The sequence below is a fragment of the Squalius cephalus genome (genome assembly GCF_949319135.1).
Source record: "Squalius cephalus genome assembly, chromosome: 5".
NCBI lineage: Eukaryota > Metazoa > Chordata > Actinopteri > Cypriniformes > Leuciscidae > Squalius > Squalius cephalus.
Genome location: NC_137126.1, coordinates 27,772,828 through 27,843,038, shown reverse-complemented (window position 1 = coordinate 27,843,038; position 70,211 = coordinate 27,772,828). Strand labels below are relative to the sequence as shown.

Here is a 70,211-nt window from a genome sequence, read left to right as displayed (position 1 = left end):
GCGCAGAACGCGCATTCTAGCTTACACTGACAGTCGCCTGTAGTTCTCTCGGTGTGTTCAAGTGCAGCTTTTTTTTCCCAGCGCAGGCGACGTCAGGTGACAACACAGTCAGCTTTCATCAGCGCTAGTTCTTTGGCGTCGGTTTGGTGTGTCCTGGGCTTTAGAGATATAAGCAATTTCTGAAAGAAACTGTAGAAAAGAGTTTCATTGATAATTTTGACTGAGAAAGAGTGTTAAGATAAAAAGACATGAGAATTTAATCGGGGATAAGAGACAGCCTTCAAGGTTTTACCGTCTGTGAAGTGTGTTTTATTCTGTAATGGGTTTCAAACCATGATCAGGTCTCTACAGACACGCACACAGGCTTTTCAGATGTGGTGTCCTTTACTATTCAACTACCTTTTTAGCAGCACAGAAGTCAATCACTGTGTGGTTTTCAGTCGTACATGTACAGGTGTTTCTGTGTGTTACAGTGTGATCCAATTCCCTGTGAAATAACAAGCTCAGCCCTAATGGAAGATTGTGTGTGTGTGTGTGTGCGTGTGCACGAGAGAAGATCTGTGACCAGATGGCTCTGAGGCTGACCTTGTGTTGCCTCTCACTGCTTATTTGCTCTTGCATTATTTTGTGTGCTTGTTTTCAGTGTTTACAGGGAGAGTGTTTGTTTAATGACTGAGGCGTTTTGTGCTCATGACATTTTTCTTATCAGCAATTAAATTACCATGCTTCATTTAAACTTGTTACAGGAATTATCTTGTCATATTAGCGCATACGACACAACATGCAGCTCTCGCTCGGTCTTTCTGAATATAGGTGGTAGTGAGGGGGAGCTTGTAGTTGTAGTAGTGTTTATGATAAACAGCTTGTTGTTCCTCTGTAAAGGTCAATCAGATGACAGCAGTGGGTTGAGCCTCTTACTGACCAGCCCCATATGCTTTCACACAAGTTCCTGTGACACTAATGCTGAACTCTTAGTGGACACTTATCTGTCTGCAGTCATATCAAGCATTCTTGTTTCTGGTCTCTTTCCATCTGTCTGGCGGTGTTATTTTTTAAATTCCGATTATGGGCAGAGAAACATTTTAAAAAAATTAGGATGCTTTATCTCGTCACAGTGCTCTGTGCGGTTGAGTCCCGCCCCTTCCGTCACATAATTGGCTGGCTGTGAGTGAGGTCGGCTCTGATTAATGTGGGCAGCCATCAGTCAAGCTGTCAGCATGCTGCAGTAATTGAGTTGCTTTAATAGTTTAGAGTTACAGTCAGTCCTCGGTCTGCACGTCATTCTTGAATGTTCATTTTATGCACAGTTGTAAAATGCAGGTCCTGACATGGCTTGTTGCAGTAATATTTATGGAGTCTTGTTTTTCTGCCTTTAAATTAGTGACCTAATGTTTTTTTAGTAATATGTGTATTTTTGGGATCATTTTTTAAATGCATTCGCAGTCTGTGTGGTTTATGATTGTTCCAAATTATTGTGTGTGTGTGCAGGGGCTTTAGTGTATCAGAGTGAATGTTTTTTTAACAAGTTTGACCTCCAAACCTCCAAAACTTTTTTCTCTCTTCCAGATGAGAGAGAGGCTGTGCAAAAGAAGACTTTCACTAAATGGGTGAACTCTCACCTGGGCCGTGTGACCTGCAGAATCGGTGACCTCTACACTGACCTCCGCGATGGACGCATGCTTATCCGACTGCTGGAGGTTCTCTCCAGTGAACAACTGGTCAGCATCCATCCATCCCTCCCTCTAAACCTGTTTTTCTTGTCATATTCATCTGTCAGTTTCAAACACTTCGTTGCTGTGAATATCCATACACTTTCATTTCATTAATTTAATTTCTTGTTCTCTCTCTCTCTCTCAGCCAAAGCCAACCAAGGGCCGTATGCGCATCCACTGTCTGGAGAACGTTGACAAGGCTCTGCAGTTCCTAAAGGAACAAAAGGTTCATCTGGAGAATATGGGTTCTCACGACATAGTCGACGGAAACCACCGCCTCACACTTGGACTCATCTGGACTATAATCCTCCGCTTCCAGGTAGGATGATGTGGCTTCGGCTAGACTTAGGTGTGTGTCTAAAGGCCCGTTCACACCAAGGACGATAACTATAAAGATAACGATAAAGATATAATTCTAAAAATCGTTCTCCATATTAAAGAATAACAGAGTTCACACCACAACTATAACGATAAAGATATGAGGAACGATATCGTTGGGATCACTTTCAGAACGATTTTTTTTCAGCTGTCAAACGATAAAACACTGACAGTCAATCAGAATCCATTCTAATTTAAAGGTCTCACGCATTCAAAATGGGGCGCGCGCGCGCGTGCTTAGAATAAAAAGACCGTTATCGTTCGTTGGTGTGGACGCATATATAGTTATCTTTATCGTTATCCTTATAGTTATCGTGCTTGGTGTGAACGGGCCTTAAGCCTGTGAGTCAGTTGATACAGCATCTCGCACCCGTCATTGATAAAATGGGAACACCTGTTTTTAACTAAATTATGTCAATTATTTTGGTGCACTAATTATGGTTGTGTAGGGAATCTCACTGAGTCTGAGCCAGATGTTGGGCCAGTGATCGATAATTTTATTCAATGGTGTGATGATTCATTTTTAAATATTAATGCTTCAAAAACAAAAGAGATGCTTATTGACTTCCGTAAGAAGAGCTCTGCACCTGTGTTGCCTTCTATCATAAAGGGACAGCAGGTAGAAGTAGTCAAACAATATAAATATTTAGGGACTATAATTGATGATAAACTACAATTTGAGGAAAACACCGATATAATTAGAGGAAAAGCTCTTCAGCGTATGTATTTTTTAAGGAAACTTCGACTTTTTAACATGGATGTTTCTTTTATGAAAATGTTTTATACATGCTTCATTGAAGCCATTTTAAGTTTTTCCATCGTCTGCTGGTATGGTAACCTTAATTTAAAGAACAGGAGGAAGCTGACAAGCATTGTGACAATGTGCAGTAAGATAGTGGGGACCGATTTAAGGACTATCTCACAGATTTATGAGTGCAGGACAATTAGGAAGGGCCGGGTAGTGCTTTCTGATGTTACTCATCCATTGTGTGCTGAATTTCAACTCCTTCCTTCAGGGCGGAGATTTAGACTCCCCTTGTGTAAATCAAATAGATATAGAAATTCTTTCATACCGGCGGCAATTAAGTTTTTAAACGATTTTTTGTAATTCAAGGTAATTGATGTGTTGTGTTGTGTTGTTAATATGTGTATGTGTATACTACTGCTCCTACTGCTGTCTATACAAAGAATTGCCTTTAAGGACAATAAAGTTTAACTTAATATTAAATATAGTCCTGACTTTGGAATTTGACTCAGACACACAGCCAAAAAAAAAGTTTGTGTGTGATTGTCATTATTGTGATCTTTTGTCTTCTTTTAACCCAGTTCTGTTCTTTTTGTTTGTCTTTCAAATGGCTTTATCAGTGTCATCTATTAATATTGAAGAATAATTAACATATTTTGCCACTTCATTGCCCCTTTTTTTAATTTGCCTGTCCTTTTTTTAACTCAGCTCAATATTCTTTCTATTGAAATAAGCTAATTATCAAAGCCCAGTGATCCAGACTGCTTACTGCGTTTCATCACTACTTCTGATTATTTTGTGAAGATGTTGCTGATTTGTGTTTTATGTTGCTGAAAAGTGAAAACAAGATATTGAAAATAATTTTTCCTTGTCCTTTTTTTGCTGAATGAATTGAAGCAGATTATAAATTATTGTACAGATATACTCTGGAATGGATCTAGATTACTTTTTTAAAAATAAATTATTACTTTTATTAAGCAAAGATGCATTGAATTGGTCAAAAGTAATGACTTTGATATTGTTACAAAAAAACGATTTAAAAATAAATCCTGTTCTTTTGAATTTATATTCATTCTGAAAAACAAAACAAAAACAACATTTCCACAAAGATATTAAACAGCACAGCTGTTTTCAACATGAATAGTAATAAGAAATGTTTCTTGAGCTCCAAATCTACATATTACAATGATATCTGAAGTATCATGTGACACTGAAGACTGGAGTAATAATGCTGAAAATTCAGCTTTGCAATCACAGAAATAAATACATTTTTAATGTATTAAAATAGATATTATTAAATAGATAAAATTTTAACTGTAAAATTATTTCTTAATATTACTTTTTACTGTATTTTTGATCAAATAAATGCAGCCTTGGACAGCATAATAAACTGACCACAAACTTTTCAATGGTAGTGTATAAATAAGACCAGTAAAAGATGTGATTTGCAGCAAAAAATTTATAGTTTTTTTTATGGTTGGTTTGTGTTAAATAACTTAAAGGCCTGAACACACAACAGCTAAATACAACTGTCACTGCTCTTCTGAGTGTCATGTACTAAATCAGGTTTAGTGCACACAGTGTTTGGTTATTTATATGACAACTGCATTCTACAACTTAATTTACTCCCAAACATTCAGGTAGTGATTACAGTATTTGTTAACTTGCCAGTAGTGTATACAAAACTGAGCTAAACAATAACTTACAGAACATAAACAAAACAAAAAAACAGCATCTATGTTGACAGGAGTCTACTAAAAAATGGTTAAAAACTCACCCAAACCTAAAATCTAAACTGAGAGGTAAAGATAAGAAGTTTACACAGTTAAATGTTTTACGTCTCACTTGTTTGAACAGATCCAAGACATTAGCGTTGAGACGGAGGACAACAAGGAGAAGAAATCCGCCAAAGATGCTCTGCTGCTGTGGTGTCAGATGAAGACTGCAGGGTAAGAGAGGAAGAGAAAGAAATGAAGTGAATCGATGACTGAATGATGCTTCTGTTTTCTTGAACACACACTAGTTCTGGTTCTGTACTAATGAAAGCTACTCTCCTTTCAGGTACCCGAATGTCAATGTCCACAACTTCACCACCAGCTGGAGAGACGGTCTAGCGTTCAATGCTATAGTGCACAAACACAGGTATCGATCTGAGCTCACAAACACACAAACTAACATTAAAGTACACCGGTACAAGGCCTTTGTTCTCAAACACATGACAGGCTTTGGTATGACTGCAATTTCCACATAGTAGCATGTGCTCATGGTCTTCACGGCCCTTCATTCTTCAGCATGTTCCCACACATACAGAGAGGTCTGCAGGGGCCTCCAACGGCATTCTGGAACTTTAACTTTGTTCTGTAAAAGTGTGTATAGAGGAATACATCAATAAGTTGAAGGAATCATTTTACTCTAAATTTTACTCAGTGAATTCTGAGATGTGTAAATGTGTAAAGACAAGTTAGTTATGTTAATCCAGCTTTTCACTTTTTTTGTTATGCTCATAAATTGTAATGAAAATATATTTATTAAGTATAAAAAACAAAACATGCAAAATGGAAGCATGTGCTCTCAAAGTTTTGGTCCCAGCTGTATTTACTGTGCATTGTATGATTTGTGTATTTGAGGTGAGATTCCTCTTTTGTCTTCCTGTGAAATCATTTCATCATAAACTAATTGGGCCACGTAGGATCTCTTGCTGTATCAGTCCCACCATCCCCTCATTTTTGCTTTCTTCCTCTCAACTGTCGCCCAGCAGCTTTTGTTCTTTCTGCAATTTTTTTCATGCAGCATAACATAAAAAAGGAAACGTTGAATTAAGTTGACCTAAATAAGGAAAGAAAATCCCTTACAGTGATGGAGTGCTTCCCTCTTTTGTTGGAGAAGTGTACTGCAGTGTTCTTAGTGACAAACTGAAATGTCCTCTTGGCAAAGAGTTTTACCGCCTCAAAATAACATTCCTGTTGATTTTCTTCTTTCTTTCTTTCTTTCTCATTTTTAGGTCAGACTTGATTGACTTTGATAATCTTAAGCGTTCTAATGCCCACTATAACCTGCAGAATGCCTTTAATGTGGCTGAGAAGGAGCTGGGTCTTACCAAGCTACTGGATCCAGAGGGTGAGATTCAGATATGTGCATAAATAGCAAATACATGCATCATTTTTAACCAGATAGTAAAGACACACCTACCCACAGACACTCGACAAAAACAATATACTCTGAGATACACACAGAACCTTTGGGTGGAAGGTGTCCAGACAGACCAAATCAAGAGACAATCTGCTGAATGAAAAGAATGAACAAAAGAGCGTATTTTTATTATTATTAACTAGCCAATGTATTTCTGTCATATCTCTTGCTCTCTAGATGTGAATGTTGATCAGCCTGATGAGAAGTCCATCATCACATATGTAGCCACATACTACCACTACTTCAGCAAGATGAAGGCGCTCGCTGTAGAGGGAAAGAGGATCGGCAAGGTACATTGAGAGAATTACACTCTGCCCTTATGTTTACATAGCCATTTCCTGAAGTGTTTCTGTAAGTGTGGTTCATTAGTCTATAAAGTTAATAGGGGTGTATTCGACTGTTTCTGTAGGTGCTGGACTATGCTATCGAGGCAGATCAGCTGATAGAGAAATACGAGACTCTGGCATCAGAGCTGCTGCAGTGGATTGAACAAACCATCGTTACCCTTAATGACCGTCAACTCGCTAACTCACTCAGTGCGGTTCAGAACCAGCTACAGGCCTTCAATACCTACCGCACTGTGGAGAAACCACCTAAGTGAGTGATCAAGTAAAAAACATGGTGTAAAAGAGTGGTGTCAAGTTTGACCCATTTGCTTTTTTAATGCACGTTCCTGGTCTTACTGATCAATTGGTGCATATTATTCCATAGCAGAAAATTATTTGTAATCTTCAGTTAAAATGCATTAACTTGCTCTTGCTTTGAAACGACTTGTGCAGGCTTTTCATCCAGAAAAGGATTTTCTATCTTAGTATATTTGTCTTGTTATCCAGTACTAATATCTAAGCATTCTTATATCAAGAAGCAAAATGACTCCAGATGTCAAGTCTTGATTTCTGCCAATGGAAAATGTTTTCCCTGTGAATTAAGTTTATTTTTCTTACCCCATTGGCAGATATTTTTTTCTTGTTTTAAACAATCTCACTTTAAAAAAAAAAAATCAGAACGTAAGACTGAATATCTTCAAAAAGTCATTTTGCTCAATTTCATTAAATAATGTTGATAAACATTATCCAACACTGCAAAATATATTTGTATTGTTTTCCAGTAAACTATCCCTTTAAATCATAAAGCATTTACTTGAGAAGCAAAACGATTGAAATTAGTAATTCTTGTTTTCTGGAGAAATGCAAGTTGAGATTGTTTAAAACAAGAATAAATATCTGCCATTGGAGTAGGACAAATATTTTTCCCCTCCTTTGAATTAAGTTTATTTTCCTTACCCATTTGGCAGATATTCTTTCTCGTTTTAGGGAAAAACTTAATTTTGATCATTTTTTCTCCAGAAAACTTAAAAAAAAAAAAAAAAAAAAAAAAAAAAAAAATATATATATATATATATATATATATATATATATATATATATATATTTAATTTCTCAAGTAAATGTATCTTGAATTAAGAATGTTTAGCTATTTGTACTGGAAAACAATAAACATATAGTAAGTAAATAATTATTTGCACTGTTGGATAATGTTTACCAATAGCTAAATAGATGTGTAGGCATTCTTTTAGCAAACTCACATTCAATCTGGCTGTATTGTGGTGTGTAACACCCAGTTTTCACTATCCAATCAAGTTCTGTTCAACAATCTTTCTCACTGAATATCCTGTTTAAGGGCCTGCTCACATATCGCGTCTTTTGCGCGCGCAAGTTCGTTATTTCAAATGTAGCCGCGCGGTATGCGCGCTCATAATGGAAGCGACGCGGTCGCGGTGCGACGCGCTCGTTTTTTCCAAGCGCGTCCGCGCCGCATCGAGATAAAAACATCTCAACTTTTCAGAATGCCGCAAGCGCACCGCAGGTCACGTGACAAGAACCAAGCTTAGCAACGACAGACGCCTCCGAAGCGCAACCACCTCGAGCGCTTTGGAAAAAGGAGAACGCGGCGCGCCTAGCGTTTTCGACGCGTTTTTATGCGCGATATGTGAGCGCCGCCTAACTCAACAATCACCTTACAATAGAGTAAAGTGAGCAATACTGGATTTTTATGCTGACTTTAAATGTTTGATACCTAAAATACATTCTAGATGCATCCCTTTATTATTGTATGTTTTGACAGGTTCACTGAAAAGGGAAATTTGGAAGTTTTGCTCTTCACCATTCAGAGTAAAATGAGAGCAAACAATCAGAAAGTCTACATGCCAAGAGAGGGAAAACTCATCTCTGACATCAACAAGGTATATACACATCAAATGCTATTGTATATGTGAATCTACACAAATCTAGCTTGAGTTTAGAGTGATGCTCATGGCCTGTTGTGTTTGCTGTTTGTCTGAGAAGGCGTGGGAGAGGCTAGAGAAAGCGGAACACGAGAGAGAGTTGGCACTGAGAAATGAGCTGATTCGTCAGGAGAAGCTGGAGATGTTGGCCGCACGCTTTGACCGCAAAGCAGCCATGAGAGAAACCTGGCTCAGCGAAAACCAGCGGCTAGTGTCACAGGTGAAGTAGATTGACACTTAGAAGAAAATATTTATAGTATGATGTGAGATGATGGCTAATATAATACATTGTCTCCACCTTTAGGACAATTTTGGTGTTGAACTGGGCGCTGTGGAGGCAGCCACTCGCAAACATGAGGCCATCGAGACCGACATCCAGGCGTATGGTGAGCGTGTAGCAGCTGTAGAAGCTGTTGCTCGAGAACTGGAAGCGGAGGGATATCATGAAGTGCGGCGCGTACTGGCACGGAGGGATAACGTGCTCAGACTGTGGGAGTATCTGAAGGAACTACTTGCGGCACGGCGAGAGAGGCTGCTAGCACACAGAGACCTACAGCGCCTCCTACAGGAGATGAGCTACATCATGGACTGGATGGAAGACATGAAGGTATGGACTCATTCAGACTATGGCTGCACAATAAATCACATTGAAACCGCAAGCGATTTGGCAAAGGCTGCGATTATTTTATGTGCAGCTTGTCAGTGCAGTGCGGGTGATCGGTAGTAAATGCTGCTCCATCTGAACGCCAGAGGGCGCTCTCACGCAGACACGCCAAATATGCCCCGCAAGAGCACATATCATTCCAGGAAATCCCTATCGCTGTAGCTGAATAAACAGAAGATTGAAACGCTTTGATTGATTAAACATGACTAATAAACACACGACTGCCTTTTTCTGTGTAAGAAGCCACAATATCTCACAGAAGGATGCTGAACTGTCAAATATGCAATAAATATTCGCTAAATATTATCTGTAATGTGTATATATATACTTGCTATTGAGTTGAGATGCTGTAGTAAAATATTTTGGGATACATTTTTTAGAACGCAGAATCCAACTGTAAACATTTACCATTTGTTCATTCCTTAGTATTAGTATTATTTTTTTATTTTTTTTTACCAGTTTGTACTATGAAAAAAAAAATCAATAAAAATAATTTTACTTCTTTAATAATACTATAATTCCCCCCCCCCCAATTATGTTATAATGTTTTATTGTCTTATAGATCAGTCCTTTATATGTTTTTGTTTGTGTGTTTAGAGTCGCCTGCAATCCCAGGACAGTGGAAAACACCTTCATGATGTGGAGGACTTGTTGCAGAAACACACACTAGTGGAAGCTGATATATCCGCACAGGCAGAGAGAGTCAAAGCTGTGCAGGCTGCTGCGAAGAGATTTACTTCAAATGAACAGAGTGAGGATACGCCCCACACATAAACAAACATGTGATGGTCTTGAGCTCACAATTAAAACACAATTGGTTCTCCTCTCTCTTTAGGTTATAAGCCTTGTGACCCTGCGCTGGTTGAAGAGAAGGTGGACCTTCTGGGCCGAGCATATGGAGAATTGGGCCAGCTGGCAGCGGATCGACGAGTTCGACTAGATGACTCGCGCAGGCTGTGGCAGTTCCTGTGGGAGCTGGGAGAGGAGGCTGCCTGGATCCGAGAGCAGGAGCAGATCTTATCCGGAGGAGATTATGGAAAGGACCTGAGCTCCGCTCTTCACTTCCTGTCTAAACATGAGGCCTTCAGGGACGAGATGGCAGCCCGGTACGGCCCTCTGGGGAATAGCATTGCTGGTGGAGAAGCCCTGGTGAAGGAAGGCCACTCTGGAGCACCTGAGGTTACAGAGCGAATCAAGGACGTGAAAGCACAGTGGTCACACCTCGAGGAGGTACAGAACCAGAGAATGGCTCAAACTTTAAAGGGGCATTCCACCCATTTGAACATTGTTTTTTATTTAAAGTGGGTCATATATGTAGTCGAAATGTAAAATAAATTTTGAATTTGGTGCCTTCGTGACCGAGGAAAGACAAAAAATAACTTCAGGACGCATTTGTATGAAAGACAACAACTCCCACAATTCACCACATTGCACAGCTCCACAAGCCACTCCCACTAATCCAGAAAGCGCATATCTGCCTATAAGAGAAATCACTCTTCCGTCTACAAGGCTAGCTACCACCAGAGCTTGAAATTCATTTCACACAAAATGTCTAGTTAGTTGGCAAACTCATTAGTGCATTACTCCTCGTTTGTATTTCTTTCGAAAAGGTGAATTATTGCATGGTACCTGGATGTTCAGTCAGAACATATGCGGTGCGAAACTAGGATAGTTCACAACACAAAAGTCCGTGTCCTCGTCTGATTCAGAGATTTCGTCCAGGAGAAATTGTCATCGTTGAAATTCTTTGCCGCAGACGGACTCTATCTCTGTGTTCGTAGCGGTTCGTAGTTGCATAGTGAGATCACCGGCGCCACCAGTCCGCCCTAACTCGAGCCAGTCCGGGCTCCTCGTCCGCGGCAGGCAGGTCTTCTGCCTCGGCTGCTCTTCGCTATAATGCGGCTTGTAAAGGTAGCCACAAACACCTGATTCAAGCATCAGACTTCCGAAATCCTCTTCTTCTATATCATATTGAGCACTCTCCTCCGCTATTGTCATAACTTTACATCTGTCTCCACAGCGCCTGTTAGCTTAGCTTCAAACAAGATGGAGGATATTGCTTTCAGTTTCAGAGAGTAAAGTCCCACCCACTGATCTGTAATAGGTCTGTAGCGTGAGCGGGTCCCGCCCCCTGGGAAAGATGAGGAACTAGTGCTTGTAGTCTCAACAGAAATCCCCCCCTCTTACACTTCCTCCTACAATGACGCAAAATGACGATTTTGGCGTCATTGTAGGAGGAAGTGTAAGAGGTAAATAACGGATTTCTCCCGTCTCAGGGGAAAATGAGAGAGTGTTGCATGACCATTCAATAGTATGACTGGGTTTCTAACAATGCAAAGCTTAATGCAAATGGGTGGAGTGTCCCTTTAAAGTGGAATGTGTGTCTTTACACAGCACCACATTTCACACTCTCTCTTTCTACAGGCCTCAGAGTTGCGTGAGCAGAGGCTCAATGAGTCTGTAGCTTTCCATCAGTTCCAAACAGACGCCAACGACATGGAGGCCTGGATAATGGAAACACTAAGACAGGTAAAACAGACACAAATATGTTTTACTGACTATTTGTACACATTTCTATTTTGTCCTGTTCTATTTCAAAGGAATTCATCATGGTGTAGCCTTGCTGCTGAGTTTAGTCATTAAACTGAATCTTTTGTTATTCTCTGTTTGTTCTGTTTGAAGGTGTCTAGTCAAGAACTGGGCCATGATGAGTTTTCTACACAGACCCTGGCCAGAACGCAGAGAGAGGTGGAAGAAGAGATTCAAAGTCACCGATCACTCATCGACTCACTACATGAACAGGCCTCAACACTGCCTGCAGCGTACACACACTCCCCACAGGTACACACAACACACACACACAGGAAAGAAATGATGCATTAACTACAGATTGATAACCAATATTTACCACGATTTATATATTTGAATCGATTGACGCCCCTATTTATACATTCAAAAAGTTAAAAAGTTTGGGGTCAGTAAAAGGTTTTTTTAAATAAATTATTACTTCTATTCAGCAAGAATGCATTCAGTTGATCAAATGACATTAAAAACATTTATAATGTTACAAAAGATTTGTATTACAAATAGATTCTGTTCTTTTGAACTTTCTATTCATCAAAGAATCCTGAAAAAAAGTATCATGGTTTCCACAAAATATTAAGCAGCACAACTGTTTTCAACATTAACATTAGTAAGAAATGTTTCTTGAGCGCCAAATCAGGATATTATAATGATTTCTGAAAATTCAGCTTTGCATCACAGGAATAAATTACAATTTAAAATATATTAAAATAGAAAAAAAATTTTTTTTGAACTGTAATCCTATTTCACAGTTTTACTGTTTTTACTGTATTCTTATCAAATAAATGCAGCCTTGGTGAGTATAAGAGACTTCTTTTAAAACATTTTTTTTTAAATTGCTGAACCCAAACTTTTGAACAGTAGTGTTTGTTACTCATATTATTTATTTAAAAGCCTTTCTCATTCTTGAACAGGTGGAGGGCCGTCTCCCAGCGATAGAGCAGCGCTATGAAGAGTTAGAGGGTTTGTCTTCGTCATGGCGACAGGCCTTAGATGGGGCACTTGCGTTGTATCGCATGTTTAGTGAAGCTAGTGCCTGCCAGCTGTGGGTTGGAGAAAAAGAACAGTGGCTGCACAACATGGAGATTCCCACCAAACTAGAGGACCTGGAGGTGGTCCAGCAAAGGTTAGAACAAATACAATGATCCTTGTGTAAGTTTTAATTATTAAACTTAATGAAATGGCATATATTGGTGTAATATGGTTTGTTTTGACTGAAGGTTTGAAACTCTGGAGCCAGAGATGAACACACTGGGCGCTCGCATTTCTGATGTCAATCAAGTGGCCCAACAGCTGCTTGGATCAGACAACCGCAACAAAGAGCAGATTGACCAAACGCAAAACCAACTCAATAACAGGTACAGTCACCAACACAAAGAGCAGATTGACCACACCCAGAGTTATCTAGTTATATAGTTGACAAAACTATAACAAATGAGAGATTAACAGCACACAGAACCAACTTAACACAGGCATACACAGAAAAGGTTCATAAAGTTAAATGATCAGAAATGGCCTCACACTTCTCCTTCTTCATCCTCCTCTGAAGGTGGTCTGATTTCCAGAGTCTGGCCGACCAGCGTAAACAAGCTCTGGAATCTGCACTGAATATCCAGAACTATCATCTAGAGTGTAATGAGATCAAGAGCTGGATGAAGGAGAAGACCAAAGTCATTGAGTCCACACAGAGCCTTGGAAACGACCTGGCTGGGGTCATGGCCCTGCAGCGCAAGCTCACTGGTATGGAGAGAGACCTGGAGGCTATACAGGTAAAAAAAAAAACCACATCATTATATCTAATACAACCAGACAGAAATTGTAGCTTTTATACTTTTTCTTACTTGTTCTCTTCCCGTTGTCTTCCACAGGGTAAGTTGGATGATATGCGCTCTGAGGCCGAGAAGTTGGTGTCCGAGCATCCTGAGCAGGAGGAGGAGATCAAGGGTCGACTGGCTGAAATCCAGGACGTGTGGGAGGAGCTTCGAGCCACCATGAAGCGGCGTGAGGAGTCTTTAGGCGAAGCCTCAAAGCTTCAGGGCTTCCTCAGAGATCTTGATGACTTCCAGGCCTGGCTGTCTCGTACACAGACCACCGTGGCATCCGAGGACACGCCCACCTCTCTGGCCGAAGCGGAGCGTCTGTTGGGACAACATGAGGCCATAAAGAATGAAGTAGATAATTACAGGGAAGATTATGAGAAGATGAGAGCTACTGGAGCTGAGGTCAGTTATTGTAAACGTGGAAAAAAAGAAAAACCTTCATTGCTATACACTACTGTTTGGGGTTGGCAAGATTCTTTTTTTTAATGTGTTATAAAGAAGACTCTTATGCTGACTAAGGCTGTGTTATTTGATCAGAATATAGTAAAGCTGTAATATTGTCAAATATTATTACAATTTAAAATAACTTTTCTATTTTAATATATTTTAAATTGTAATTTATTCCTGTGATGGCAAAGCTGATTTTTCAGCATTACTCCAGTCTTCAGTGGCACACGATCCTTCAGAAATCATTCTAATATGCCGATTTGCTGCTCATGAACAATTTCTTATATTAATGTTAAAACAGTTATATTTTTGTAGTACATTTTTCAGGATTCTTTGATGAATTGAGTTAAAAAGAACAGCATTTATTTGAAAAAGAAATGTAATAACGATGTGATTAAATTAAGTGATTAATTTATCCTTGATGAATAAAATTGATTTCTTTTTCTTTCAAAGAAAACAAAAATCTTACTGACCCCAAACTTTTTACCAGAAGTATATATTTTACTGAAATTTGACAAATACCTGAAAATAGTTGTTGTAAAGATAAAGCAAATTATCTTTGTATCCATTTGTGATTTGTGTGTGTTTAGGTAACTCAGGGACAGACTGATGCCCAGTACATGTTCTTAGCCCAGCGACTGCAAGCATTGGACACCGGATGGCACGAGTTGAGAAGAATGTGGGAGAGCCGCCACTGTGTCCTTGCGCAGGCCTTCGATTTCCAAACCTTGCTACGAGATACAAAACAGGCAGAGGGCTTCCTCAATAGCCAGGTGTGTGAATGCTATACTGCTTGTATTTTTGGTATTGCACAACTAAATAATGTACATTTAAAACATTCCATATCTTTCCAGGGGAAAGACACAATTTTAGTTGAATAATCTGCAAATAAGAACTCCTGATTGGTGGGTGAAACCTTAATGAAAGCTAATAACCCAGTCTCTTTTCTCTTTGCCTACAGGAATATGTTCTGTCACACACAGAGATGCCCTCCAGCCTGCAAGGGGCTGTGGAGGCCATCAAGAAACACGAGGATTTCCTTACTACCATGGAGGCCAGTGAAGAAAAGATCAATGGTGTGGTCGAGTCTGGACGGAGACTCGTATCTGACGGCAACACCTACGCAGACAAGATCCAAGAGAAGACCGACTCCATTCAGGAGAGGTGAGCAGAAACTGAATAAATGAAAAAAAGACATGATTAGAAGATCACTGTGACCAAAATCATCATGTTATGAGTATTTTTAATTAAGTAATTGAATCACTGTAATAGTACAACAATGCCACAATATAGCTATTTTCCCATAAATTTAACATACATTTGTTATATAAACTTAAACAGGTTTTGCACCAGTAAGATATATTTGTTAAAGAAATGAACACTTATTCAGCAAGGAAGCATTAAATTGATCAAAAGGGACAGTAAATAAATGTATAATGATACAAAAGATTTCTATTTCTAATAAATGCTACAGTATACTTTTGAATTTTTTGTTCATCAAAGAATACTGAGTATTTGAATGATTTTTCCACAAAAATATTAAGCAGCACAACGGTTTTTAACATTGAGAATAAGAAATGTTTCCTGAGCAGCAATTCAGCATATCAGAGTGATTTCTGAAGGATCATGTGGCACTGAAGACTGGCGTAATGATGCTGAAAATTCAGCTTTGCCATCACAGGAATAAATTATATTTTAAAATATATTAAAATAGAAAACAGTTATTTTAGAGTGTAATAGTATTTCACAATATCTTTGTTTTAACTGTAATTTTTTATCAAATAAACGCATCCTTGGTGAGCATAAGAGACTTCTTTCAAAAACATTAAAAAAATTGAAATATTGAGTGCATACTGCAAAAAATACTTAAGAGTACTTAAGAAGCTGCGCTATATTGGAAATATATTATAGCCGTGCCGTGTTCATCTCTATGGATCCTGGCAATGGTGTGTGTTAAATACATGCCCAGCCCTCAACAAGCCCATTATATCCAGTCCAGAACTCCAGATAACATCATGTTTTTCATCTCATGTTCCTTCTCGATTTCCTTCAGACACCAAAAGAACAAACAAGCTGCAAATGAGCTGCTGGCTAAACTGAAGGATAACAGAGAGCTGCAGCACTTCCTTCAGGATGGACAAGAGGTAATAATACAAAATACAGAGCAATTATTATAAGACAAAGTCCATTGAGAAAGATAACACATTCTAATATTAACTACACCAGTGAACCACAGCACATCCTACAGGATGAATCCAATGGTGCCACGTTCAGGCCTTCGTGGGATTAATAATGCGGCATTTACATTGCATAGTTCAAGTGACCCAATTCCAATTTTTTCCTCCCATGAGGCACAGATCGGATATGACCCACGAATGTGTAAGCAGGAAAAAAAAGCATGGATTCTTATATTCACAGATCGGTTTCAGGCCTCATTCAAATGTGGAAATAAATCAGAAATGAATTGGATACGTGCATTTGCGTCTGCCGTGCAAGCGGACAGATCGGATATTCTCCTGTAAATGCGAGTCGTACATCATTTGAAAAAAGTGACTTTAAAACATTTCGCGGTACAGATATATCTATAACAAATTAAACATCTCTAGTTAACTAGCAGAGTATACATTTCATTTGTTTATGTTAAATAAGAGGCGATCTGGTGCTGAAATACTTTTGAAATCATCCTGAGTGACGACGGCTCATGCACAGATGTACAGACGCTTCAGTCCCATTGTGGAGACACTCTATTCGTTCCAGTGAAATCACAAAATAAAATGCACACAAACTAGGGGTGTAACGATACCCCTCATGTTACGATTCGATACATATCAGGATAACTGATCTCACAATACTATATTATTGCGATACTCCAAGACATATGATAAAAGGTTAACAATTTTTTTTTACTGTTAATTAAAATGCTAAATTTGGTAGTAGATTGTGGGTGTAAATGAGTAGGCTTAGGCTTGGACTTGGTGCTGGTAATCCAATGCACAGGACAATGGGTGACACCAGAGTAAAAAATATTCATGATTCTGAAACTGAAAACAGAATTATTTTAGACAAATATGCTTACACTCACTAGATATATTTAAAATAATGTAGGCCACTTTTTACTGGTAACATAAGACATTTGGCATTATCAGGACCCACATATATGTCCCCATTGCATTATTATACATTATATTCAATATTATATATAGTAGTTTAATGTAGTACTGACACTAAAACTCTAAACTCTAAACTAAACTTGAATTTTTTCCTCACACAGAATTTTTTTTGGGTGAACTATACACAATACATATTGTCACTATCCACGATATATATTGTTGCATTTTTGTATTGTGATATATTGAGACACGATATATTGTTACACCCCTAATACAAACATGTCCCTGCTCTTGATATACAATCTCTGATGGAGCACATTTGGTTTTAATGAGGACAAAAAACCTATACGAGGTCAGAAACGAACCCAGAACTTCTAACACGCTTAACAAATGTTCTACCATGAGACCATTAGTAAACACTAACTTTTATAGCGGATCTGTACATAATCACTGTCTTGAAGAATTTGTGCGATATAATGATTTTGATAGGCTATAAGGATGAAACTATTGCATTAAAAATGTTTCTATGAATTCCATGTCATTAAATTAAACTCAATGTACTATTGAAATTGATTTCTTGATATCATAATGTTGTTGTCTTAGTTTGTTTCTTAAATCTTAAAGAAGATTTAAGCAGGTCTTTAAAAAAAAATCGGAATTGGGCATCAAGACCTGCAGTGTAAATGGGCCCTAAGTCTTCTTTTCCCTCCCTGTCTCTGTAGCTGACTTTGTGGATAAATGAGAAGATGTTGACGGCTCAGGACATGTCCTATGATGAGGCCAGAAACCTCCACAGCAAGTGGCAGAAGCACCAGGCCTTCATGGCTGAGCTGGCCTCCAATAAAGACTGGCTGGACAAGATTGACAAGGTATGTTCCCATCATCTCCCAGTGCATTTAGATATCTTATGTACCTCTCGACCAATTAAAAAAAATTAAATTGTAATTTCCAGGCCTGTAAACGTAATGAAAATGTATAACAATTCTAAAAAGTCATATAAATGCTCATCTCTAAACTATATTATTTGTTAGGAATTGCTCTTTTATGTGGAAAGTCTGGAAATATGGAAATTCATTCATCAAATGGCTTCATCAGGGCCATACTAAATAAAGAAAAAACAAGGAATGTAAAACATATAAGCAGAGGTCAGAATAGCTACAATGATTACCTGTCTCTTTCTTGTTCTCGCAGGAGGGTCAGGTGTTAGTGAAGGAGAAGCCGGAGCTGGAGCAGACTGTATCAGAGACTCTGAGCAGCCTGCAGAAGCAGTGGGAGGAGTTGGAGAGCACCACTCAAGCCAAAGCTCAGTGTCTGTTCGACGCTAACCGAGCTGAGCTTTTCACACAGAGCTGTTCAGCGCTGGACTCCTGGCTCCAGAACATCTCCTCTCAACTGCAGAGCGATGAATTTGGAAAAGATCTCACAAGTGTCAACATCCTGCTCAAGAAACACCAGGTAAATCCAAGGTCAAGAAAGATCACAACTCCTGATACTCTCAGATCACCTTTGTATGAAATTAAACTGTCCTGTAGTCCGTGGGACACAACATTTGGATGGGCAGTCATTCTCTCTGGAAACACTACCAAAAATGTGGAGAAAAAAAGTGTTCTGTGTAAGTGTAAGCTTTCAACCTAATGACCCCTTATGTGACCCTGTACTTTGTGTGTGTGTGTCAGATGCTGGAGCATCAGATGGAGGTGCGGGAGAAAGAGGTCCAGTCTCTGCAGTCACAGGCTCTGGCCTTGGCCCAAGAAGAATCTGGGACAGTGGAGGTGGATGGTCAGCAGAGAAGGGTGACAGACAGCTTTGCTCAGCTGCAGGACCCTCTAAAACAGCGGAGGCAGCATCTTCTTGCTTCAAAAGAGGCTCATCAGTTCAACAGAGACCTTGAGGATGAGATTGTGAGTCACAAACAAGAACCACTACACTGTTAAAAAAAAAAACAACAAAAAAAACAGTACATTTGACAAGAAAATACTTTCAAACTTTCTTCTTGAAAAATTCACCTTTAATTCAATGTGTTGCTTTATTTCTTTTTAATTTTTTGTGAAAATGACTAGCAATTTTTGAGTGAAAATAGTTTCAAAGTACCCTACCGTTCATCAGTAATTTTCTTTTTTTAAATAAATTAATACTTTTATTCAGCAAAGGAGGATTAAATTAGTCAAAAGTGACTGTAAAGACATTTATAGTTCTAAAAGATTTGTGTTTCAAATAAATGCTGTTCTTTTGAACTTTCTATCCATCAAAGAATCCTGAAAAAAAAGTGTATCACAGTTTTCACAAAAATATTAAACAAGAAAACTCTTTTCAACATTCATAATAATGAGAAATGTTTCTTTAGCAGCAAATCAGCATTTGAGAATGATTTCTGAAGGATAATGTGACAGTGAAGACTGGAGTAATGATGCTGAAAATTCAGCTTTGATCACAGAAACCAGTTATTTTAAATTGTAATAATATTTCATAATATTGTTATTTTTACTGTATTTTTGATCAGTTAATTGCAGCCTGGGTGAGCCTAAGAGTCTTCTTTCAAAAACATTAACAAATCTTACCAACCTTAAAGGGATAGTTCACCCAAAAATAAAAATTCTGTCATTAATTACTCACCCTCATGTCGTTCCAAACCTGTCATTACTTTCCTTAATCTTCATTAATGACTTATTAATCTTCGGAACACAAATTGAAAGGTGATTAAATGGTGACAGAATTTAAATTTTTTGGGTGAACACTCCCTTTTGAACTTTTGAACAGTAGTGTAAATAGTGTAGTGTAAAATTTACTTTTTGGTATACTCATACATGCACGCAATATTAATTTGGAAACGTTTTGAGTAATTTTTTGTGTTTTTGTCTAAAGTTATGGGTGAAGGAAAGGATGCCCCTTGCCACTTCAACAGACCATGGTAAAGATCTGCCCAGTGTTCAGTTGCTCATCAAAAAGAATCAGGTAATCGATTGCTCAATGTTTTTGAAGTTATATAAATGTTTTTCATTTTAAGCAGCTAAACAATTTAACGTTTTTTTTTTTTCGCTGTCTGACTGAATTTCCATTATCCTCTAGACTCTGCAGAAGGAGATACAGGGTCATCAGCCCCGTATCGATGACATACAGGCTCATGGTAGAAACATGTCTCCTGGGAAAGAGTCAGAGATGGACAGGGAGAGGAGAGCTGCTCTTGATGAACGTCTGGCGGAGCTGAGGGAATTGTGGGCCCTTATGATTTCTGAGACCGAGAAGAGAAACATGAGGCTAGCAGAGGCTAACCGAGCACAGCAGTTTTATGCAGATGCTGCGGAGGCTGAGGCCTGGATGGGGGAACAAGAGCTTCATATGATGTCAGAGGAAAAGGCAAAGGTCAGTGAGACTGAACTATGTAGGTGTTATTAACAGCTATTCAAAAGATGCTTGAAAGAATTTTGCACATGGAAGTATGAGACATACACTGCCATTCAAAAGCCCCACATACAATAGACCTCCTTCAGTACTGTTTAAATGCATCCCAGTTTGAGACCGTTTGATCATGAGACCTTTCTTTGAAGAAGCTCAAATGTGGGAGAGTTTGATTAGGTTAAAATTTTTTGCCCCAACTAAATTCTCATATAGTAGTACAGTCATTCTATAACTCTGAGTTTAAGTAATTTGCCAAAGTTCTGTGCTGTTATTGGAGTGTTTATGTATGCAGTGTTTAAAGTTTTTATGGTTGTTGTAGGATGAGCAGAGTGCTCTGGTGATGGTGAAGAAACACCAGATTCTGGAGCAGGCTCTAGAGGACTACGCTCAGACCATTCACCAGCTGGCCAATAGCAGCAGAATAATGGTGAACAGCGAACACCCAGAGAGGTGGGGAGTATAAAAGGGTCGGTGGACTGTCAGATAAAGCGTTTGAAGTGAAGTATTGGTATAATCTATTTTCTTTCTCCTCTTGTAGTGAAAGAATCACTCTGAGGCAGGCCCAGGTGGATAAACTGTATGCAGGGTTGAAGGATCTGGCTGAAGAGAGGAGGGGTAAACTGCAGGAGAGACTGAGACTGACCCAGCTGAAGAGAGAGGTGGATGATTTAGAGCAGTGGATCGCTGAGAGAGAGGTCGTCGCCGGGTCTCATGAACTTGGACAAGACTACGAACATGTGACGGTATGAAATCTATTTTTCCCTCCTTGCTTCCTAAATCTTAACTCCTGGAATTGAAAAAGCTTCATTCAGTTTATCATATTTATGTGAACTACTTCAGGTTATATCTATAAAACTGTGAAATTGTGAAAACTGAGCTTTTTGAAGATGCTCTTTCAAGTAGATACATTTTAAAAGCAGTTTTCGCTTTGTTTTTTGCGACCAAATCGAATCAGTAAGTGGTGAGATATTTTGCTAATAAAGTGATTGTGCGCGAAGAATGTCGTGGGAACTTTATTATGTCTGGTTTCTCTGTATCACCTCAGTGAGCTTTTATTACATTTTATGCATGTGCAGCATGACGATTTTTGCGTTTTCTTTAATTAAAAATAAATAAAAATAGTTTGGCAAAAATCGCTTGGAAAATGCTAGTGTTGATGGAGCTTTTTCCACTACCCTTTTCAAATGTATCCGGATTAATGTAGATGTAACCTTAAACTTTCTTAAAAGATTATACAGTGGGATTGCCGTCTATAATTCTGGGTGTTCTCTCTCGACCCTTCAGATGTTGCGTGATAAGTTCCGGGAATTTGCGCGGGACACCAGCACAATTGGCCAGGAGCGTGTGGATGCAGTGAACGCTCAGGCAGATGAACTTATCGAGTCAGGTCATCCAGAAAACGCCAGCGTAGCTGAGTGGAAGGATGGGCTCAATGAGGCCTGGGCCGACCTGCTGGAGCTCATCGACACGCGCACACAGATGCTGGCCGCCTCGTACGAGCTGCACCGCTTCCATCAAGATGCCCGGGAAGCTCTTGGGCTCATAAGGGAGAAGAAGGAGACACTAGCTGGAGCCGAACTCGGACGGGACCTGAACACTGTCCAGCACTTGCTTAGACAGCATACCGCCTATGAGCATGATGTGCAGGCACTCAGTGGACAGGTTAGAACCTTCCTTTAACCTTTTCCCATATATGCTCTACATTTTCTGATGGCTTGATTTTGACGGTTTATGTGTCTAAAGGTTAAACATCATTCTTTGACCCTTCATTGCAGGTCACTCAGGTGCAGGACGACGCTGCACGTCTGCAGAAAGCGTACGCCGGAGAGAAAGCTGATGATATCCATCGCCATGAGTGTGCGGTCACAGAGGCCTGGGAGGGGCTTCAATCTGCCACTCAAGCCAGACGGCTGCTCCTGCTGGACACTGTGGAGAAGTTCAGACACTTAAACATGGTCAGAGACCTCATGTTGTGGATGGAGGGAATCAACTTACAGATCCAGTCACATGACAGTCCGAGGTACATGCAAACCATTCACATTGTGAAGTCTAAATCAAACATACACTACCGTTCAAAATTTTGGGGTCGGTACAATTTCTTAATGTTTTTGAACGAAGTCTCTTATGGTCACCAAGGCTGCATTTATTTGATCAAACAGTTCAGTACAGTAATTTTGTGAAATATTGTATAACATAATATGGCAAATCTGAATTTTTTTGCATCATTACTCCAGTCTTCAGTGTCACATGATCTTTCAGAAATCATTCTAATATGATGATTTGGTGCTCAAGAAACATTTATTATTATTATCCATGTTGAAAACAGTTGTGTTGTGGATGCTTGTGGGTTTTTTCAGGATTCTTTGATGAATGAAGTTCAGAATAACAGCATTTATTTGAAATATAAAAGGCTTTGTAACATTATTTACATGTCTTTACTGTCACTTTTGATCATTAATGCATCATTGCTTAAAAGTATTGTTTAAAAATTTTTTTTTTTGAATGGTAGGGAATATACACTGATATAGCATACATATATGAGTCATATATGTCATATATAAGTCATATATGCTCTGTGTTGTTGTAGGGACGTCTCCTCAGCTGGTCTGGTCATCGCCAACCATCAGGACATTAAGTCTGAGATAGACACAAGAGCAGACAGCTTCACTGCTTGCAGTGAAATGGGACGGACCCTCACCAATAACAACCACTATGCTTCAGATGAGGTTTGTCCACACACAAATGAACATGTACATTTACATATTAATCACTGCAAGGAAACCCACATGCACCCACTCACACGCTGAGGTAATTGGATGTCTGTGATTTCTAGATTCAAGAGAAATTGGATCAGCTTCAGGCCAAACGCACTGAAATTAATCAGAAGTGGCAAGAGAAAATGGACCACTTACAGCTCGGTGAGAATGTGGGAGGAAGCTTGTTTCTGTGGCTCGTAGCATGCTAAAGAGATTTGCATCTAAGGGGGCAGCTTTGATGCATTTTTTTTTTAATGTTTTTTCTAATTATGATATTGTTTGACCATATGGCATCCTTGCATTCATGTGATATCTCATACTCTGTTATTCCTCTGCTTCTGTGTGTATGTCAGTTCTGGAGGTGTTACAGTTCAGTAGAGATGCGTCTATGGCCGAATCGTGGCTGGCTGGACAGGAGCCGCTGGTCAGGGCAGCAGAATTGGGCTCTAACGTAGACGAGGTTGAGAGTCTTATCAAACGCCACGAAGCCTTTGAAAAACTGGCAGCAGGCTGGGAAGATCGTTTCACACAGCTAGAGAAGCTCACCACGGTTTGTTAACTACACACCTACACCTATAAAAGTGCAGGATTTGTAATGATAATGCTATTTATTGCATCCTCCTTTAAATGTTCTCACTTTGTCATGTTATTCTCTTTCAGCTGGAAGAACAGGAAATTCAAAGAAAAAGGGAAGAGGAAGAGAGGGCCCGACGACCACCCACACCTCCCCCCGTGGAGGAAGTAGTACAGTCGGAGATTAACGATTCTGCTGCAAGGTAAGAAATAGACTGTACCATTCTACTCCGCTAGAGGGGTGGTCATTTTTTCCTGTTTGCTTTTTCACTTTTTTTGCTTGTTACTCTTTGCTTGTTACTAAAACAAAAATACTCACCAAGTGCAAAATGCAAGTTAAAAATAGGCTTTGACAGTGAAATAAAAGCATTATATTTACACTACCATTCAAAAGTTTGGGGTCAGTAAGACTTTTCCATTTAAAGAAATGAACACTTTTACTCAGCAAGGATGCATTAAATTGATCAGATATATCGGACGGTCAAATTTTTTTTACATTGTTATAAGATTTCTATTTAAATAAATGCAGTTCTTTTAAACTTTCTATTAGATAAAGAATCCTGAAAAAAAATGCATCGTAGTTTCCAAAAAATGTTAAGCAGCTCTGAAATAAATGTTTCACCAAATCAGCATATTAGAATAAGTTCTGAAGGATCATGTGATGCTGAAGACTGGAGTAATGATGCTGAAAATGACTGCATAAATTACAATTTAAATTATATTTAAATAGAAAATTGGACAAATATTTTGTACTAACAAATATTTTGTACTGCCTTGGTGAGCATAAGAGACTTCTTTTAAAAACATTAACGAATCTTGCCAACCCCAACATTTTGAAGAGTAGTGTAAATATTTATTAGCTTTTTTTATTTTTTTTATTTTTTTTTTTCTTCTTCAGGAAAACATTAAATCAAATGATTTAAGTTGATCTAAGAAAAAAACGATACTCAAAAAGATACTTCTGGACCATAGTTGTAACTTTCTGTTTTTAATGATGACTTTACACGTTTGCTTTGTATGTTTGCTTCTCTTTAAGGACGAGTCTGGACCAGACTACATTGAACCAGTCAGTATCTGTCAATGGTGTCTACAGTGACCAGGAAACATCACAGGTCAGATATGGTCCACACTGTGCTTGCATTAAATTCTCTATTCATATTGATCCAGTTATGCATTCACTTTCATACATGATTACATCACATGTTAATATACAGACACAGTTTTAAAATTCATTTCAAGACACACTTCACAGTCCTGTCTCAATTGTGCTGTCTTTTTGTGTGTTCAGTGTCTTTTTCCTTGTTCCTCTCAATTATTCATGTTGATATCAATGTTCTGCTGTAAACTCTTGAGTCTCTTTGAGTGTGGGAGAATGTTGCAACAAAATGTGCGTCTAACAAAACTTTCAGTACGTTTTCATGGTCATACAGTGTGGATGTCCTTTTAATTGTCAGAACAATGTTTCAACACAAACAAGTGCTAATTTGAACACTCACATGTTAACACATTCTTGTGACGTCTCTTATCTGCAGTCAATATCGGTCTCTGTATCTGAACTCAAGAAAGCCGAACATAAACCAGAGAGTAAACCTCAGTCTAACCCAGTTTCTAAGCCTGTGCCTAAACCCCACAAGGCACAGGAGCGTGTGAGTACTAACCCCGTAGCGCCAGCCTCGCCTGTAGCCGTAGTGTAGCATCGCTGCCCCATCGCTGCTTGCGCTTAACAACCCAGCAGCCTTGCAGCATGATGGCAGCTATACCACACCTGCTAGAAGGCAAAGTCACATCTTTGCTGCTTTCTATTGCTTTCAGTGAATCAGTCTTGTGCTTTATGTATGTATTTGGCTACTGTAATTTTGAACTTATGATATTTTTGTCTTGCTTAGGCCTGAGCTTCAACATCAGTGTTTGCGATGCACTTTATCACTTACAAATGTCTATTTTATGATGTTAAAAGGCAGCATTGTTGTTCTGTGGAGTGCTGTTGTTTTACTGTTTGTTGTCAGGGGATCTTAACTTACAGTAGGTCTAGGCCTGGTTTCACAAATAGGGCTCAGATTAAGCCAGGATTACACCTTAGTTCAATTGGGACATTTAAGTATCTTTTATAAACGTGCCTTGGAAAAAAACATTACCGGTGTGCATCTTGAGACAAAACAATGGCACTGACAAAATTTAAGATATCTCAGTGCAAGTTGCTTTCAGTGAAAACAGCTCAAACATGCATTTTAGTCTGGGACTAGGTTTAAAGCCTTGTCTGTGAAACCAGGGGCTTGTGTTTGGGTACATCACAACAACTAATTCCCTACTAATTCAACTGAGACATTGTTTCTTTATTTCCTTCAGTTTCATCGGATTTTACTTTATTCCAAGGCAACTATTTTTCCTAACATTTGTATTTACTTATTTGGCTTAGAATAGGGCTGCACGATATTAGGAAAAAATGACATTGCGATATTTTATTTTTCTACGATATATATTGCGATATGAAATGAAATCTAATCTATTTTTTTCTTACAAACAAATATGGGGTAAACACACTTACATTCTCATTTTAAATGATTTAAAAAGAGTATTATTTAAATTAAATGATTTGTTTGTAACTTTAGGATATGGTTTGAATTGTTAACATTAGTTAATGTAGGCTATCTAATAACTAACATGAACTTACCATGAGCAATACTTTTGTTACTGTATTTATTCATCTTTGTTTATCTTAGTTTATAAAAATACAGCTGTTATTGTTTGGTAATTTTACTTCACAGTGCATTACTGTTAACACGTACTGTACAACTTTTGATTTCAATAAGGCTATATAGCCTAAATGTTGAAATTAACAATGTTGTAGAAGTGCAGTTTACTAATAGTAAATGTTAACTAATGTAGTTAAATAGTTTAATAAATAGAACATTATTGTAAGGTGCTACCGATTTTTTTATATATATATACACCAATTCAGACGTCTCGTGAGTTCAGTGTTGGACAGGTCAGTTGTTTAAAAACCATTCATTAAATTGAATCGGTTCGGGTTCAAAGGAATCATTAGTTCGCGAATCTGACATGTAGGCGAGTCTACGGCACGCGTTGTGTAATTACCTCGGCAGTTTAGGATATCGCACAATATTTGTCAACACAGAAAACATTTAATCACTGGATAGTTTTTTTGTTGGACTCCATCGTGTCAATTGATTTTGATTAATATGCGCGACTCGCGAGGGAGAGAGAGAGAGCAAGACAGCGCTCGTGTTGTTTGAAGACGGTGAAGGTGAGCGCGCACGCGGCCGGGGCTCTCTCGCTCTGCTCGTTCTTAAATGCGCCCTGTTAAACTAACAGGACTTAAAAACACATGCAAATGTTAAACTTTCACTCTATGATGGTTAAGATGTGCAATTAATCCGCGAATCATATGTGTTAAAAAGGCCGGGGAGCAGCTGGCCCGTAAGGTTAATGAATCACGGATTAACTACGACAGCCTACATCGCACATCCTGCGATGTGACTATCGTGGATTCGCACATCGCGATATCGATGTTTAAACGACACATCGTGCAGCCCTAGCTTAGAATATAAAGTTAGTTTAAGTAACTGACTGTTTTAGGCAGATGTGTCCCAGTGTCTTTGTGGCAGTGTTATTTCATTATTACCCCCAGCTTTTCCATACTGCCCCACGTTTGTCTTTGGTGGAACATGCCTTTGTTGGTGTGTGTGTGTATGTGGGTTTTTTTGTCTTTTGAGTTTGCCTTTCCTTTCCTTTTGTGTGCATGTACATATTGTGCTTATTGAGTTTTAATATTTTGATTCATCTGTTCATTTGGATGATAAAGTATTATCCAGGAATATTTGTTTGTCATTAGTCAGGGATTACACCTCAAACTTCAGTTAGTTAATAAAAGAATAACTGTGTGGGTTTAAGTTAATTTATGAGATTTATGAGAATACTGAGACAGGACATGTTATGAATGGTCAGTAAGATTTTTTAAAAAGAAATTATTACTTTTATTCAGCAAGGACACAAAGTTATTTAAGACTGACAAAATGTTGTTACAAAATATTATTATTTCAAATAAATGCTGTCAACATTGATAATATATATAAGATATGTTTCTCGAGCACCAAATCAGCATATTATAATGATTTCTGAAGGATCATTATAAGGAACTGAAGACTGGAGTATGAAAATTTTAAAAATTACATTTCAATGAAAAGTTATTTTAAATAGTAATAATATTTCACAATATTAATATTTTTATGTATTTGTGATCAAATAAAATACAGTCTTGGTGAACAAAAGAGAATTCTTTTAAAAAAAATCCCAAATGGTAGTGTGAGAGTGTAATATTTTTAATGAACAGTTTAAAGTATTTTTGTTGCCTTTTAAAATAGCATGTAACTGTGAACAAGTTACATAAAGCCTTTAACGAATAAAAATAGTATTGACCAGAACAATAGTGACCTAATCACTATTTGTCATAATAGCAACAATGCATTATTGTAACGTCTACTAACTGTGGCCTGTTCCTGTCAACCAGGGATCAGAATCGGAATCAGTTAACGGCCCGGGCCGTGACAGCGGTCTGGACTCAGCATCACGGCAAGACCCTTCGGCAACACTGCCAGGGCGAGGAGGAGCAGAGGCGGCCACAGAAGCCATGGAGGGCATCCTTTGCAGGAAACATGAAATGGAATCGCTCAACAAAAAAGCAGCCACCAGGTGACACAGGAGGCAGATCAATTATGAAAGAATGATCAGGGGAATCTAATCAGGTTTAATCATGTAAATGCTGTGTTTTTCTCTCTGTGCATTTGTAGATCGTGGCAGAATGTATATTGCGTTTTACGTAAGGGAAGTATGGGCTTCTATAAGGACAACAAGAGTGCCTCTAATGGAATCCCCTACCATGGAGAAGTTCCCATCAGCCTCAACGATGCTGTCTGCGAGGTAGCCCATGACTACAAGAAGAGGAAAAATGTATTTAAACTTAGGTGAGAAAGAGATGAGGAAAGACATTTTCTCAGTAATTATGAAATGTAAGGAAATAAATAAAGTTCTTTAAATGTGTTTCATCTTTTTAAAGGCTTGGGGATGGAAAAGAGTTCTTGTTCCAAGCGAAGGATGAGGTAATTTTTGCAAAGGATGAAAAGAGAATGTTTTTATGTCGTACTCTTATATTAAGTTTTTTATTTTGTTTTCTCCCTCAGGCTGAGATGAGTTTATGGATTCGATCAATCCAGTCATCCCTGTTGCCCGGCGAGCGCTCGCCGGGTGGCACACGAGGTCTAAGTCGGGCGATGACCATGCCGCCAATGTCTCCCAGCTCGGGCGAGGCAGGAGGCGTGACCATGCGCAACAAAGACGGCAAAGATAGAGGCGGCGAGAAGCGCTTCAGTTTCTTTGGCAAGAAGAAATAAGCACCAAAATATCCCACAGATCTCCACAGTGAGCCAAACAAGAGATGGAAGTTTATCAACACTCAAAAGAAACTGATAAAGTTAGAAAAGGCAAAGAAAACTCGCATGTCACTTTGTGATAGGTTTTTTGTTTTTGCCCTTTAGTTTTCTTCCACTCTTTTTTATTTTATTCATCTCATTTCGCACTTCTTTGGATTTTGTTCAAGCCAAGGGAGTGGCTTCCCTGACCGAGAGCCATCCTGAAAGTTTAGCTCATACCTTTCAATTTGAATCATTTCCTTTTAACTTTTTCCCTAAACATGATTTTATCTTTGGGTTAGACAGCATTTCCATACTGTAATGACCAAGAGTGCTATTTTGTCTTTTTTCCCTGATGATTTTTATTTCCTGTCTTAATTTTGACCTCTCGCTTTCTTTGTAAAGGACTACAGTCCTTTTTTCCGATATTATTATACTTCTAGCTAAAGATTTTATTGTTATTGCTATTATTAATATTGTTTATTTGCTGTTCTGTTTTTGAGTCGATTTAAAGTAAAATATTTAAAGAAAATGTAAGTATAGTTGGAATGATCTCATGTTCAGAGAGGACAAAGCAGAAAGAAGCCCATAAGTCAGAGGGAGTTCATGCTGGTCTTTTTCCTTTCCTTTTTATTTTTTCTTGATATGACTGTTGAATGCTTTTTTTTTTTTTCTTTTTTTTTTTTTTTTAAAGAGTAGTGTTTTTCAGCTTAAAGGGGGGAAAAAAACACTATTTATGATGACTTTATTATATTTTTTTTTTAATCTTTCTGTTCTCTCTCTCTCTCATTTCCATTAAGAAACTTTAAGTATGTGTTCTTATTCTGTGGCTTGTTCCTTTAGCTCATCAAGTTCCTTTAACCTCTTTATCTCGTTCTTTTCTTAGACCAGAAAAGTGTTTGTTGTGAAGATTGAAACTGAGGTGTGATGCTGTGGTTTGGACTTTGGTTTTACAATTGCTCGAAAGCAAACAGACATAACACAAGAATCACTTGCACAAGCCAACATTAAACTCACGTTAAACAAAGAATTTGAGGACAGCATATATTATTTTTTTTCCATTTTCTTGTAACTTTGATTTGAATATGTAGTTGACCAAGTTTCCTATCGGAATGTATTCTCAGGCGTCAGTTTTACCATTCACACACCGACGGACACGCACATGCTTTTCTCTCTCCTGACCCTACACTTTAAATACTTTACAGGGATGAACCTCTATTATTGGGATATTATTGTGTTAGTGATGCTCTTGAGGTTGATGCTGTATTTTTAGGTGTGTGTGAGCGTGTGTGTGCTCTGAAGAGGTTGCTTTCAGGTATATCGGTTGTGAATGTGCTTCAACTCTGAATGAGAAACAAAATTACTGAGGTATTCTTAATGTGGACCAAATCAACAGTTTTTCCCCCATGCACGGTGATTGAGATGATCTCTTCCCTTTATTTGTACATCACAAGTTACTATAAATTATCTTCCTTGGAGGAATGTGAAATTTTTATCGCATACTTATATAATTGTAGGTTTTATACTTGCGGTCAAAAAGAGATAACTCTCTTCTGTCCCGTAAGTAGCGTACACAGAGGCAGAATCAATGGCAACCTAGCTGACATGATTTCAGATATACTTTTGCAGTTAAACGCATGATGTCCTGGTGTAACAAGTGTACCCACTGTGGCATGAAAGCAGTATTTTTGTAGGATAAAGACTTTTCAGCCTCATATGATTGTGTGAAAGCTTGCCTTGGTGTGTTAATATTAGCGCAAGGTGTGTTTTTTTTTTTTTTTTTTTTTTGACGTCATACATTGAAGCCCCTTCCTGTGAGAAGTGTGGAGTATTGAGCCATGTCCACTCTTTTGTCAATTATCTCTACATTTCCTTTGGAGATGCATTTAAGAGGTCCGCACGAAGACGCAGTAAACTAAAAGCTGAACTTTTTTTTTTTTGTTGCTGTGACATTTGATGTGAAGGAAAATGATGCAGACTCTCTACTGAACCCTCAAAAACAGCCTTTTTCAGTGATTGGACAATGTCACCGAAACTCATTTTCCTCTCTGTTCAGTGACGTGAATTGTGACTAGTTCCGAATGAGAAATTTGGAGCTTGGAGAGTCACCTTTGTGAAACATTCTCTGGATCAGTCTGATGTTCTCTATTCTAAAGGTTAAAACGCTGCAGTAGAATGATCTAGTTGTAGACCAGTGCTTTTGTTCACACAGAATACCGTCATTGAGCTGTAAGATGATCCATTTAGTCTGAGCCTACACATACGGTTTTGGGACTGTGTGATATATTTCTTCCTGAGATAAGTCAATGTGTTGCATTGGATTACACTCTCAAATTTGTGCTGTTGATTTCTTTTCTATTCTTTTTATCATAGGTGCTTAATCTGAAAAGGTTTTCTTCCTCTCTTATTTTACACTTCCCAGTGTGGTTGGTTTTAACCCAGTTTGCTTAGATGGTCTGTAACATTGTGGCACATAAGCGAATCTAGATAATTCAGTCTGTTCGTGTAAATTTCAATGGACTGGTGAGGAAAATTCTACGGAAAATGAAATGTAATTATATTGCAATACATGAATACAGTGAATTCAATGGGGAGACACTCATCTCTTAGTAAAAGTGAATGGACTGAGCATTAGATTTGATGAAATCTGGGGTTTTTTTAAAGCAGATTTTCCCCTTCATTCAATTGTAGTATATTTTACAAAATTTTGATGCGTCTTCAAAAATATTTTCACCAAATACCCAATAAAAATACCATTTATTAAAGAATGTTAATTCCATTCTTGATTTTAAACCTGAGTTGTTAATATCACTACTATTATCTGTTGTTAGTATTGTTATTATTATAATAAAAGTCATTATTAATATTACTATTATTAATACTACTGTTGCAACTGCACCTCGTGTAAAACTGCAGCTTATTCCTGCTGAGTTTCTCGTCTGTAATACCAAACCCCGCCACTTGGGGGCAAGTGTGCTGTGGAGCATTTTTCATTACTGATCTAAACAAGAAAAAAAGACTTGTTTGTTGACTTGTGTATCTACATCTAATATTAGGAATAAAAACATGATTTGAAAAGAAAAAAAAGTGTGGCGTTCTTTTTATAAATTCTATAGATGTTTCAATATAAAATTAATATAGGATAGACCGGGCGGGGAGTGTTGTAACACTGTCAGAAAAGAGACGTGATGTCAACAATATCATACACTCCCATCACCTTTTGAGCTCACAGGAGAAGTGTCATGTGACTGAGCAACATTTTATGACCAAAAAATGGATTTTCAGGAAAACTTTTTTTTAATTTTTTTAATTTTTTTTTTTAGCAAGATCATTTTTGGTCAGTAACACTTTATTTTAAGGTGACACGTTACTACATGTACTTACTATAGTAATTACAGTAAATTATGGATAATTACAAGTAACTAACACTAAACCATAACTCTATAGTAAATAGCCTACATACGTCACCTTGAAATTACAATGATTGTTATACAAAAAGGTTACATTTTATCTAACAATCATTGTATTTTAGATACAATTATTTTATTTGCATATCCTAAAGTAGCTGTTTCTTTAGTTCAGTTTAATGTTTTGCATTCATGCTAACTTCAAACCCACGTGCTAAAACAATTAGCTTATGGTTGTTTGGGGTGGGGATAGTGTAAAGTTACATTAAAAAGGTTACAACCAACTTCTTATGATGATTCCAATATCAATCACATCCTCTTTGGAGGCAGTCACGTGAGTTTTTTGTTGTGCATTAAAGGATTGATTCGGTAAATGTGTTTCCATGGTAGTTTATGCGCATGTCGTCTTACCAGATAAAAACTTTATCCGCTTCAATTGAGCACATATATTTTTAGAATTTATGCGCATTTATAGTTTCCATCCATTTTTTTTGTGTGTGTGATTATCCCAGAATTTACATAAAAATAAGTGTATGGCAACATAGCAAACAAAACTCGGCAGTTGTTTTTGTGCTAAATTTAAAGTTCAACAAGAAATACACTAGGCTATGTTTTTTGTCATTTTAAATTGTTCACTTTATTGAAGAACCAAGAATAATGCGTTTTGAATAAAGTTCTTGCAAATTACCTCTCATTGTTACAACAATCCACGGTGTTGCAAGGTTGTAACTACAGAACTCTTTGTTTTTGACATCAACACTCATAATCTGTGATCCAAGTAAGTTTTATTTATAGTAGACAAATGTGGCTGCCGTGTATCAAAGTTTGAGAGATCCAGCACAAACAACAACTGAGTTACTGATGTTCAAACAAAAAGTGTTACGTTCCATCGCCTGTCCTCCCCCATGTCAATCAAAAACTTCAGACTTTCAAAAGCTTCTGACAGTCAGACATAATTTGGTCATAATGTGCTTAGTCTTCCCTTTTTTAAATATTTTCGGTTCCCATACATGTCGAAGCACAAAGCAGTCCTCTCTCTCTGCCTGCTCTCCCAGCTAAGACATTGACAGGTCATGAACTTTGACCTTAACCCATCCATATGAAGTTTACCATCTTAACAAGAATCAGCTTGCCTCAAATGCAAATCTCTCCTCCTCCCTCCTGTTCCTCCGCTAGACACAGTGCTTTTAGAGCTGACTTTGGTGTTATTTTCTGCAATAATGAGCAGAAATAATTATGAAAATGCACTATAGCAAATTAATGAGCTATGTTCATTATCTTGGCCACTTCTGCGCCATGCAGAGAACAAGTTGTTCCGAATCTGACCTTGAAACTCAACCAGAAAGCTTTCAACTGCCTACAGACCTCAGGCTCCAACTATTAACAAAGCCTGCAGGAACCCCCCCTGTAGAATGTCCCTTTATCCCTTTATACTGTTCTATAGGCTACTTGCCACACGTTCAGATGCTCACTAAGCAAATACCCCATTTAGTTTGTAATATAGACTGATGGTGCTTCCACCTCCTGTGCTTATTATGTTTTAAAATTTCAGGCCTGGTGAGTGCCATCTATCAAGTCTATCAAGTGTTCAGAATCGCTTGGCAAATGCAATATGTTAAAACCGATTTAAAAGCGCGACGGCGGCCTCACCTCCAGCCCTCCCGGGCCCCCGCTTTGTGTTCGTTCACAATGGCGCGTTCCCCAGCGACCGTTAAAACCGCCTGAGCACAGCGAGGGGCTGCTGCACCCTTACTTCAAACTGTTGCCAAATTGTCTTTGAGCCCTCAACGGACTGATATAGGCTAAGTTGTAAAGAACATCGTTACGGATTTTAACAGAATCTGAAATTGGATATCAACAGATTTATTGTAAGTAAACTCAGTAACTTTCATAAAATACGTGTTTGTATAACGTTAGCCTACATTACTATGTAAGTTAGATATTTGAATAGGTGATAGCCTACTACATGGGCTTATAGGCTAGCCTAGGCTATATGAAATAATAGCTTAGCCTATGTTTTTTTTTTACGTATTATTAACTAACGTATTGTTTTTTTTTTAATTTTGTGCCTGTTCTGTGGTGTTAGTCGTGTGTGTTCTAGAATTTCAGTCAAACAAAACTGCATTTTGGCTGTGTGGGAAATCTCGATTATTTAGGTTAATTTAACTTGTTAACCATGTAATAGGCTAAGTGTGCAATAATTTTGAGGAAAGGCGTGAATGTTCTGTAGTTATAGGCTAGGCTTAGGCTTAGACTTATCATAGTTGTTGTGAGAAACTGGCGTGTCTCTTTCTTGTCATTCAGAACTGCTGATAAAACGCGATTTCAGTGCAGATAAACAAATGCGCATATTTCATTTCATAGCTGTTTCGTGAATTGCGGCTGTGCGTGTTCACGGCAAGAGTCTGAATGTGGAGTCAGCATACTGCAGTGCGCGTGACCGAGTGCAGTCAGCTCCACTGGGAAAAGCTTGCATGAGTTTGATCATTAGCGTAATCAAGTTACATACTGTATGAGTTTTCAAGGAGTAAGAGAAACAGACTATGAAGGAATGACCTGAAAAAACATACACGGGCGAGTGGCTCTTAAAATTATTATTAAAATGGTATTGGTGGAGGATTAGCTATTTATTGAACACTTTTAGGCCCTCATATCATATGAGCATGGAAAGCATATGCATATTTATGTAGGCTATTTATGTATGTATATATGTTATTTTTGTATATATATATATATATTTAGTCATGATCAGAAATGCATTTTTATGTGATTTTGACATTTAAGTTGTTTTCTCAAGAAGGTTTTTTCCAAGTATCAGAAGTCAGTTCTAAATTTTATATATATCCAAATCAGTGTCTGACACTTTGAGAAGGCGGCAACAAATGTATCATGACACTATAGTGACTAAACATGGTCAATTGATGACCATGGTCCAGCCAACTCATGGAACAAGGACATCTTATAGAATGAAGTTTAGCAGGTGCCGATGAAATAGTTTGCAGCTAACCACTGCAGTTTTTTTTTTCTTTTCTTCAGAATATTATAGTAATTCTAAATCACGGTAAAGTAAGACAGCGAGAAAAAAAATGCCTGGCTTGTGAGGGTTTCTACACGTGAACCCACTTGTGAACTTGTTTTGCCTTTTGACTGCTGAATTTGCAAATAACTCACTTAGTTATTTAGAGTTAGAAACATTTTCAGCTTCAGAAAGCATCTTGCATCTTCTGCAAAATGTGTCCTGTGTTTCTGCTGTGTATGTGTTTCTATACAAGTATGTGTTCAAGAATCAGGTCTGCTCTATAAAATGCACATCACATCTGGAGTGGATTTGGAGAACAAACAAACACACACACACACACACACACACACACACACACACACACACACACACACACACACACACACACACACACACACACACACACACACACACACCATTATGACCCCAGATTGTTCTACAGGCAAATATGTGATGCTGAGTGCTTGTGGTTCATAAGAGCAGATAAGGTCATGAGGGCAGATCGACAATGCAAGAAAAATGTGAAAAGCGTTCGGAGCAGGGATTCAGACTGGGAGGAATGCCAAATGAATGATAATTTAGCTTCACTCTGGTCTCCATATGTTGAACAGAACCATACAATGATGCTGTAATTAGTATAGAATGAAAAAAGAAAAAGAGAAACATTCAGTTTTAGAATTTTAAGTCAAGCCATTGACTTTGTTAATGTAATAAAAAGCATCTACTGGCAGAATCCAAACATTAACATTTCATGGTCTGATTATCAGAGCGATGAACAACATTTTTACTATAATCATTGTTGTTTTTTTGGAAGAATAAAGGATATAACCTTTAATGGATATTAAATTGAAGTTAGACTAAAACATAAGATTATGGTGAAGACTTGCATTAAGTTGGTCTGTCTCTGGTGGATTAGAGAAATTCCCGCATGTAAAGCAACAATGGAGCACAGAGAGCTCTGAAAGAAAAATGGGGAGATAAGGAAAATGAAAGTGATTGCAAGTGGGTATGGTGTGTTTCATAAAGCCTGTCTGTTCAAGCTCCTGAGAGTGTCATAACCTCAGCAACTCTGAGCTAGAGTTGGAAATTGAAGTTTTTGTCCAATATGTATATTGTTAATTAGAAGTATAGGGCAATCTGTAGATCTAGAATATGCTTTAGTTACATTTACATTTATTCATTTCACAGACGCTTTTATCCAAAGCGACTTGCAAATGAGAACAATAGAAGCAGTGAAACTAACAATAGGACAACAATATGCAAGTGCTATGACCCTTCCCAGTTTAATCTAACGCAGTACATGTACTTTTTTTTTTTTTTAAAGATAATAGAGAATAGAAGATAAAGTGTTAGTATTAATGGATCAGGTGATCAGCCGTTTCTTGAAAATGGCTGGACTCAGCCGCTCTGCTTGAGTTAGGCAGATCATTCCACCAGCAGGGAACAGTCATGGTAAAGGTCAGAGAAAGAGTAGTGCCTCTTTGAGATGGCACCACAAGACGACGTTCACTTGCAGAGCGCAAGTTTCTGGATGGCATGTAAGTCTGAAGTAATGAGTTTAAAGGGAGCAGAGAGAGTGGTTGTTCTGTTGGCAAAAGTCAGTGACTTCAATTTGATGCGAGCAGCAACTGGCAACCAGTGCAGTTTTGTGAGGAGAGGAGAGACGTGTGCTCTCTTCGGCTCGTTAAAGACCCCTCTAGCTGTGACGTTCTGGATCAGTTGCAGAGGTTTGATAGTGCAAGCTGGAAGACCAGCCAGGAGAGCATTACAATAGTCCAGTCTGGACTACTTATCTTTTGTCGCTACAATCTGCATGACGTAAACTTCCTTTGGACATCCTGTCATTGTCACTGCATGATGAACTTTGGGGCACAAGCTGTAGGAACATCACAACTTCTTATTGCTAAAGACAAGACAATTATTATCAGCTATTAAAAGGATACAATATGCACAGTATTAACAGCACAAAATAAAGGTTCTTTTTTGGCATCTATGGTTCCATGAAGAACTGTCAACATTTTTCATTACACAAAAGTTTTCTTTGGAAAAGAGGTCTTTAGATTATTAAAATGTTCTTCACACTAAGAAAAAAAAGTGTTCTTTTAAGATCTGTTTACTGAAAGGTTCTTTGGGGAACCCATGGTTCTTCTATGGCAATGATGTGAAAACACTGTTTTGGAACCTTTAATTTTAAGAGTGTTGGAAACAACAAGGCTAAGATCCTCAAGGCACTGCAGTCAGGCCAGCCTCCACTTTGAAAAACGTGGTTATTATAGCCTCCATGTTTTTTTGCGTTACGTGCATATCAAAGCAGTGATATAGTCACTAATATAATTGTAAAGTCATTGTTGAAATCTGGAAGCCATTAAAAGAATAGCCTACATTTATTTACTAAAATCTTTATATTTTCATTCATTAAAAAGTGTTATACCATAGTCTATCTGAATACTCTATTCTGATTGGCTGGAAGGTGTGCAATAAAACAGTTTAATGCACATGTAGTTCCAAGTTTTATTAATGCGCTATTTTCATTGAAGTGCACATTCACATACGTCACTCGAACACAAACATTCAGCAGCATAGAAACTTATCAACGCTACCCCACGACTTCTAGCAATACAATAGCTTCTCTGCTGAATCGCTACATTATTTTTCTCTGCAACAAAAGGGTTACATTGCTATTTTGAGGTAATTAAACTCACAGCTTCATTGTTAATAGAGAGAGATACTCTGAAATGACACAGGTACGAATCTCTCTCTCTCTTGATAATTCATTCATTCAAATAAATGTAATCTTACTGCACTAGTTTATCTCTGTGTCTGATTCAAAGCGGTCAGTTTTACCCTTCCGGTCAATAACAGCTTTAAGTTGTCACTGCTGGCAAATGACCATGGTATAAGCTGGATAATCCACGGCTAGCTGTGCATTAAACGATTTTACGATTGCACTTATTTTTTCAACAATGTAATACAATAGGCCTATAGTTACAGTTATTTACCTTATAATTAAATGATTCATTTTCTCTATATTCATTAAAATACATTATATCAGTATCAGAGCATGGCAGTCATAGTCATTCAAGTCTTATTATAATTGGTAAAACCTGAAATCCAAAGAAAGGAAACATTGATATTGTTTATTTTCTTTACACAAAACAATATCACTCAATACACAACGCCTGTTAAATACCACTACACATTTGCTGGTGGTGGTAATGCCGTAAATCAAATGAAGTCCTACCTGTCGCATAATTTCCTATAGCCTTCTCTTAAAAAAACAACTATTTATCATGGTAAAAATCTTTAGTGTAAAACATGTTGAAGATCAGCGAACAGGCTGTCGATTCAATAAATAGGTCCTATAAGCTATTTCCTCACAAAAGCTGTTTATTCAGCTTAGTGGCCTCTCCTCCATTGATATCCATTAAAAAACAACAACAACAAAAACGGCCACATTGTCTCCTTCCCTGTGTTAGGCTTTTTTTATTTTTGTATTTTTTGTCTAAAGGTAGCAGGCTTTCCTTCCAGTGGTTTTGACCGTATCATGACTTTAAATTCAAATTCATTTCCTGAACTTGAACTGATTCGAAATATATATTTTTTTATTCAAGAAAATCATATACAAGTGTAATGTGAATTAGGAAAGGTGAGTAGGCTACTGGCTATAAGAGATTAGAGGTTTAGAGAGTGAGACATTTACGTTTGTTTTGATATGGTTTAGAGGAGGGTGTGAGAACAAATTGAGTCACCGCAACGTGTGCTGCTGACAGCGGCGCGCGTGCGCGTGCGTGATGCGCTACAGACTCCCTCTGCTGTCCTGCTGGAATCTTCAGCAAACACGGAAGAAGCGGGACAACGCAGCGGTAAATGCCAAGTAATGGTCTGGATAACACAATTGTAGATAACAGCGATCCAGATCCACAGAGTCCAGTCCTGTGCGCTGAGCTTCAGCAGTGATGTGAGGTGGGCTTACAGCGCTCTATAGCGCGGCTCTATTTCTACCGGATCAGCAAATACTCTCTGTATGCGGTATCAAGTGTGGGGGTTATTTTTGTACTTCTGTCAGTTCTGCTGGTTTTCGCGCTGGGAGAAGTATATGTGACCGAGCAGAATTGGTATTGATTAATTTTGACCTGAAAGACCTGCGCATAGATGCGTTTTGGAAAGGACTTGATCACACGGGAGTCTCAATGGTAGGCAAACTATAGTATTTGCATGTGGAGTTAAAATCGCAAGCCTATTGAACACAAAATGTGAAGTAATCGTATGGGAGCGTTTTCATGCAGAAGTTACGCAGAGTTGCCTGTTTCTTTTAAGTACAAACTATAGTTTTAGAACATAAATCATAGATTTATATTCTCTCGAGCATACAGGAAAATGCCTATTGTGTCCGCCAGTGATGAATATAATGTGGATGGCCAGGGGAGCGCGGGGTGGTGCGCGCACACTGCCATGATGACATTGGGCTGCTGCCATGTGATATACGGAGTTCAATTTTTCTGTTACCTGACTCTGCTTCAATAACAAAAATATCGTGTATTTTTGGAAAAAGTTGCATATCGATTAAATGTGATCTGTAAAGGAGCGTATAATGACTTTAAAACGCGCCCGGAGTAAATTGTATCGTTTTGGAGCGTGAGTGCGCGCGCACATAACAGCTTTGAACAGAGGTAATGACAGGCAGACCACTGCCTCCACAACAGAGCTGCCTTTTTAAAATTACATTACAGCAAACAGAATTACGTTTTTAATTCATTTTAACAAGTGGAATTAAAATGAATTTAAATTCCTATTGTTGCAAGTATAATTTTGAACTAAAAAAGTTCAAGACAAGCTTTGAATGTTTCTATGACATGTTTGAAAATTTCAGAAAGTTTTGAAGTGTCTTTAAGTTTGAGGATTAATAGGCTTTACAATTAGATGGGAAGATAGGAACATAAAGCATAATTTTGTTTGGAATTTGGAATTGTACATTTATTTATTTATTTATAAAAAAATGTTAATGTTTGTTTATTTTGTGAATCATTTGGGTTTTAGTTATTAGGCCTACACATTTTTCTGTGAGGAAAGGCTAAGGAAACGTACCTCGGTAAGGGAAAGGTACTGTAAAAGAAGTGTAACTGTGATCACATGTGCCTTGTAAGCTAATGGCCGCGACGTTACTGAATCCCTTTCAAAGTTTTATAGTGTTTGAGGATCCCATAGAAGTAAATGTGTGGTTCCAGAAAATGAATCACACTTGCAAGTTAACTTATAAAACAGCTCTTTTTGGATATCAGATTCCAATTATAGATCATTCCAAAATGAATGTCATTCCACATGTGTTTGACAATTAGCAGACAAGCAGTCTATTTATTATGTGACAAGCTGTTTCCACACAAGAGCAGTGTATTCAGTGTTTACTCCTCCATTGACCTCCATTCAAACAGAACAGCTTCTGCATTACACATTTTTATAGTCTTGAAGGGCCCCTGGGAACTCTGTTCACATTGTCAGATAGTCTTCTGGTTTATTCTCGATTTTGGGTTGTTACGTTCCAATTCATACTGATGTATGTCTAATAATATTTTGGACAGAATATTGAGTATGTGGTTGTCCTGAAAATGTTTTACCTAGTCATTTTCTGTTATAAATGCAAATTCTATAGGTATACCTCACCGCCATTAACTGCAATTGGTTTGATTAATGTTTTGAATAACTGAGCCAGATTCTAGCCAAAGAAAAAAGGCCCATTGTTCAGATTTTTAGACCAAGGTTGATTTAAGTAACTTATTGTGTTTCTGTTTGATAATGAAAATGTGTGAGATATGGGCCGTTTTTCAAAGATCTTGACGTTGATGTTTTGATAGTTTATAGTCACTGACAATAACTCTCTCTGTTAAAAAAAATCCAAAAGCTGTTGTGTTTTTGTGTCAGTGTGTTCTCTCCATTGTCTAACAAACAGAGCGGTCTGTTGAAGGGCTTGCCTGAGCAAAGTGCCTCATTTATGCTTTTTAGCAACATTGTTCACTTCTGCTCTGAAACTAATAAATAACCTCAGGCCTTCAGAGGAGTGGCATAGTTCATTTTCACATTGTAAAATGTCTTTTTAACATGACTTTAATTGAGTAAAATTATGGCATGCATTATATTCTCCGGACTCAGAGTTCCACTGTTTTTTTTAATATCTATGATTGGACTGTTGTAAACACAGAGATATCGGAATATCATAAAAGAAAAACCATTCGCACTTCCTGACACTTCTCTGCGAGTCTGAACAGGACTCGCCTGATTACTTCTCTGGAAACTTCAGTTAGGCTATTCAGTTGTGGTTTGATTAGAGCCTTTCTGAGATCCAACATTGTTATTCAAAGAGCAGTCTTGCTTATGTTGACCCACTTTCGCTTAATGCAGTATTCACTCTGTTATATTATAAAGGTGATGCTGATTTGTAGTTTAACATTAATTTCACTTTTTTACCTCATATGCAAATAAATCACTTGTAAATGATCTCACCTAAAAAGTTACTTGGTGCTTTTAATGAAACAAAATGTGCAGGTTGCAATGTAGGCTAATTTAATGAACCACTCAATTGGTTGGTTTGGTCAGGGCTAGAACTGATGTGCTAATTGCTCTCTGACTCCCATGGTTCATTATCTTGTGAGTGCACGTTTACCATGCACACTCAACATTCATGTGCTTCCATTTGTGTCTTTCATGTGCATATAAAATAACTTGAACAATGAAAAGCTGATGCTAACTTTTACTGTTTGAAAAAAAAAAAAAAATTTTCTAAATAAATCAAGTCACATGGTACCTCATGAGATAGCATTTTGTCTTTATACCTTCCGTGAATATTTTTAGATGTTAGGTGGCATAATGCATTATTGAAATTACTTATGTTCCCCCTGTGGAGATAATTCACCCAAATATGAGAATTCTGTCATTACTTGGGCTACTCACTCGTGTCTTTCCAAACCTGTGACTTTCTTTCTCCTATAGAACACAAAAGATATTTTGAAGAACATTTGGAATCAATAAACATTGGTTACCATTGGCTCACATTGTATGTAAAAAACAAAAAAACTAACTAAACACTGGGACTGAGAACCAAGATTTTGTATAAAAATAGTGACTTATTACCATTTTAAAACATTACTTGTCTAATAGAATTTTTAAAAGCTTTACAATTCACATGATTAAACTGGAATAGCCACATGTTTGAATGACCCACATACAGCACTAGTTGATTAAATCTGTTAGGCAAGACACATAACACTCAATTGACACATCTAGGATCAGTATTATGTGAGGGAAATGATCTGTAAACACACAACATTTCAGAGCCTCTCTGACTTTAGCTGGGTCACTTATGCAACAGCGAGGTGGCTTTTCCCACACTTGAGATGGAAACACTGGCCTTTGTTTTTGCTCGGAGTGTGTGCCAGTTGAGCTAACCTTGATAAAAGTCAAGGTTGAAGGAAATGCACACACACACACACACCAGGATATAGTTAACTGATTCAACTGCAGAAGTATGATTTAATGCTAAAGGTATGCGTTACGAGTCATGCTCTCTAGAGCGTTTGACGTATTGACACACACATACAGGTCTTACGGTCTGTTAAACCTTTCAGCACACAATGAAACACACTAACACATGCACTCAAAAGCGGTTCCCATTATACCGCTGCTGTACCTTTATAAGTTTTGACAGCTGAGTCCACTATCACCAGACACATGGAGATATGATATAGGCCTATTAGACCAATGTGTGCAAGTCAAACATGCCAAGACTAACAACAAACTCTAATTATTTGCTCTGACTCTTTTCCACATTATAGTTTGTTTATCATCTCTCACTTCTTATTAAATTTTGTAAAAATCTCACTTTTAACTTTGACCTAAAGAACTTGTGTTATATAAGATGTGCCGCTCACTTTGAATTTGGATGGGTTTCATCTTTTTGTAATTTGATATATTTGTTTTGTTGTTGTTTTTTACTTTGAAGTAAGTCTCAGTTCAGTTGTTAATAAAAACAAGCAAACAAAAAGATCAGATTTTTAAATGTCTTTGAAAGAAGTATCTTATGTTTACCAAAGCTGCATTTATTTGATCAAAAATGCAGTAAAATCACTATTATAAAACGGATAGTTCCAGTCCTTGATTCTGATTGGTTGAGCCGCGTTCGAATCCGTTGTAAATTACTCAACAAACATACACCTGTGACCGCATTACTGCATGTGTTGCTTAGCAACCTCTTTGGAACTACATTGCTTGGCGGAGGAATAAATGTGTTTTAACGTTATATTTTTTGTTGCTGGTGTTTATTTTATGATTAAAATAAATATTAAAATGAATGTTTTTTTATGGAGTAACCGTTACTCCGCTCCACGTCGTGCCTAACAACGCCCCTTAGCTGTTCTAAATCCACTAAAACATAAAACATGGCTTCGCAGGGCTTATTGCTTAAATATTTAGAAATATGATTACAATTTAGAATAACTGTTTTCTGTTTTAAAGTCCCCATGTAGTCAATAATTCGCCATCTCAGAGTCAGACATGCCTTCGTAAAATCAGAATTCTTAGAAACTCATAGAGACAACTTAAAACATCAATGGAGAAAGGCATATAGTTCATCATAACATCGTAATATGCATCATATACATAATTCACCTGCTATATTGCTAAATGTTATCGCGGGATAACTGGAGACTCCCCTGCTTCACATAGTAATGATGATATGCTAAAGCCCGTCTTTGGTTTACTGCCGTTTTAAAGAGAAAATACTCTTTAAATGGTGTTGACTTATGAATTTGCACATGATTGTTTAAAGCATATTAAAAACACCACATAGACATAAACAACATTAAAAACTTGATTTTCACCACAGGGAGACTTATGTAGATTTCAAAATGTCATTTATTCTTGTGAAGGGAAAGTCTATGATTAAATCAATGCTACTTTGTGTTCAGTTAGTATGTACTACAGTAAATGTGCTAAACACTCTTTCTCTTTCTCTCCAAAACTGCAGGCAGACTGGACTGGCAGTGTCTATACGGATGTCAGAATTGTTGTCCCGATTCTGTCTTTCTCCATGTGGCCTGCCGATGTGGATTCTGGGCTTTATATATGAAGAGACACTCTGAACCACTGAAGAATTTTTCATGAGAAAGAATCAAAAAAGCATCCTGACTGTCCAGTTGGATTGAATTTGAATGCTAAGTGCATTGTGATTATTTTTTTTAATTTTTTTTCTACTTCTTCTTCAGTCCGTTTATTCTCTTCACCTTTGCTCTTGTCCATTCACCCTGCTGCAAGGTCTGTCTCTCTGTTGTGCTGGAGGACGCTCTGGGTCAGACATGTCGACCAAGGCTCCCATATACCTTAAGCGACGAAGCCGTAAAGGAAAGAAGGAAAAGCTGCGTGACCTTCTTTCATCCGACATGATCAGTCCTCCGCTGGGAGACTTCAGACACACCATCCACATTGGAAGTGGAGGGGGTGCCGACGATCTTTTCGGTGACCTGTCTTTCCTACAAGGTAAATTTCACCTGTTACCGGGGCAGCAAAGTCATCAAGGGTCCTTCCAACTAAGTCGCACAGCAAGTGTAAGCAGTCACCCGCCAGCCAGCGAGAGCTCGCCTCTGCTGAAAAATGCCCTGTCGCTGCCTATCATTGGAGGGGTGCAGGCGCTCACACTTCCGGCTGTGACTTCAGCAGCAACGGTGACTGCTGAGATCCCAACAGCCCTGATAACAAACCAATCGCCCCCTACATCTCCGTCTCTCGCTCCACCTCCCAAACCTCCCAGACTGCACCTGGAAGAGAGGAACTTGTCACGGCATACATCGCTTCCTGCATCTCCAAACCGCTGTCCACTTAATTTGCACACGTTTGGGCAGAGTCCAGAGGAAGATGAGAAATTTGTGAAGGATGGGGATGGGGGAGAAAGGTCGTATTTGTCCAACGCCGGCTCTATGCTTTCCCTCCATCTGGACTTGGGGCCATCCATCCTAGAGGATGTGCTTCAGATCATGGACAATGAGAGAACAGGGACGTTCAGTGGGCGACTTACACCCAGTGGACGACAAGAGATATATACCTGAAAGTGAACAAAGAGATGTGAGTCAAAGCTTGATGATACATAAATGAGCTAAGCACATTTTTCTTAATGCATCAAAACATTTTTTCCATCTGAGAGAACTCATTTACCTGCTGTACAATGGCATTTCCTGGAGACTTTGTCCTTTTTTTGCTCATTATGCATTTCATCTTTGGAAAAGACCTTTGGAAACTACGGGATTGTTTCATCATTGGATTTCTCTGTTGTTCAAATGGATTGTTTTAATTAATCTCTGTTATTTTTGGACTACAAGCAATGCAACAATTCTGGCTTTAAATCTACTCTTAGATACATTTTGAAACATTTGATCTGAAAGCATTTTAGCAAGCACATCTCAAACTACCTGCATTGAGTGTACATTATGTATTATTACAGAGCAACATCCTACATGCCTCCTGGATTCACTGCAGGAAAAGAAAAACTGACATTTCCCTCTTTCAGAGCAGCGATGACATCATCTCCCCCCTCTGTGTTGTTGCAATTTGTGTAATCGGGTAAAAATGCGCAGCTCCTCCCTAATGATTTGGACACGCACACGCGCCAGGAGGCCTGTGCGTCTACACCCTGGGATTTTAACGTTCTCTCTTTTTTTTTTTTTTTGGGAGTAGTCTTCATTGTTCAGAAACAGAAACCTAAAGGCTGGCTTTTCACTGAGCAGGAATTAGGAATGCTTTCCTTTCATAAAATACTCATTTTTTTCTGTGTTTGGTTGTTGTTGAGGTGTCTGCGATCCCTCAGGCATTGACAGATGATCGTTTTTCATGCAGCAGTAGTTTTTCCTTTCTCCGATTGAGCATGAGCGATGGGGCCAAAAGAAGGGCTTGTGTTACCTTGGTATCCCCCATGTAACCCACCCCACAGGGGTTGAAAATGCTTTGCTTTCCGTTCACAGATTTAGACTGTAGTATTATTTTCTTGTCAGATTATGAATTAAAATAAATAATTTTACTTTTTTTTTTTTACTTACCTTGCAAAAAGTGCATCAAACTGTCAACGAGGTGGGCTTAAAAGAACAAATAATAACAGAAACAGTCATATTGCAATCAGCATTTTTGTGATGCTACCTTTGCACTGTAACAGCACTAAGAAAACCTACTGCATTCATTTAAACTCATCAGTTCTCATATTTAAAGGTACACTATGTAACTTTTGATGCTCTAGCGGTCAATAAACAAAACTGCATGTGTCTTGAGGCGTCCAGAGCTACTTCTCTGTTCATGTATATGTCTGCAGCTGTTGTCGCCCCGCTCAGTTTGAAATAGTCCAAATATAAACACTTATTGTAGGCGTACCGTACCATACTCGCTCATTATATACATTTTGAACAAAAAAGTTACATAGTGTACCTTTAAAATGTACAAAATCCAAATAAGTATATATATTTTTTTCTTGTATGAAAAGTTTTGTTCTAAGTAGCCATTGTTTCTGACACCGTGTCTATACCGGACCGCTGGAAGCTGTCCACAGTGGACGCAACAAAGCGACCGTTGCAAATCCATTTGTCCTTTGTAGCAGAAGTAGTGCGAGCACTTGGAGTACGTCAGAAATATTAAAGGGCAGCAATTTTCTGTTGGAAATTTGTTGTCTCGTCACACTGTATCCAGTGTCATTAGCATCACTGATTATAATGGGTTCTACTTGCTTTTGTCGCATCGTGCCACTCGTGTCTGATGTAGACACGGTGTCATATTTAGTGGTTCTTTCTTTAGGATTCTTGGTTCTTTTTTTTCATTACTAGTGAATTGTCTTACAATTTTATCCTTACATTGTGAATTCCATTTCTAAAGCTGAATCTATTTACAAAGTCATAGTTCCATGCACTTAACTTTGTTGACATACATCTGATCTAAAGACCAATTAAATCCACAAACAGATTAAATCCTATGGTGTACCTTTCTAATTTCAGTATTTATTTTTGTAAGCTTAAAGACTAATTTCATTACATTTATTATCATCATACTGAACAGGGACCCGAATGTTAGACATAGAATTATTGATCAAAACTCTTTAGTATTTATTCTGTATTTACAGTACTAAAACTTACCACTACATTAACCAGACATTTGTGAATTAAGCAGTTGTCATAGCCACTTTACTAAAAAAGGATTTGAAAGAGACAATATGAAAATATCTTCACATCATTTTTATTGATTACATCAATGTGTGTTAGTTTAAGACCACATGTATAACTCATATATGCAGTTGTATTTAATTAAGACAGACGATCTTATGATTTTGCTTCACTGAAGCACAATTACAACGAGAAAAACAAAAAAACAATTGAGTAAAAGTACAATAGAATTTTAAAGGTCAGACCATTTAACAAGCAATTGTGTAAATATAGATGGGTAGATGTAAATTTAAATGATGTATTGCTAAAAACCACACGTGCCTTAATAAATATCTCCAAAATACTTTTCTACTCCACCACAGCAAAATACTGTGATGTTGACTAATATTGATGCTATTTTTAGTTCATGAAAAATATACACTTGAATTATTACTCGGATTTTGACGATTAAACTCAAAAATTGCATAAATATATGACATTCCTGACAAAGACATTTTACCATAAAAATGCATCATGTTTTTAGTCTGAAGGGGAAACGGCTGCATATGTTATCTCTATGCTGTAGCGTAACGTTTCTGCCTTTCAGTAAAAGTGAATCATTAATAACATTTTCTACACATCTTAACCGTGCATCATATGCCTCTAACACCTGTTCAGATTTGCACCAGAGGACATTTTTGCACGTCTTATTGGGCTTTGTCAGATACTATACTGTGGATGTTAAGTGGATCTTTGCTGCTGCTGCTGCTGCTGCTGTACACACTACAATAGACTTACAGGATAAGATATAGAGACAGAAACATAATGGTGAATAAATGCTGATTCAAGTCTGGCTGTGTTTGTTTTTTTCTTCTCCATAGGTATAAGCACAAAGGCAGTCAAACAATGGATGCTTTATGTGGATTATATGTGTAAATATATGGATTTGTACTGACTTACCCTGCCCTATTTTATTGCAACAGAACTCTTTAGCTAAGACTAGAATTTATTATGGGTGAAAGAATGAGCAGAATTGCAGGTCAGAGCATGAACAACTCTGGTATTGCTGCACTACCTGTGAGACACTTTTTTCATCGCAAGTCTTAGCATGCATGCCTCTATTACTTGAATCTGTTTTGAATACAAGCAATGTCTTGAATTTGCAATTTTGAGCCTATTGTGTGGCTGAGAGCCAGCCTTGTGGTTTTGTGTGTGTGTTCAAGGCACTTTAAGAGTTTGAGAGTGTGTGTCTGTGTACTCTGTTTATTTGCAGTAGCTCCTCTATTTTCTGCACAGGCCCTGGGAATCCTTCCAACTGGCTTTATTAACACAGAGCAGCCCGAGTCCCTGACCTTACGATCACAATACCATGGGAACACCAGCTAGAAAGAGGGGAGCATTTGGAGAGAGTAGGAAGGGAGTATAAGGAAAAGGGTTGAGGGAAGGTGAACAAGGGCCAGGATGAAGGAAAAGAGGAAGTGAAGAATTGCAGAAGAGCAGATATATTTGGTATCAGAAAGGAGACCATAGATCACAATCCATGATTCATTAATTTGACAAAACACATTGTTGCACTTTCATACACATTACATTAAAGAAAAAAAGGGTGAGGCTCCTACAATCAACTCAGAGGAAACATAACCAGCGGATCTGCATTCTGATTGTTATAAATCTATAGGAACTAATGTTTCACAGCACAGTATTGGGCCACGCTTGGCAGGCTGAAGCTGAATGAACCTAGAACTAGAAAGCTATACAGGCAGTTGAGTTTTTATCAGGGTTGGAGGTTAACTCTGCAGGATGGTAGCCCTCCAGGACACAGTTGCCCATCCCACAAATTCTGCCTATTTTAGCTCTGTTCCTCCTTCAGTTTTAAGGCGTTTACACACCTGGCTCGTTTGGAGCATTTGTTTCGGAACCTGGTGCGTTTTCTCCCTTAGTTCAGTTCATTTAGGCGTATGAACACGGCAATCGCGCTCGGATCCGCAGATAGCCTGAACGAGGTGGCCTCGGCCCTAATGAAAATGAACTCTGTTAAACTCTGGCAGTTCATTTGAGGTGAGAAAGCAATTTGACCCAACGGACCAACAAACCAAGCAGTATCAAAATTCACAACGGTAAATGTGTTGTATAAAAATCAGCAAAAATCAGGCATATATATATATATATGATATTTAGTGAAATATTAAATGATTAGAGTTCAGTTATCTCAAAAAGTAATTTTGCAGGTAATGTAGGGGACATAGGCTTGTGCACATTTGTGAACGACCGTATTAAAAGATTCCACAAATACAAAAGTGCATATTCATGGACATTCTTATGGCAGAACAATACTGCAAAAGACTCGTGATTTGTTGTGCATGAAGTTACAGTTACAGATAAAGCATTTATGGATTGTGAGCAAAGACACTAATGACAATAACGTATGATCATTTGTAGAGCGTGCACGTGTGTGAATCTCTTGCGTGCATTTGTGGGAGGTTTCACCCCATAGTTTCCAATGTACAGGGTGTGTATGTGCATCTTTTTGTGATCTCTCTAACCTAGGAGGGAATTACAGCCCTTATATCAAGGGCTTGCTCTAATGTGTTCCTTTCTCTGTCCTCACTCCCAGACTAACAGAATGTAACAGATAATAACCACCCAGGCAGCTTCTGCAAACACGCACACGCATAAAAAAAACATTTCCATGGAATATTCTGAAAGTGCTCTGAGGAAGGGAGGATACTGAAAAGTATTCACCATGTGCCCTGTTACTTCAGTGCAGCCTTTGTGAACGTGTTAAAGGCTTTGCTCTGTGTGTGGCTACTATTCACAACCTGTCAGTTGTTATTGAGCAAGACGAATAAAGGAGGGAAAGCAAAGGAAAAAGAAGAGAACATAAGAAGAGGTTTGGAGAGGCGGAATGAAAGATGTTTGTTGTATGATATGGCCTATATACCTAAAACTGTTATTTTTTTTACCCAGATTTCTGGGTTCTGCCTGTTTGTTGGGTTATTTTCAAAGTGTTGGGTAGTTTTGTGTAACCCACTGCTGGATTACACGTTTCACTGATGGTAGAAATGATGCACCACCTCACAAACTCCCCAGCCTGCTGGATAGTAAATCACTGCTAGTTTGAAATTCAAAACTGGATCGGTTTGCCAACGGTCATTTTGTCTCCTGTCCTGAGAGAAAATGTCCGGAGTTGATCATCTTGAATAACTTTAAAGGGATAATTCACCCAAAAATGAAAATTCTGTCGTGCAAAATAATTTCTCTTTTGAACTGCACCTTCACTTCCATTTTTATTCTCTTGTTTTCTCTGAAATCTCTCTTGTCTCTCCCTATAGTGTGTGCACTTTTTGTATGCTTGTACCTGTCACTTTTTCACTTGCAGGTGTACTGTTTTGAACAGAACTGTCTCAACCTTGTTGAAAAACAACCACCTCTTTATAATTTGTTTGCACAGAATCTATTTATACGAGTTAAAATCATTGCATTGTGCAATGTTATTTTAATCTTAGAATGACTTGAATATCCAAAATTTAACAAAGCTATATTTCATAGAAATATAGTAAAACACATTTTCTAAATTGCCTAAATGTCAAGCTTAGAACAACAACAACAACAACTAGATCATGACAATAGGCCTATCTTAAAAAAAAAATACTGATAATGAACATGAATACTGAACTGACGTGACTCATATTTGTGACCCTGGATCACAAAACCAGTCTTATGTTGCACGGGTATATTTGTGGCAATAGCCAACAAAACATTGTATGGGTCAAAATTATAGATTTTTCTTTTATATCAAAAATCATTAGGATATTAAGTAAAGATCATGTTCCATGAAGATATTTTGTAAATTTCCCACCTTAAATATATAAAACATTTATTTTTGTGAATGGATGCAGCACTATCGCCAATAGAAATGGACAACTTTAAAGGCGATTTTCTCAATATTTCGTTTTTTTTGCACCCTCAGATTCCAGATTTTCAAATAGTTGTATCTCGGCCAAATATTGTCCTATCCTAATAAACCATACATCAATGGAAAGATTATGTATTCAGCTTTCAGATTATGTATAAATCTCAATTTTAGAAAAAAAAGACATAAGACTGGTTTTGTGGTCCAGGGTCACATTTTTGTGTTATTGTCTACTCTACCCTCGCTCCAAACCTATAAATCGATGTGAACGTTTGTCTGCTAAATTACTACTGTAATATTTCAATTAATAATGATGTCCTTAAACATAGGCCTACAGTATTTTGAGTGACGATAGTAGGCAAGGCCTTGCTAGTTGTTTAATTCATACTTAGCCAAGTTAACGAAAACAAAACTACAGTAGGCAATATTTAAAGATGAAACTGACCCGCACTTGATACCCTAAACAGGTCAGCAATTTTCCTACATTTCGATGGTTCTTCTTGGAGAGCATTCGTTAGCATGCTCTTTCCCTCTCGGCTTTCCTCGAAACTGTTTGGTGGAGGCGCGGAGCTTTGCCAGTCAAGACTAACAGATGCATGATTTATTATCGAATGCCGAATTCGAAAATGATCACTTTGGTACATTGGGCTGGCAAAAATATACAATAATGATAATTTATTTAAAAAATCTGACCATATTCACTGAGCACAAAGCAGCTGAGAGATTGGCTGAGACGTCATTGGCTGCGTCCTAAATGCTGAATTCATCATTACACGTCTTCGCCTCCTGTCTCCTGATATACCTGAAGGTATGTAGAATAATGTTAACAATTATGTTAAGTTTGAAGCATTTATATGAAGTCATCTGATCGATTATTGAAGGCAGTGTAGCCTAAGTAGGCTATCCTCCTTCGCTGCCTTTGATATCCCACAATCCTGTCAGTTCAGTTGAGCTAGAAAAATAAAGATGCGTTTGGTTGTCAGTTTTTTTGTGTAAATGAACGTTTTCTATTTCTGATGTCATATTTAGCCATAAATTATTATCGTAGTATATAATTATTTGTTTATAGTTACTTATCACCAAAGCGCGCTCTATTTTTGCTGTAGATCATTAAACCTTTGCGCTGCCTCATAAGTCTGTCTGAACAGTCATTGCCTGATAGGGCAGCGAGGCAACAAGTTTTGAAGTGGTCATATGTCACTCGAGTCAAATATCGTCCAGCTCCAACTCAGTTTTCGGCTGCGGCCCTGGTCTCGGTCTCGTCAGATTGACCACTAGTGCCACCTCGTGTCCATTCGTGAACACTACAACACTAAGAGTTGGAATAATATAACGGGTTTGGTTCTTTCTTATTGAAGTTAATGTCGCCTTAATGTCGCCAGCACCCCCTGACGACAGCTGCTTCACTACATTGGAATTTAAGATGACATGACTTTTAAATAACTTTTTGTTTTTCAACCTGTTTTTTTAAGAACACCTTCAACCTTTATAAAATTACTCTAAAGATGATTTCATTTTTATATGTTGTCGAATAGGGTTTTATGACTCTAAAATAAATGAATATATCAATAAGCCGGTCTCGCACGGAGTGAGTGACGTGACACTGGTTGAGGACCAGCATCTCAGAACTGATTTGACACTCTTAGTGACACATTTAATGCATGTGAAAAAACTAAATATAGATGTATTGATTAAAGCATTCATCGGCTGCACTCCTGAGTGAGTAGGCCTATCAAGGTAATATGCAGATTTGTGTGCTGTGCTTTTTAAAACGTTCTCACAACTCTGTACTCATTAATTGGTATGTTAATCTTTTTGTTTGGGCAGTTTAATATTAGGATTTTGTTTAAAAAAAAAAAAAACTCTACCATAGCACCGCCCCACAATATCAAGCCCCGCCCATTAAGCCCCGCCCCCAGCACCCCCTGGTAAAATATGTTCCCGCGGCTACACACGTATGTTCTTAATATATGATTTTTATTAGTTATTCATTATTCAGTGAAAAACACCCCTTGGCTAATTCATGAACGAAGCGTTCTTTCGATTTGGATCTTGTCAAAATGATCTAGTTCACAAAACCCATATAAATAGGTAGTTCGGAACTTCGGACACGAATCGGTCAGATCTGGTTATCGAATTCACTGCAGAGGTTGAAGTCTGCAGTTTTCCCTACTCACTGCAGAATCAAGTGACATGATCCAGCTCCTCCTCTCTGGACGTCTAATGGAGTGGCGGGACCCCATGAAGGCTGCATATCTCGGCTGCCAAGTCATCAAACGTCGCTGAGGGCCATCTCAATTTGAAGGATCCTTGGAAGGCAGCGTTCGTTTCACATCCTTCATTCAGCTCATATTGAAGGATGCATCGGATGTATCCTTTGTGGCCTTAAATCACCCACAATCCTTTTCACACATTCAAATTCACGAAAATAAATCGACGGAAAATGAGTCGGTAGCCTACTGAGCTTGTCTGAGTTTATTATTAAATGTAAGACAAAAATAATGTTTTCGTACATGAATATGTTGATGTTAGGCTATCTTTTGTTTTGCTGTAAATTAATCATTTAACACTAAATTGCCAATAATGTAAGCCACTGGGAGATCTCAGACGGCTGTCATTCACTGTAGGCCTATCGCATTAATAAAAAGCTAGTTAATGTAAAGATTTGTAATGCAAAGTATTTTTCCAAAATTAATTTTTAATAGTATTTTCGTGTTGTGACCGTGGGGGCGGAAACATGTGTGACGTAGCCATGCGCACTTACTAGACTGTCTCATCCTAGCGTTTAATTGCTGAGCAGGACATTAGCCCACAAGCCTCAAGGACTGGACTAGAATGGACGCAGAAACACCCATAGAGTTTTGGATAGGGTTTGGGTGTGGTTGGATATTCTAGCTCCACCCATTAGGCCCAATTTACATTCGCTAGACCTAAGCTCCACCCATTTGTTCTGTAGTAGGCAGCCTCTCGCTACTTTTAAAATGTTGCAGTGGGTTGATTGAACTGTTGGCAACCCTGGCAGCAAGCAGCACCATTTGCGAATTCAACGCGCACTGGCTCGATTTGTTGTAAAGGGAATAACTATTTAAATTTCATTCTCTTTCTCAAACGAGCTTCAAAATACTTTTATTATAGCGCACGAGTTGTATGAACCACGTAACTTTTATGATACTTTTTTCTCCCTTTGAACAGTATTTAAACGTTCTCCTTATACAGTCGTACGGGTTTTGAAAGACAACAGATATTTTGTTTGAACGAATAGACAGATCATTGTATTGTAGCCTACTACTGTCTATATTTGAACATGAAAAGAACCTTCATATTTTCCTTTACGCGCACGCCTCCTGAACGCCCGTGACCCGTGACCTTCCTCTAAGGTCCTTCATTCTGCGCAAGCGCAGATCACCCGCTGCAAGCAGATCAGTAGAGCCAAGATGGCGGCGGTGGTGGAGAATGTTGTCAAGCTGTGAGTATTTTTCATACTTATTTGACTACATATGAGCTTTTCATGTTGAAATTTGATATGTAGCTGAAGTAAATATGCAACGTGATGGGCATTTCCATTATTTGCTGAAAGTGAGCTTAGATACACGTGTTTGACAAGGTTATCCGAGCTCTGGTTAAGTTAGCTGTACTAGCAGCTGCTGTGTCCCGCTGGTGTGAATGCTTCATTTAGCTTCCGTCTTTCAGCATGATCAGGGAGCAACGCATGTAGGAGGCTTTTTCTGTTCCTCTAATGAGTGTGCTAATGACATTGTGTCATAAAGTTTCGCGGGAACCATGTTAAGCGCTCAATTGTTTGTTTCAGTTGTTTGTCAGTGCTGTGGTTGGTTATTCTGGTCTTCAGTTGTGGAAGCACCAGCTGTTTTATTTGATTTCACTTGTCATATGTGGATCTGTGCCACTTATTTTGAAGCAGGTTACATCTATCTGTCCATTTCATATAATAATGTTGTTAATAACCAAATATATTGACTGAAATGTATTTTAATAAGGAGCTTTTTAGATGAAGGGAAGTTGAAATGGTGAGTGAGTTATTTGTGATGGTTTCAGGCGATGCCGATAATTGCGAAGAATTCAGATGGCACCAACTTTGGATCGACATAAAACAATGCCTATAAAATATTATCCTTTTATTTTTATATTATCCTTAAATTGTATACAAGTTGTAACTGCTGCCTAACATGTTCGTTGTGTATGCTTAACTGAGTACGTCCACAACCTGTATTATCTTATAGCTGTATATTACTGCCATATGGACATTACTTTGACACTCATCTCTTACTGCTAAAATAATATTTCCTAAATTATTGAATTGAATTAATCTTGATTTAGTAGCCTCAGTAAAGGTGTTAAGATCTGTCAATGCGTTCAATCTTTAAGGACACAAGTACTCAGACTTGACAGCGACGATCGATCATGAAACGATGATCACCCTGACTTTAAAAAATATATTAGTCTATTTTTCTGATTGGTTATTGCGGCATTTTGGGCGGTACCGGAGGTCTGATTGACCAGCACGCCCTCCAGACGAGATGGTCTTCACTGCAGAACACGAAATCCAGGGGGAGGAGTTGGATCCAGATCCAACCCCTCCCACCTTACATATACCTAAACCTACCCATCTCCACCCCCTGATTCCTAAACCCACCCCTAAACCTACCAATCTCCACCCCTTAGATCTGGATCCAACTCTGCCCCCTGGATTTCGTGTACTGCAGTGAGGTGCTGCTGTCCTTTTGTGGAGATGTTGCCTAAGTAGTAATGGGTATAAATCTGAATAATCTAATATAGGATGCGTTTGGTTGAGTTTATTAACCCTCTAGCAAATCTCTGCATGGTGGTGTGTATTCACAGTTTCAGCTCAAATGTAATGCCCGATATTATTGACTGGGAAAAACATTGATGCATCATAATCTATCAGTTATTTTTTTCTAGTCATATGTTTGTTTTCATGTCATATTTTTATTTGTCAACATACATTTTTGTAACAGTCTTAAAATATTTTCATTATCTCCATGACGGACACGCCCCGCCCCGAGTAGCCTACGCATTTATTGAGACCTATCAATGATCAAAATGAGAAATTGACAAAAGTGCCCATCCCTAGTTTCTTTTAAATTGTCTGTGATCTTGCGAACACCAAGCAATAACCTACACGTCTTACACAATTTGTCCACTAGTAGAGTTAATTTTGCAGTATAAAACACTTACTCTGATCTATCAGGCACTCTTATTTTAGTATTATTCATGTACTATTATAGTGTTTCTTATTAATATGAATTCTTATTAATATATTTTTTTTATATTTAGTTTAGTTTTCATTTTAGTTTGTCATTTTGTTGTGCTTTTTGTTATGTTTTTTATTTGGCTTTAATTTATTTTATTTCAGTTTTAGTCATTTTAGTACTTCAACTTATTTATTTTATTTTATTTCCAGATTATTTCAGGTAACTAAAACAATTTTTAGTCTAGTTTTAGTTTACAAAAACAACACTGCTATGAGTGCTTTAGCATTTACGGTTAGTAATTGTGTTAGCCTCATTAATGCAGACGTTTTTTTAAAGGTCTGGGCCCGTATCCCTAAAGATTCTGAGAATCCTCTCAGAGAGCTCCTAACTTAACCTAAAAATTCCTTGCCAGGAGTTTTAGCTTAGAAGTGATTCCAGAACATTTTCAGTGAACTCTGAGCAAGGAATGGATGAAAAATCCTATCTTAGTGAGGAGGTGTGGTTGACCCCGTTGCTAGGTATGAGTCATCATTTCAAAAGCCGTGATTGGTTGATCCCACAAGTTTGATGAAAATGAACTTTTGGTGATAATGAGCAAAGGATGTACCCTCAAATCAATAAACATAATTATACACTCTAATCTTATGCAGACTGTAATTGTAAATAATATTTCACATTCAAGAAAATATCTGGAAAATGAATAGTAAGCTGTAGGGGTTATAGCCTAACATTAGAATCTAAAATATGTGAAAACTTAAGCTCATTACACCCTGTTCAAATAATGATTCGTGTCTTATTTGCTCATATTAATATCCTAGCTGGCATATTTTGTACTTTCACTCCCATATGGACCCCATTGAAAACAAGATGGCCTATCTCAAGGGGCTGTCCTTAATGAAGTAGAAATTGCAACGGTACAACTCAGTGTGGTCTTAACGAGGGTAAAACGGCTCAGCTTTTATCAATGTCTGTGATTGCTGGCTGGTCTATTTATGAAGGCTTGTTAACAAATATCCTACAAACACATTTTGTGCAGCTGCTTAGGGGAACTCCTAAGCCACTAAAAGTCCTCTTCCCTGCTCTTAGCAGATCTCGCCTTAGGAGCCCTTTTAAGCGCTAGGAATCTTGAGGAATAGCTTTTATATTAACTGGGATTTTCGTGTCACTTTTAGCAGAAATTCTAAGAAAACGTCATGACTCTGAGAATTTTCTTAGAATTTGGCCGCTAGGAGCCACTTTTTGCACAAAAATTCTTTAGGGATACGGGCCCTGGTGTCTGACTTTGACCCTGTTTACACTTGGTGTTAAGATCTGCCTCGGGTGATAACTTAGAAAATTGGAAAAGCACATGCGAGAGCTGCACAAGTCTGATTAAGTCTTAACATTTTAGCAGGTTGATGGGTGAATAGGCAGTCATTTGCTGTTATCTAGGATGAAGCATTCATGTTTACTCTACCAATTCAGTGTGGTCACATTTCTGATTCATTGGTTCACAAAACAGTGGACCCCATTTACACCTGTATTTAGTGCTGTCCACAAGGTGGATCTTAATAGCAGGTATTAACGTTGTCCGAGTTGTTGGTTTGTGGAATGTGAATCCCCTTTGAGCAAGTGCCTTTTGAAGCTGTAGCTCTGTGTTTTGGCGTCTTGGAGGCAGGCAATCATCCCAGGGCTGTTTCGTTGTCTGGGCTCTAAACCCCTCAGAGCTCTTGGTTCTAACACAGCAAAGCTTTAAGCTTTTGTTTCATCCTCTGTGAAATCAACGCCCGTCTGTGCTCTAATCTCACAGGCTTTAGCTAGCCTGTGCTCTCTCTCCGGGGCTCTTAGCGGTTGCCGGGGTGACGGGCGGGATCGGCACCTGCTAAGTGGCTGGAGTGAGAGAGTTACAATGACTGGGCTGCATGCCTGCAAGACCTCCCGCTGCATACAAACACTCACAGGCGGGTAAGCTGAACAAGGTTGAGCTGGTTTCAGGCTGGCAGTGACACTCTATCGCTTTTGCCCAACAGAAGATGGCTTCTCTAGACTCTGCGTGAGTTTCAGAAAGCACCTCTGGTTAATCTTAGTTTTGATTCAAGCTGTTGCATTTATTGTCTCTCTTGCTCTGTCTGAAGGCTGGGTGAGCAGTATTACAGGGATGCTATGGAGCAGTGTCACAACTATAATGCCCGTCTGTGCGCAGAGAGGAGCGTGAGGATGCCTTTCCTCGACTCTCAGACAGGTGTCGCCCAGAGCAACTGCTACTTCTGGATGGAGAAACGACACAGAGGACCAGGTGGGACACACTCAGTCACAGCGATCAGTTTACAGAACAGGTTTTCTTTTCTTTTCTCTGCATTTTCAATAGAGTTGTTAAAATACCAAAATTAATTGATACCAAAACCAGTGAAATGTCATAAGTGTGGATATAGGCCTAAATATTAATATCACAGGATTAAAAAAACACATTTAAATAACCTAGAGATTGGCATGGAGTACTTTCCATAAGATCATCTCTCAATGCAAATCAAACCAGCTATTAGGCTAACTGAAATAAAACCATGCCAATCTCTAGGTATGGTGAAGGCTATGTGATGATGTGGGGCTATTTTAATTCCAAAGGCCAAGGGAACTTTATCAGGATGCATAGTATCCTGGATCCATGAAGTAACTGGCCTTTAAAAATAAAAATCTGCCGGCCTCTATGGGAATTTAACATAGGGGTGTCCAAACTTATGCACCCTGTATTTTAAGGAAGAACATTTATTTACATTACGATACATTATTCATTCACAAAGAAAATTGGTGTCCTTAATGCCTTAATTAAAAAAATTAGGAAAAATACAACCTTTAAGTTCAATTTCCAAAAGATAATTTTTTATTCCTCTTTTTAATCAACTTTAGCATGGGTGTCTAAACTTATGCATAGCACTGTAGTAGATCAGAGTCCCCCGATCTGAGTGATCTTGTCTCCGGGCAGATGTAGTAGTTCAGATGGGTACTATGGAGCCTGGTTCTGCAAAGACTTAAAAACAAATAACAAAACTTTAAAATCAATTCTGTATTTAACCAGTAGCCAATGAAACGAGATCAAAACCGGTGTAATGTTCACTTTTACGCTCCCCTTTGAGAAGCCGTGCTGCAGCATTTTGAACTAATTGTAAGTGTGTGATGCATATCTGAGGGGCACCAATTTTACAAAAAAAAAAATTAAACATAAGACATGACTGATTGCATGTATGTTTTTCATCTCACTCTCACCAAAGGTGTTGCCCCAGGTCAGTTGTACACTTATCCAGCACGTCGCTGGAGAAAGAAGAGGAGAGCTCTCCCTCCAGAGGACCTTCGTCTAGCCTTCCCATCTCTAAAGCCCGGTATGCAGCCACTCACTTCCTCTGTGAGAGACTGTTAATAACAGTGAAGAGATATGTTCTTTGTAATTCCCTGTGTGTAGCCCGTTCATAGATTTGTGTGTAGGTATTTATGTGTTTCACTTTCATGTCATTTAGATTTCTGTATGTTTTGGTGATATTTCTATCCATCTCTGTGCAGTTGCCTATGGATGTGAATGTGCGTGTGTATGTTTCAGAGCTGGATCTAGGGCTTAAGAAGGAAGTTTTCTCCAGTGATGGAAGCAGCTTAGAGGCTCTTTTGAAAGGAGAGCCACTGGATAAAAGGTCAGGGTTGGAGCTCCGCACAGGGGAGGATGAGCCCAGCTCTACAGAGCTCTCCACCAGTGCACTAAACTCAAGCAGCAGGGTCCGAAAGGTACTGAGAACAAGTGATGATTTGGATTTAGTGTGTCACACCGTTTTTGTTGAAATCTAACCTTGCTTGGTTATTCTGTCTGATTTATTTTTACCATTTTGTGTGTGTGTGTGTGTGTGTGTGTGTGTGTGTGTGTGTGTGTGTGTGTGTGGTGTAGAGAATTTTGGAGCCAGATGATTTTCTAGATGATCTTGACGATGAAGATTATGAGGAAGATACTCCGAAGAGAAGGGGAAAAGGCAAGGGAAAGGTGAGATCTTGATCTTCTAAACTTGTGCTTGTAAATTCTTGTAAATATCATGTACACATACATAGTCTGTCAGGGATGGAGAACTTCTGTCCTGGAGGGCTGCTGTCCTGCAGAGTTAAGCTGAGTTAAGCTTTTAAAAAAAGAAAGAAAAAAAAGCTCACCTGCCAAGTTCACACAGCACGATTTTCAAAGTAGTCGGTCACTGTTCTTTTCACACTGCACGACTATCTCGGGTAACATTCAGTTGCTGATGTGTTCACACTGCACAATGGATCGGTGACAGGAGGTTTCACACTGCATGACTTTACAAAAGAAAGAATTGCTTCTGGCTGGTCCGCAAACTACGTTTCACAACCAAACACAGACGAGAAGTGATAAGGAAATAACGCAAGATCACGCGTGCATGAGACCGGAGTTCTCGCGCGAGACTGAAATTGTTATTAAAAATGATAGCCTGCAAGAAGATTTGCGATCCTAATGGTCTCTGAGCTGATTTGCAGCGAAAAGAACAAAAACAGATTATGCAGGAGGAAATGGTTGAGGAGACGAGAGGAGCAAGGATTGTGTGTTCTGCAAAGAGAGTTGGGGGTAAATAAATAATTTTGCTGCTGTTGCTGCTGGTCAAGCAAATGTTTGTGCTTTGTTTCTGTTTGATATAATTGAAAATATATCTATTAAAATATTGATATTCTACTGATATAACTCTTCCCCCGAACATTCCCGCTGTCCTGTTTCTTGCTCTCTCATTGGCCGATGGTCATTGCCGATGTAGTTTTCAGTCAGAACACATTCACACAACAGGATTTTGAATCGCCGACAGGTCCAGATATTTAGCATGCCAAATATCTCACGGGCGTCTGCGACTCTCTCAGATCTGGTCTTTGATAATTCACACTGCGTGACTGTCACTCGTGTGAACAAGCACCGATTTGCCTATGATTTCAGCCATTTGTCGGCGATCTCACAAAACCTGTCGGCGAGCGAAAATCGGGCCTAAAATCATTCAGTGTGAACTCGGCATTAGTGATCCTGAAGACACTGATTACCTTGTTCAGGTGTGTTTGATTAGGGTTGTAAACTCTGCAGAACAGCGGCACTCCAGGACCAACGTTCCCCATCCCCTGGTCTATGTTAGGCAAAACAACTGTAAAATGTTATAGTTATGATGATGATAATGGTTACACAGGGTCGTGGTGGTGTCAGCAGCGCTCGGAAGAAGTTGGAAGCAGCAGCAGCTTTGGAAGATCGGGACAGACCGTACGCCTGTGACAGTGAGTCATATATGGCATTCAGGGGAACCACATGACTCAGCCCGCTGACCTCTTGGTGATCTCATCTGGAGATCGACTTCTCTTTGCTATAAAAAGGCTGAGCTGTACTGTATCTGACATACTAAACTTGAGAATCATTTCACAATCAGCTCTTTCTTGTCTATTCATGAAAGCCAGAAGTACAACAAAAAATGCAAATTTTTATTGAAAACATCTCAAAAAGCCTACTATTCTGTATGCTTTGGTTTACCAATCGCACATCTAGCCTGATTAAACTAGTTATCTTTATCTTGTAAACCAGAGGACAATTTATACTTGATTTCCAATTTCATGTTGTACTTTCGTAGTTCTGGATCTCTATTCTCTGCATTTGTGTCTCTTAAATGTGTCATGATACTGTGATGCAAATGTTCTTTGAGTTTATTTCTCCTGATTTCCTGATTCTTGTTTTCAGTCTGTGAGTCTTTGTCTCTTCTTTCTCTTTTTTTCTTTCTTTTTCTCTCTCTTTCAGACACTTTCAAACAAAAGCATATTTCAAAATCTTCCGAAAGAGGTATATTGCTCTCTTTCTCTCTCTCTCTCTTTCCGTCTAGTTCTCCTTCCCTGATTCTGTCTTTTTCTTCTCCTTCCCCTACCGCTCATGTCTTGGTTTTCCGCTTTCTCTTTATTTTGTGTGCATTGCAAACATGATTTGTGCCTGACTAGAATGTACTGAACTTTTTATTTGAATTTATTTATTTTTTTTAAGAAAAACTGGACAGCGTTAAGTGTGACAGCAGCTTCAGATGAAGACTTTTTCCACAGAGTTAATTTATTTTTCCCCCCTAAACAAGCTGTACTGCCTCCGGGCCAGGTGAAATGTTCAGACACGTTCAAGCGGGTTTTTCTCGGCAGCATGACTCAATATAACTTCCCAGTCTGAGGAGTTCAAATTGTGAACTGTTTGAAAAGCACTTTATACTTCCAGCAACACTCTGTTACTAACAATTTACTTGCATGCATCTTATGATTCGTCATCAGCAGGGACCTGCTGATACAATATTACGCTACTGTTCAAAAAAAAAAAAATTTTTTTTTTATAGAAGTATCTATATGCTCACCAAGGCTGCATTTATTTGATCAAAAATACCATAAAATTGTAAAATATCAACAATTTAAATATTAACTAAGTTAATATATTCTAAAAATGTATTTTATTCTTAGGAGAAAGTATGCTGAAAATTCAGCTTTGCATCACGTCTTCAGTGTCACATGATCCTTTAGAAATCATTGTAATATGCTGATTTAATGCTTAAGAAACATTTCTTGTTATTTTCAGTGTTGATGTCAATGTAGACTTTATTTCAAAAAGAAATATTTCGTAATGTAAAAGTCTCACTTTGATCAGTTTAATGCATCCTTGCTGAATAAAAGTATTCTTTCAAAAAAAGTAACTCGCTTTTGAACTGTAGTGTATATAAATATCTAGGTCACAATAGAACATTATTGCAATTTGTTTGTTTAGTGTGTAGTTAATCAACTGTGATACATTACAATCTTTTACTCTTGCGTTTCTTTTATCTGCATTAGGCTTTGGTGCTTTGCACAATTATATTCTTAGCTCATTCTGATTTTTGGCCAAAAAAAAAAAAAAACTGCATTAAATTGATTCTACTGAACATTTCTCCTTCTAACACACTTTCTCTGATCTCATTTTTTCCCAAAATAGTTGTGGAAACCACAAACCTAAATTGGCTGTTTTTGTCACAAAAAAAATCACAATACTTTGAAGTATCCCATCCCCAGTTAATACTTAGAAATAGTTTTTGACATGTAAATTGCTGCTTTTTATATAACCTCTATTATTTACCTCTTTATTCTTCATTACTTGTTCTGTGTTGTCTCTGTTTTTTAGTTCTTTTCATTGCTGTTTGTAATACTCATCCTTCTCTTCACCTTGAGGTCGCTCCCTGTTTTTCTCATTCCTTTTCTGATTAGATTCAAATAGTGCCTCTGTTTTTAAGTTGCTCCAGGACTGATCAATCCAATTTCCCTGAATGTGTGATGCTTACGGTTTTAAAGGGATAGTTCACTCAAAAATGGTGATTGCCATCATGCACTCACCATCATGTCGTTCAGACCAAATAACTTTCTAGTGTGCAACAGTAAAGGTGTTGTCTAAAGCTGCGGTGCACACTGTACAATTTATAATAGTCCTTTACGATTATTGCTTGTCAGACTGTATGAACATGATCCCAGTATAAGTCATGCCACACTATGGGATCTCAGATGTCATTAATGTCAGACTGTACGCCAGTTAAGTAAGCAATAAGGTACAAGAGGCTGTGCTGTATCGTCAATAAGTAAATAATTGCCTGCGTGCCTGCAATGCCCTTCAGCCGTGACTTATTCACGATACAGCACAGCCTCTTGTACCTTAACGCTTACTTGACTGGTGTACAGTCTACAGATGATGGCGTACAGATGATGATTGTGAGCTGTATTACATGCAGGATTGAAATGGTGGCTAGCAAAGAAAAACTAAAATCTTGAAAAGACAAAAAATAAGAGGGGTGTGTGTGTCCGTGGAGCAAGCGGTGGTTTGTTGTCGCACTAATTGCATCATCAGGTTCGACGCTCCTATTGGTTTTTGATTTGACAGTGGTCGGAGGAGAAGTCATGCTGCATGACTGCCTTGACACTGACAGAATTTAATTGAAAACTACAATCAGAGAAATCTTTTAGGATTTGCTAAATTTGTCTCCGATGGCAAAATCATGGACAAAATCGTACAGTGTGAACTTGGCTTAACAATGACCAAGCTGCTCCTCTTCATACAATGAAATTGAATTTGGGGACCAATCGTCCACTGTATGGAAAAAGGCTACTTGGTTTTATGCAAGGAAATAAGTCATACCATTTTGGAATGACGTGGCTAAATAAATAACAGAATGATTATTTTGTGGTGAACTATCGCTGTTGTTTACAGGGTTCCTACGCAGGAAAAGTATGGAATTTGAGTCATTTCTAGGTCTGGAAAAGTATGGAAAACAGAATATGGAAAAATATTTTTGTTTCCAGACTATTGGCCCGATTCAGTTTTCTAAAATATAAAATTAAGAATTTCTAAAAAATGTATCATACATGCATTGTTTTCACGGCAAAAGTTTAGTGATTGTTGAACACAATTGAATAAATTCAAGGCACACATTTTCATTTTGCAAAGCCTGTTTTTTAACATAAGCGAGTCTCTTTTGAACTTCACTAATCGAATGTGCATGTGCCACGATCTGTACTTTGCTGTTTGGTGATCATTCAACATCAAACCACGATTATAGTATCAAACTGATGTGTCAGAGGTGAATATATGCAGGTTAGAAAGTGTTTTCGTTTTCTTCTCATGTAAGCACATCACTTTGAGAAGACCAATTGAAAAAGAGGGAAATTAAGTGTTTACAGATGACTGTACTATACCAAATGAAATGCTGAAAATAATGCTGCATGATCGATTTATTTTAAATATGGTCTGAAAAATCTACAGAAAGGTTTTTGAAATGGAATATGTGTAGGAACCCTGTGTTTAAGTGATCTTTTGAGTAAACATATTAACATTTGCCATGGTGTTGAAGAATGAGAATTAATGAAGATCAGGAGAGCCAGGAGCGGTGGAATGATCTCTCAACTGTCCAGTAGCAAGCATGTGGGCATGATAATATAGGTGCATGCATGAGAGAGATGCCCCATGAGAGTCATGCCCCATGTGCTGAAGTACATATGACCACTGAGGGCACTTATAACTGTCATTTTGATCTCTGTGTGTGTGTGTAGTCTGTGGGAAGCGCTATAAGAACAGGCCTGGTCTCAGTTATCATTACGCCCACTCTCACTTGGCCGAGGAGGAGGGGGAGGAGAAAGATGAGATGGACATTCGCGAACCAACTCCACCCCAACAGGACGAACCAAAGAGTAAGCAATTGATCATGCTTGTTGTTGTTGCAGCAGCACAGACTCTGGTAGGCAAATAAGCAGAGGCCATTTAACTTTGTTTCACTTTTGATTGTCATGAAATATTTTAGTCAATATATAGCCAATAAAACTGATTATAGATTAAACTCTTAACTGGTTGGCACAGTGTGGTACACAAGTATTGACAGAATGGCTTTATTTTAAAACCTAGTGGGGTACCTTGCCCGCCATCTTAAATGGAAAGCTCTACATACTGTAGGCAGCATCTCGTAGTCCCTTCTACAAGGCAGCTAACTAGGTTTTGAATAGATGTTTTAGCTTCTAGGGATAGTGTTGGATTGTATTATTTTCAATAAACACTGGTTGGTGTGTTTTGAAGTAATGTTGGGTATTCTTTGTTCTCTTTCTCTCTCTTGGGCAGCTCCAAAGAAGGGCCCAGATGGTTTGGCTCTGCCGAACAACTACTGTGACTTCTGTTTGGGAGATTCCAACCTGAACCAGAAAACTGGCCAGTCAGAAGAGCTTGTGTCCTGCTCAGACTGTGGTCGTTCTGGTAAAACAAACAAACACTCACACTTTCTCCTGCTTGCTGCTTTTGATTTTCTTGACCAAATGATTATTAATCTGTTCTTCGTTCTCAGGTCACCCTTCATGTCTGCAGTTCACTCCAGTGATGATGGCTGCTGTGAAAACCTATCGCTGGCAGTGCATTGAATGCAAATGCTGTAACATATGTGGAACATCAGAAAATGATGTGAGTTTGTTTACCACTGTGTAGTAGGGGTGTAACGGATCATAGTTGACTTCTGTACCTGAATACTGTTAGACCTACCTGAAAAACTTCAAGCACTTTTTATTTTATTCTTATCTTTGTTCTATTGTATATTTATCTATGCTTATAATTTATTTAACTAAAAAAGTTAGGCTAGTAACTTTTGCTGTGGTATCCAAGTACTCAGTGTTCTGTAAATAATCAATTGAAAGCAAAATGAAATGTAACACTTTTTATTTGTTGACTCAAAAACCGTAATAAGATTTGAACCTTGAGTTTTGTGACCATTTTTGAGTTACAAATATGATCATATTTAACAAATAAATTTACTTAACCTCCTTAAAATTGCACTATGTAACTGTTGGCACTATAGCGGTTACTAAACAAAGCTACTTCGATCTGTTTGTGTCTATGATGAGTCATGAAGGTACTGGGCTACTCCGCAGTGGTCTAAAATAGTCAGAATATAAACACTTATACCGCAGTGATTCAGGATAAGACAAAACACGGTTTGGAAAAATGTATTCATGATGTACTCGCTCGTATACATTTTGTAAATTTTGAACACAAAAATATTACATAGTGCAGCTTTAAGGAAAACTAGTCTTGTGTCGAAATTGTTCGCTCCCTCGGTTTATGATGCCTATTTGGATTCTCTGTAATTTAGTATGCTTTTTCACAGGACCAGCTGTTGTTCTGTGATGATTGTGACCGAGGTTATCACATGTACTGCCTCTCGCCCCCCATGTCTGAACCCCCTGAAGGTAAAGCAACATGCACTAATGGCTCATACACGCATGCGTTCAAGTTTGGGGTCTGTGAGATTTCAAAAATAACAGTAAAACATTTCTATTTCAAATGATTTCTATTTCAAATCAATAATAATAATATTAATAAATGTTTCTCAAGCATCAAATCAGCATATTAGAATGATTTCTGAAGGACCATGCGCCACTCAAGACAAGTTATGGCTGCTGAAAATACAGATTTATCATCACAGGAATACATTAGATGTTAAAATATAATAAAACAGTTATTTAAAATTGTATTTAGTATTTTACAATAATACTATTTTGGTGTGTAAATGCTGCATAAGGGACTTTTTAAAAAACCTTACTGACCACTCATTTTTGATGAATGCTCAAAGCACATAGCATTGACTTACGTAGTGCTAAATCACAGATTTGTGCTTTGCTTTACAGGAAGTTGGAGTTGTCATCTGTGTTTGGCCCTCCTGAAAGAGAAGGCCTCCATATACCAGAATCAGAATGCTCCGCCCTCGTGATGGTCCTTTGGGAAAGACAGATGGTTCCTTCCAAGATTTGTTTGTTTGATTTAAGCAAGCAAAATAGGTCGAACAGAAGTTGTATTGAAACAGAAAAGGGACTACCACCTCACCCAGGCCCTCAGACACAAATAGCGGGTGAGAAAAGAGAGAGGAAGTGAGAAAAAGAGTGGCCTCCTTCTCTTATTCCTCATTTACATCTCAGCAGGTTTGATCTCAGTATGACTGTTACACAGTTCCAAGTTTCAAACTACCCTTGCTCTTTGTTTTCAACTATTGGCCCCCCCACAACGAACACAATACCGTCATACCAAACACAAACTCTCCTGACCCTTTCAGCAGTACATACTTGGAGGAAGTCACTATGAGAATATTATGACTCTGTTTTGGAGTTCTTGCTCATATTAGACCTGATATTTCTACCCGTTTCTGCAGAAACTGTTTAACAGTAAACAAATAATAAAATGCAGCTTATATCAGCCAAAATAAATATTGCATACTCAGCCATATCCAAAATACTCTGACAAAATATGCTTATCAAGGAGAGGAATAGTTGAAACCAATCAGCATGCCAATGCTTGTTCATAATAAGCGAAAAAGAAACTAATGTGTTTTTGTATATTTATATATTTGTATAGCATATAAAGGTGTGTTGTATTTAAGATCTTAAACTATAGAAATGGTTCATTATTATGATGGGAGTTGCTTGGGGATTTTTCCCCCTGTGATGATAGCGTCTGCATATGCCACTGAAGCACAGAGTCTAGCAGTCGGTGTGTGAGCTCTTTACTAACTAATGGGTTAATGGTGCAGGTAAAGGTAGTGATTTTAAATTATATTTTTATATTGTTGTTGTTATTTTTTGTTGCTTTTTTAGCGTGCCCTTAAGGTGTTCAGAAAGCAGTTAAAAATTTGTGAAAGATGGTTATTTAAGATGTCGGGTAAAGCAATGAGGGAGAGGGGGCTGAAAAAGATAAAGTCCAGTTTAAAAGAACGTCCAGAAAATATAATAATTGTTTGCAGTTAATTGAGGGTAGTTAGAACAATATTACAGACCACGCTGAAATCAATTTGTCAATGTTTATAGTTTGATAGATTCTACCAAGAATGTTACATTTCTTTCCAGGTAATTCCGGAAGATTTGCTGTTGAGTAAGAACATGAACGTTTATCTAGTTTAAGGAAATATGAGGACAAAAAAACTTAAATGCCATAATTATCATGTTTACGGTCATTTACATTTCATTGATTACAGCCATACATATATTACATAGGCATTTTACTCATATGTATTCATTTATCAGATTCAAATTAAATTGCCAATTGGTAGGAGTAAGCAAAGGTTCTTCTGGCACTTAAAAACAAAAAAGCTCTGCTTCTGTATGTCTACTGTTAACACGTTTACACACACAATTTTTCTAGGAAAAAAAAAAAACCCATTTATACCCACAAACCACCACTGATGAATAGAGATGCCAGAAGGACTTTGTGAGTGTCACAGGCTTGGTTATGTTAAATTGATTTCACTATTGTTTTGCTGAAAGTTTACTTTAAGTCCTTTAATCTGGGGGTCTTTATTGGCGTCTTTATGGCATCAGATGTGTGCCATTTAGAAAACTGGACAAAATAGTCGTCCCTTAAAGGGATGGCAAAAATGAAATTATCGTCATTACTCTTAAAACTGTATGACTTTTTCTTCTGTAGAACATAATAGAAGATATTTTGAGGAATGTCTCAGTTTTGAGGACGATTGACTTCTATTGTGTGGAATTCAAAATATCTTTTGTGTTCCACTGAAGAAAGGAAGTCATAAGCCAGGCTTGGAGAGGCATGAGGGTGAGTAAATGATGACAGAATTTATCGGTTGAACTGTCCCTTTAACTTAAAGGATTGACTTCTAGGAGGGAAGGAAGTTTGTTCAAGTGACCCAGTGCTAAATTCAATACAACACAGATGTGCAAGTATGGTATTTGCTAAATTTGCCAGAGCTTAGTTTAACTTCCTAGAGCAAGCTGAGGCAGATATACAGCCTTCTTCAAATGTTCCCCTATTTTCCTGTCTTCTATTGCCATTTCGCAATCCAGCCAAAACTTCCTTTGTTTAAAGAATAAATCTAGAGCAGTGTATGCAGCTGG

The 70,211-nt window shown here is 38.2% G+C and overlaps 3 protein-coding genes across 12 annotated transcripts in view; all 3 read left to right on the top strand.

The window, feature by feature from the left end:
• The window catches only part of sptbn2 (spectrin, beta, non-erythrocytic 2), a 107,449-nt gene extending 77,347 nt beyond the window's left edge, over nucleotides 1-30,102 (top strand). For 4 of the 6 annotated variants that reach the window (XM_079871317.1, XM_079871313.1, XM_079871312.1 and 1 more), the window contains 40 exons: nucleotides 1,567-1,718; nucleotides 1,858-2,031; nucleotides 4,693-4,784; nucleotides 4,897-4,977; nucleotides 5,837-5,952; nucleotides 6,202-6,314; nucleotides 6,434-6,621; nucleotides 8,148-8,265; nucleotides 8,369-8,527; nucleotides 8,612-8,914; nucleotides 9,569-9,722; nucleotides 9,807-10,201; nucleotides 11,396-11,500; nucleotides 11,654-11,812; nucleotides 12,469-12,680; nucleotides 12,775-12,912; nucleotides 13,104-13,323; nucleotides 13,423-13,776; nucleotides 14,412-14,594; nucleotides 14,783-14,985; nucleotides 15,875-15,965; nucleotides 17,654-17,800; nucleotides 18,123-18,386; nucleotides 18,608-18,832; nucleotides 19,794-19,883; nucleotides 19,998-20,291; nucleotides 20,647-20,777; nucleotides 20,866-21,070; nucleotides 21,612-21,989; nucleotides 22,103-22,347; nucleotides 22,915-23,053; nucleotides 23,161-23,245; nucleotides 23,437-23,633; nucleotides 23,744-23,859; nucleotides 24,693-24,768; nucleotides 25,189-25,302; nucleotides 28,185-28,366; nucleotides 28,465-28,638; nucleotides 28,731-28,773; nucleotides 28,855-30,102. In XM_079871317.1, coding sequence (XP_079727443.1) covers nucleotides 1,567-1,718; nucleotides 1,858-2,031; nucleotides 4,693-4,784; nucleotides 4,897-4,977; nucleotides 5,837-5,952; nucleotides 6,202-6,314; nucleotides 6,434-6,621; nucleotides 8,148-8,265; nucleotides 8,369-8,527; nucleotides 8,612-8,914; nucleotides 9,569-9,722; nucleotides 9,807-10,201; nucleotides 11,396-11,500; nucleotides 11,654-11,812; nucleotides 12,469-12,680; nucleotides 12,775-12,912; nucleotides 13,104-13,323; nucleotides 13,423-13,776; nucleotides 14,412-14,594; nucleotides 14,783-14,985; nucleotides 15,875-15,965; nucleotides 17,654-17,800; nucleotides 18,123-18,386; nucleotides 18,608-18,832; nucleotides 19,794-19,883; nucleotides 19,998-20,291; nucleotides 20,647-20,777; nucleotides 20,866-21,070; nucleotides 21,612-21,989; nucleotides 22,103-22,347; nucleotides 22,915-23,053; nucleotides 23,161-23,245; nucleotides 23,437-23,633; nucleotides 23,744-23,859; nucleotides 24,693-24,768; nucleotides 25,189-25,302; nucleotides 28,185-28,366; nucleotides 28,465-28,638; nucleotides 28,731-28,773; nucleotides 28,855-29,064 — 7,025 coding nt within the window. In that variant the 3' untranslated portion in view covers nucleotides 29,065-30,102. The remainder of the gene's footprint in view (nucleotides 1-1,566; nucleotides 1,719-1,857; nucleotides 2,032-4,692; nucleotides 4,785-4,896; nucleotides 4,978-5,836; nucleotides 5,953-6,201; nucleotides 6,315-6,433; nucleotides 6,622-8,147; nucleotides 8,266-8,368; nucleotides 8,528-8,611; nucleotides 8,915-9,568; nucleotides 9,723-9,806; nucleotides 10,202-11,395; nucleotides 11,501-11,653; nucleotides 11,813-12,468; nucleotides 12,681-12,774; nucleotides 12,913-13,103; nucleotides 13,324-13,422; nucleotides 13,777-14,411; nucleotides 14,595-14,782; nucleotides 14,986-15,874; nucleotides 15,966-17,653; nucleotides 17,801-18,122; nucleotides 18,387-18,607; nucleotides 18,833-19,793; nucleotides 19,884-19,997; nucleotides 20,292-20,646; nucleotides 20,778-20,865; nucleotides 21,071-21,611; nucleotides 21,990-22,102; nucleotides 22,348-22,914; nucleotides 23,054-23,160; nucleotides 23,246-23,436; nucleotides 23,634-23,743; nucleotides 23,860-24,692; nucleotides 24,769-25,188; nucleotides 25,303-28,184; nucleotides 28,367-28,464; nucleotides 28,639-28,730; nucleotides 28,774-28,854) is intronic. The other 2 variants (XM_079871315.1, XM_079871316.1) reach the window with 1 other exon arrangement.
• Nucleotides 30,103-39,322: 9,220 nt separating this feature from the next.
• cdc42ep2 (CDC42 effector protein (Rho GTPase binding) 2) lies at nucleotides 39,323-48,516 on the top strand. 2 transcript variants are annotated; one of them, XM_079871349.1, is made up of 2 exons: nucleotides 39,323-39,471; nucleotides 44,522-48,516. In XM_079871349.1, exon 2 carries the CDS (start codon nucleotides 44,850-44,852, stop codon nucleotides 45,594-45,596), a length of 747 nt encoding a protein of 248 aa, XP_079727475.1. In that variant the 5' UTR covers nucleotides 39,323-39,471; nucleotides 44,522-44,849; the 3' UTR covers nucleotides 45,597-48,516. The 2 variants fall into 2 exon arrangements, with proteins under 2 accessions (XP_079727475.1, XP_079727474.1); XM_079871348.1 differs by having other exon boundaries at nucleotides 39,347-39,701.
• A 6,427-nt stretch (nucleotides 48,517-54,943) lies between these two features.
• Nucleotides 54,944-69,845, top strand: dpf2 (double PHD fingers 2). Of its 4 annotated transcripts, XM_079871340.1 has the most exons (13): nucleotides 54,989-55,042; nucleotides 58,597-58,839; nucleotides 58,922-59,082; nucleotides 60,053-60,160; nucleotides 60,376-60,554; nucleotides 60,712-60,804; nucleotides 61,991-62,075; nucleotides 62,587-62,628; nucleotides 65,883-66,020; nucleotides 66,442-66,573; nucleotides 66,662-66,774; nucleotides 67,475-67,556; nucleotides 67,995-69,845. In XM_079871340.1, the coding sequence occupies exons 2-13, from the start codon at nucleotides 58,820-58,822 to the stop codon at nucleotides 68,075-68,077; spliced, it is 1,236 nt and encodes a 411-aa protein (XP_079727466.1). In that variant the 5' UTR covers nucleotides 54,989-55,042; nucleotides 58,597-58,819; the 3' UTR covers nucleotides 68,078-69,845. The 4 variants fall into 4 exon arrangements, with proteins under 4 accessions (XP_079727465.1, XP_079727467.1, XP_079727466.1 ...); XM_079871339.1 differs by lacking the exon at nucleotides 58,597-58,839 and having other exon boundaries at nucleotides 54,944-55,042; XM_079871341.1 differs by lacking the exons at nucleotides 58,597-58,839; nucleotides 62,587-62,628 and having other exon boundaries at nucleotides 54,944-55,042.
• Nucleotides 69,846-70,211: the final 366 nt, after the last annotated feature.

What these genes read in the sequence shown, in the direction of transcription:
- cdc42ep2 (XM_079871349.1), top strand. Translation starts at nt 44,850, where the DNA reads ATGTCGACCAAGGCTCCCATATACCTTAAGCGACGAAGCCGTAAAGGA.
- dpf2 (XM_079871339.1), top strand. Translation starts at nt 55,011, where the DNA reads ATGGCGGCGGTGGTGGAGAATGTTGTCAAGCT. An exon ending in GTGGAACATCAGAAAATGAT is followed by an intron (nt 66,775 to 67,474) that starts GTGAGTTTGTTT and finishes GCTTTTTCACAG; the next exon opens with GACCAGCTGTTGTTCTGTGA. An exon ending in CATGTCTGAACCCCCTGAAG is followed by an intron (nt 67,557 to 67,994) that starts GTAAAGCAACAT and finishes TTTGCTTTACAG; the next exon opens with GAAGTTGGAGTTGTCATCTG.